The sequence below is a fragment of the Canis lupus genome, chromosome 11 (assembly GCF_003254725.2).
Source record: "Canis lupus dingo isolate Sandy chromosome 11, ASM325472v2, whole genome shotgun sequence".
In the NCBI taxonomy this organism is placed as follows: Eukaryota; Metazoa; Chordata; class Mammalia; order Carnivora; family Canidae; genus Canis; species Canis lupus.
This window is the reverse complement of record NC_064253.1, coordinates 58,383,375-58,455,463: the sequence shown is the minus strand read 5'-3', so window position 1 is coordinate 58,455,463 and position 72,089 is coordinate 58,383,375. Positions and strand designations below refer to the sequence as shown.

Sequence of the window (72,089 nt, the reverse complement as noted above, 5' to 3'; positions counted from 1 at the left end):
AAAAAAAATCATTGGTATCATTCATGCACAAATGAGGTAAAGCATGAGCCTGTTTTTCTCAATGCAGCGTTCTCTTACCAAGCTTGATCCTGGTACATTGTAAGCCTAATGAACTATTGAATGAATAAGTGCCTGTTTATAATTCATACATACAGTTAATTCTGTTTTAATTGTTTTGAATGATAATTATCATAAACAAGAACAGCAATAAGAAAATCAAACCATATGTCAAAGGATGTGATTAAGTGTCATGAACTGAGACTAGCTTGAGAGTTGGGAAGAGGGTGACAGTGTAGTAACAGAAAGAATGCCACAAGTACATCTCTCCTGCTCCTGGGATAACTTACCTTATTTCCAAATCTGCCACTTGAATCTAGTGTGATAAAATATTCTTATTCCAGAGTGTTCACGCCAACCACGCAGCATCACTACCTTCCTTTGGACAAACAAATGGTGAAATATTTGTCAGAATTTGTATGCAACGTGCCTTTTTAGCAATAGCAAGCAAATTAATTATTGTTTAACATAAAACCTCAATATTTCTTACATACACTTGTATTTTTCCAATAGTGACAATCATTTGGAGATGCTTCTGTATTTTCTAGTCAAGAAAACGGTCATGAGTTTTATCTATTCTCTCGTTTTTGTGAATTCGATTAAGATTATTAACAGAATATATGTCTGAGCACACATTCAAACTGTGTGAGCATCAGGCACTGGCAGGCCCAAGATTTCCAACTTGTTAGAAATCAGTATTCAGGGCAGGAACATTCTAAGCTTCTGCAAGAGACACAGACAGAAAATAATGCTTAGTTTATGCCACTTAGACATAAAAGAGATCACATCATGCACTGATTACATTGCTGTTTTCAGAATTCAGACAGCCTGTTTTTCTGCCTGTGATTTTATTCAGAAAGGTTAAAACAATATTAATACTTTGTACTTCGGACTTCAGACCTATGTTTATCCTGAATCTAAGCAAACAGCTCAATATGTATTGTCAACAAATATTCACTGTCCAATATCCTCAAACTGAAATTTGAGAAAAACAGATTTTTTTCAGTTTCCCTCCTTCATGAACATAGTGAAAAAGGTATTTTCAGTTCACCCTTTGCCCGTACCATTCAACACACCAAACATATAAGAAGTATAATTGTAGTTTCTAATAAGTCTTCCCTGAACAACTATTTATTCTGATACTCTGCTGATAGAATTGTAAAGACCAGTGATTTCTGACTTTAAATAAAACTGAACATCAAGTGACCAAGCATTTTCAAAGATTGGTAAATAGGAGAATTTGGTGTAGTTTTAAAGCTACTTTCGGTTGGCGTACTATCAAATGAGCAAACAAATTAGTGTCAAGGATATATGCAAGATATGGTTACAAGGGAGTGAACAAGTTATTTGTTGTCAAGGAAGCAAGGCACAAATCCGATGGTCAGTGCAGCCCTCACAATGTTGGCACAGATGTTTAGAGATGTGGTCTTGCTGCCTCTTACCACATTGGACTATGAGAGATACTGTATCATTCCTCAGATACAACTGCCTCCATATAAGGCAATTTCCTGCATCATCAAAGGAATATTTCTGTATTCTCTTTTTTTTTAATATTTTATTTACTTATTTATGACAGACACACAGAGAGAGAGAGAGAGGCAGAGACACAGGCAGAAGGAGAAGTAGGCTCCATGCAGGGAGCCTGATGTGGGACTGGATCCCGGGTCTCCAGGATCACACCCTGGGTTGAAGGTGACACTAAACCTCTGGGCCACTGGGGCTGCCCTCTATTTCTTTCTGTACCATTGGATTGGAACACCTGGACATAGCCAATACTGTGCCAGCGACCTACGACTTGTCCATTTCATATACTATCCTCTCCAACTATAAGATTTTGTGATCAGGACACCCAGTCTGTGCTCACTTCAGAAAAATTTAAAAGGAAAGTGTGATCTCACAATGAGGTATGGAGGAAAGTATATGGAATACAAATCAGAAAACAGCTCTGCTTCTTGTTAACTATGTATTTTGGACAAGTTAATTAGCCTGTCAGAACATCAGGTTTTTCTACAATGGGAATAATCAGAAAGCCTACTCTATATTTCTCATTGGGTTTCTGGGAAGGATATATATCATCATTAGCATAAATGCAGCACTCTGTAAATTCCAAAATGTTTTATTTATGCTAGGTTTGGTATTACTGCCTCAATGAGAGCAAATAAACTAGTTCTAGTTCTTCCTCTGTGAGATTAGAAAGGGAATTTAACAAGAGTCCCAGATTTGGCAGACATTCCTAGTAGCCCTCACAATATCCACCCTTACCCCCATCCTCACCTTTCAAAAATTAATGGACTTGATTTAAAGTTCATAGAAAATTTGAGCAGAAAGTACTGAAGTTCCCATATACTTCTTCTCACCCCCAAGGCTCTGATGTGTTATATTTGATACAATTGATGAACCAATATTAATATATTAAGTGAAGTCCATAGTTTACATTAGAGTTCATTCTTTGTGTCGGATAGGGTTTTTTTTGTTTGTTTGTTTGCTGAATGCATGATTTAATGTTATCCACAATTACAGTATTATACAGAATAGTTACAGTACCCTAAAATTTTGAATTCCACATAGTCATCCCTCCCTTGCCCAAAAGCGTAACAACCATTCATCCTTTTACAGTGTCTATAATCTTGATTTTCCCAAATTGTCATGTACTTGAAATCATACAGTATGTCATAGCCTCTTCAAATGGGCTTCTTCCACTTACAAATTTGTATTGAAGGTGCCTCCATGTCATTTCATAGCTTGATAGCTATTTCTTTTAATCATTGAGTAATATTCATTTGCATGGATATATCATTTCATTTATTCATTCACCTGTTGAAGAACATCTGGGTTGCTTCCAAATTTGGGCAATAATGAATAAAGTTACAGTAAACATTCATGTTTGAAATTTTATGTAGTATAAGTTTTCAATTTACTCAAGTAAATACCTAGGAATACGATTACTTGATTATTTAGTAAGACTAAAGAACTGCCAAACTCTCTTCTAAAGTGCCTGTGTAAATTTGGATTCATCTAGCAATAAATTAGAATTCCTGTAGTTCCACAAACTTGTCAGAATTTGGTGTCAGTGTTTTGAATTTTAGCCATTGTAATAGGTATGTAATGGAATCTCATTGTTATTTTAATGTGTACTTCTCTAATAACGATGGTATTGGCATATTTTCGTATGCTTACTTACCAGGTATTTATCTTCTTTAGTGATTCATCAATTCAGATCCTTGTCTGTTTTTTGTGTTCCTAAATCTTTTTAAAAATTTTTATTTTATTTTTACATTTAAATTCAGTTTGCCAACATATAATACACAGTGCTCATCATATCATATGCCCGCCTTAATACATCACACAGTTACCCCATCCCCCACCCCTTCCCCTGTTGTTCTTTATCTTAATGTTGATTTTTAAAAGATTTTATTTATCTGAAACAGCACAAGCTGGGGGAGTGGCAGGCAGAGGGAGAAGGAGAAACAGGCTCCCCGCTGAGCAGGGGAGCTAGATCCCAGGACTCTGGCAAAGGCAGACACTTGACCAACTGAACCACCGGGGTGCCCCTTAATGTTGAATTTTAAGTTATCTATAAGTCTGGATCTGAGTCATTTATTAGATATATGATAGATATTTTAGATAAAGATAACAGATAAAAATATTTTTCCTAGTCTGTGTCTTGACTGTTCTTTTAACAGCATCTTTCACAATGAAGTTTTTGTTTGTTCATTTGTTTTTTAATTTTAATGAAGTCTAATGTACCATTTTTTTCCATAGGTCATACTTTTGCATTGTATCTAAAAACTCGTTGCCAAATCCAAAGTCACCTAGATTTTTTTCCTATATTATCTTCTAGAAGTTTCATAACTTGCATTTTACATATAAGGCTATGATCCATTTTGTATTAATTTTTATGAAAGGTGTAAGGTCAATATTTAGATGCATTTTTTTCATGTGCACGCAGTTTTCTCAGCACCATTTGCTGAGAGAACTATCCTTTTCCCATTAGGTTGTCTTTGCTCTTTTGTCAGAGGTAAGTTGACTGTATTTGCATGAAACTGTTTTGGAGCTCTCTATTCCTATCTATAGAATTATTTGTCTCTTCTATCACTAATACCACAGTGGCATGATAACTACCACATTTTAAGACTGGAAGCCTGGAGGGGAGGAGTTATAATGGAGGAGTAGTGGAGGAGGACCTTCTGCTTGCCTTGTTCCATGAACACAGATAGATAATTATTAAATCATTCTCAACACCCAGGAAATCATTCTGAGGACAGAGAGAACAAACTAGAAGGAGAAAAGAAGCCACATTGTGGAAGGTAGGAGATGCAGTGATGTGATTTGAGGGAGAAAATCTCAAGTGCTGCAGAGCGTAGGGAACCCTGATCACTGAGAGAGGAGAGAAGGAGATGAAACAGTATACAGGGAAAAGAAAGACAAAACATTTCCCCACAACCATTGACTAGGAAAACTAGAGAAGTTGATTATTGCAAGTTTTTATAAGCAGCAGAGCTGAAAGTCTGAAGCTTTAAAAGTCTGTACCATCACCAGAGTGTAGCAGTGCTCATATGGGGAAGGAAAGCAGAGGCTTGAGAGCAGACAGCATGGTCTGAGGATCCCCAGGGTCACACTAGAAGAGACAGTTCCACTTCTTGGAGTGCATTTGGGTGAGGTGTCAATGCCTCTCAAAGGACAAAAGAGCCGGAAGCATGCCATTGAATTGCCCCATTCATTAGCATAAGAGCTGAGATGCCTGCTGAGGGCAGCTAATCTAGATACCAGCTTTTTGCTACACTTTACCATAAACTCTGAGCCCCTATGTGGTTGTGCAGCTGCTTTTCTGGGACAATCTTGTACCAGCCACAGTGCAGTGAGACCCTCTCCCAGAAGATCAGCGTGGCTTCACACCATGCTAGGTCCCCAAAATTTGGAGTTTTGAAACCCAGCCATGCACCGGAGATAAAATAGGAGCACTGCGCCACCATCTGGTAGGTAGGCAACACAGACACAGACAGGGTGAAGGAAAGAACGACAGAAGCCTGGGATTGTTCACCCTTCTGTGAAGACTTCCTGAAGAACAATGAGCACAAAGTCCCCCCTCAAGGGAAGAGAGTGGGTCGGGGTCATTTTCACCCCTTCCAGCAGCACAGACGGACGTCAGTGAGCACACAGTGCACAGTGGAGGCCTTGAGCCACTTACACCAAGCCTCTCCCTCTACACTCCACAGGCCTTTTTAAACTGATAAGAACATATACTACACTTGATCTTAGCCAAAAGGCCGAGAAGCGATATCACAGGCCTTTTTAAATAGGGCAAGTGTGATTGAGAGCCAGAATACCGGCAGGCCACTCCCCCAGAAGACCAGCACAATCTCTCACCCATGCACTCATCATAGACTGCTACAAAGCTTCAGCTCTAGTGGAAATAGAACCAGGCACAGGCTTTTCTAGTGCACAAATGACAGAAACCTAGACAAGATGCCAAGATGGAGGAATTCATCCCCAAAGAGAAAACAAGAAGAGATCATAACCAGGGAGCTAATCAAAATAGATATAAGTACTATGCCTGAATAGAATTTTTGTTTTTTTCTGAACCAGAATTTAAAACAACAATCATAAGGATACTAGCTGGGATTGAGAAGAACATAGAAGAAACCAGAAAGACCCCTACCACAGAGAAAAAGAGTTAAAAATTAGTCCTGCCAAAATAAAAGATGCTATAACTGAGATGCAAAACCAACTGGATGCAATGACTATAAAGATGAAAGAAGCAGGAAATGAATAAGTGATATGAAGTTAAAATTCTGGAAAATAATGAAGCTTGAAAAAAGAGGAAAGGAAAAAATATTAAATCACAAATAAAGACTTAAAGGAACTCAGTGACTCCATAAAGCATAATAACATTCATATCATAGGAGTCCTGCAAGAAAAAAAAAAAAGAGGGGAAAGGAGGCAGAAGGTTTATTTGAGCAAATTATCACCAAAAACTTGGGGAAAGAAACAGGCAACCAAATCTAGGAGGCACATAGATCTCCCACCAAAATCAACATGTTTTGGCCAGTACCAAAACATATCAGAGTAAAATTTAAAAAATACAAACATAAGGAGTTTACCCAAAAACAGTAAAGGAAATCCCTGACCTACAAAGGAAGACAAATCAGGTTAGCAGCAGATCTCTCCACAGGAATCTCCACAGGCCAGAAGAAAATGTCCTGATATATTTGACATAATAAATGGGAAAAAATATGCAGCCAAGAATACTTTATCCAGCGAGTCTTTCCAAATAGAAAGAGAGATAAAGAGTTTCTCAGACAAACAAAAACTAAAAGGAGATTATAACCACTAAACCAGCCCTGCAAGAGATATTAAAGGAGACTTTTTGAGTAGGAAAGAAAGACCAAAAGCAGCAAAGATAAGAAGGGAACAGAGAAAAACTCCAGAAACAATGACTTTATAGGTAATACAATGGCACTAAATTCATATCTATCAATAATTACTCTGAATGTAAGTGAACTAAATGCTCCAATCAAAAGACAAAGAATATCAGAATGGACTAAAAAAACAAGACCCATCTATATGCTGCACACAAAAGACTCATTTTAGACCCAGACACCTCGAGATCAAAGATGAGAGGATGGAGAACCATCTATCACGCTTGTGGATGTAAAGAGAAAACCAGAGTAGCTATACTTACATCAGACAAACAAGATTTTAAACCAAAGACTGTAACAAGAGATGAAGAAGGGCACTATATTGTAAAAAAAAAAAGGGGGGGGGTTATATCCAACTATCCAACAAGTTATTACAACTAACAATTGTAAATATTTATGCTCCCAACTTGGGAACACTCCAATATATAACTCATTTAATAATAAACATAAAAAATCTCATGGATAGTAATACAATAATAGTAGAGGATATTAACACCCCACTTAGAGTAATAGACAGATCATCTAAGCAGAAAATCATGAAAAAAGCAATGGCTTTGAACAGGGCAAGATGGACTTAACAGATATATTCAGAACATTTCATCCTAACACAGTAGAATATACATTCTTTTTGAGTGCATATGGAACATTGTCCAGACTAAATCACACAATGGTTCACAAATCGGGATTCAACAAATACAAAAAGACTGAGATCATGCCATGCATATTTTCAAGCCACAATGCTATGAAACTTGAAGTCAACCACAAGAAAAAAATTTGGAAAGACTACAAATACATGGAGGTCAAAGAATATCCTACCAAAGAATGAGTCAGTTAATTGGAAAATTAAAGAAGAAATTTGCAAATACACAGAAGCAAATGAAAACAAGACAGCCCAGTACCTTTGGGATGCAGCAAAGGCAGTCCTAAGAGGGAAGTATATAGCAACACAGGCCTACTTCAAGAAGCAAGAAAAGTCTCAAATACACAACCTAATTTTGCATCCAGAGGAGCTAGAAAAGGAATAGCAAATAAAGCCTGAGTTCAGCAGAAGAAGGGAAATAATAAAGATTAGAACAGAAATAAATGACATAGAAATGAGAAAAAACAGTAGAGCAGATTGAAATGAAAGTAAAAGCTGGTTCTTTGAAATAATTAATACAATTGAATAAACCCCTGGCCAGCCTTATCAAAAAGACAAAGGACTCAAATAAATAAAACCATGAATGAAAGAGAAGAGATCGCAACCAATACCACAGAAATACAATTATAAGAGAATATTATGAAAATATATGCCAGCAAACTGGGCAATCTGAAAGAAATGAATAAATTCCTAAAAACATACAAAATGTTGAAACTGGAAGAAATAGATAACTTGAACAGACCCAAAACCAGCAAAAATATTGAGTCAGTAATTAAAAACCCCCTAACGAACAACAGGCCTGGGCCAGATGGCTCTCCAGGGGAATCCTATGGGATATTTAAAGAAGAATTAACACCTCTTCTTCTCAAACTGTTCCAAAAAATAGAAAGGAAGGAAAACTTCCAAACCCATTCTATGAAGCCAGCATTACCTTGATTCCAAAAGGAGACAAAGACCCCACTAAAAAGGAGAATTACAGACCAATATTACTGATAAACATGGATGCAAAAATTCTCAACAAAATGCTAGCAGATTGAATCCAACAGTATTTTAAAAGAATTATTCACCATAATCAAGTGGGATTTATTGCTGGGTTCTAAGAGTGGTTGAGTGTTCACAAATCAATCAACATGATATACCACATTTATAAGAAAATGGATAAAACTCACATGACCCTGCCAATACAAGCAAAAATAATTTAACAAAATACAGCTTCCATTCTTGATAAAAACCCTCAACAAAGTAGGGATAGAGGGAACATACCTCATCATTAATGAAAACTCACAGCTAATATCATCCTCAATGGGGAAAAACTGAAGACTTTTCCTTTATAGTCAAGGACAAGATAGGGATAGTACTGGAAGTCTAGCCTCAGCAATCAGACAACACAAAGAAGAAAAAGACATCCCAATGGGCAACAAAGAGGTAAAACTTTTACTATTTGTAGATGACAGGATACTGTAATGTAGAAAACACAAAAGACTCTGCCAAAACATTGCTAGAACTGATAAATGAACTCAGCAAAGTCACAGGATACCAAATCAACCTACAGAAATCTGTTGCATTTCTGTACACTAATAATGAAGCAGCAGAAAGAAATCAAGCACTCGAACCCTTTTACAGTGGCACCAAAAAAAACATAAGATACCAAGGAATAAACCTAACCAAGAAGTAAAAGACCTATACTCTGAAAATTATAGAACATTTATGAAAGAAATTGAAGAGGACACAAAGAAATTGAAAAACATCCCATTGAAATAACAAATACTGTTAAAATGTCTGTACTACCCAAAGCAATCTACACTTAATGCAATCCCTATCAAAAAACCATCAGCATTTTTCACAGAGCTAAAACAAACAATCCTAAGATTTGTATGGAAATGCAAAAACTCCAAATAGCCAAAGTAATCCTGGAAAAGAAAAATAGAACTGGAAACATCATAATTCCAGACTTCAAACTGTATTAAAAAGCTTTAGTCATCAAGAGCGTATGGTACTGGCACAAAATAGACACAGCATTGGATGTTATTCTGTATGTTGGCAAATTGAACACCAATAAAAAATAAATTTATTATTAAAAAAAGAAAATTAAAAAAAAAGACAAAATAGACACATAGATCAATGGGACAAAATAGAAAACCCAGAAATGGACCCATAACTATATGGTCAACTAATCTTGGACAAAGCAGAAAAGAGTATCCAATGGAGAAAAAAAAAGACAGTCTCTTCAACAAATTTTGTGGGAAATACTGGACAGCAACATGCAGAAAAATGAAAATGGGCCATTTTCTTACCCCATACACAAAGATAAATTCAAAATGAATTAAAGACCTAAAAAGTGAGACAGGAAACCATCAAAATCCTAGAGGAGAACACAGGCAGCAACCTCTTTGACCTGGGCCATAGCAACCTCTTACTGTACATGTCTCTGGAGGCAAGGGAAATAAAAACCAAAAATGAACTATTAGGATTTCATCAAGATAAAAAGCATCTGCATAGCAAAGGAAACAATCAACAAAACTAAAAGGCAGCCTACGGGATGGGAGAAAATGTTTGCAAATGATATATCTGATAAAGGGTTAGCATCCAAAATCTAAAAAGAACTTGCCAAACTCAACACTCAAAAAAACAAATAATCCAATTAAGAACTGAGCAGAAGACATGAATAGATCATTGTTTTCCAGAGAAGATATCTAGATGACCTACAGACACACGGAAAGATGCTCAACCACTCACCATCAGTGAAATAGAAAGAAAAAACACAATGATACATCATACCAGTCAGAATGGCTAAAATTAACACAGGAAACAACAGATTTTTGGCAAGGGCACGGGAGAAAGAGGAACTCTCTTATACTGTTGGTGGGAATGCAAACTGGTGCAGCCACTGTGGAAAACAGTATGGAGGTTCCTCATAGCAGTACCGAGGTTCCTCAAAAAGTCAAAAATAAAACTACTCTTCTATTTCTACTTTTTGAAAGTTTATATCATAAATGGATGTTGGATTATCTTTAATGTTTATTGTATGCATTAATATGATCATAGGATTTTTTTCCTTTAGCCCGGCCAATGCAATGGAGTAGAGTAATTGATCTCTGAATGTGGAACTAGACTTGCATGTCTAGAAGAAATCCTAATTGGTTATGCTGTATAAATCTTTTTATGCATTGTTGGATTTAATTTGCTAATATTTTGTTGGGGAATATTCATTTTTGTTTATAAGAGATACTGGTCAGTAATTTCCTTTTTATATTTGTCTTTGCTGGCCTTACTATTAGGGTAATTCTAGCTTTATTAAATGAGTGAGGAAGTCTACTTTCTAGAAGAGATTTTAGAAAAATCAATATTATTTCTTCCTCAAATGTTTGGCAGAATTCACCAATGAAACACCTTAACCTAATCTTTTCTATTTTGGAATATAATTACTTGTTGATTCGTTTACTTTTAGACATCTGTACTGATTATTTCTTGTTGTTTGACTTTTGATAGATGTGTCCTTCAAAGAATTGTGCTGTTTCATCTAAATCATAAATCTGTGGGCTTAGAGTTTCTCAGAACGTTGCTTTACTGTCCATAGGATCAGTAGCAATGACCTCTCTGTCATTTCTATTAGTGTTCTGTGTCTTATCTCTATTTCTTGGTTAATCTGGCTAGAGTTTTATCAAATTTAATGATATTTTCGAAGAACCAGCTTTGGGTTACATTGATTTCTCTATTGTTCTTTCTGTTTTCAAGTCCATTGATTACTATTCTGATTCCTATTATTTCCTTTCTTCTGCTTACCTTGGATTTAATTCACTCTTCTTTTTTTTTCTGGGTTTTCTAACGTAGAATCTATTGCTAATTTTATACCTTTATTCTTTTTGAATATGCACACTTAATGCTATAAATTTCCTTCTAACCCCTGCTTTTGCTGCCTCCCACAATATTTAATAGGTTGTATTTTTATTTTCATTTGGTTTGAAATATTTTTAATTTCTATTGAGACTTCTTGGTACAAGTGTTATTTAGCATTGTGTTGTTTCAATCTCCATGTATTTTGGAATTTTCCAGATACCTTTTTGTTATTGATTTACAATAAGACAATCTCAAACCATTGCAGTCTGAGAGCATACTTCGTATGATTATCTCTTTTAGATCTGTTTAGGTATGTTTTATATCCCAGAATATGGGATATTTTGGTGAATTTTTCCTATGAACTAAGAAAAATATTTTTTCTGCTGTTGTTGGATGAAGTACCCTATAAATACCAATTAGATCAGATTAACTGCTATCATATGCTCACTGATTTTGTACTAACTGGATATTTCAATTACTGATAGAAGGGTGTTGATGTCTGCAGTTATAATTGTGTATTGCTTTTTCCTCCATGCAGTTCTATCAACTGTTGTGTCAAGTAATTTGATGCTCTACTTTTAGGAGAATACACATTAAAGATGGTTTTGTCTTCTTGGAGAATTATCCACCTTGTCACTATGTAATATATCTCTGTATTCCTGATAAGATTCTGATAATCTGTATTTCCTTTGGATATCACTTTCCTTCAAAACCTTTTTCTAGCAGTTAGCATTTCCTAAAGTATAGATTTGATTGCAATAAATTAGCATATTACCCTTTAATCTAAAATTGTCTAACGCCATTTGTAAAGAATAATTTTGCTGGTCTTCAAGTTCTTGGTTGATAGTTATTGTTTGCTTATTTTTCTTTCATCACTTTAAAGACATTATTCCACTGTCTTATTTTGCTTATTTTTCTTTCATCACTTTAAAGATATTATTCCACTGTCTTATTTCCATAATCTCTGGTGAGAAGCTTTAAATTGTTTTATTGTTCCTCTGCAGTGTATCATGTTTCTCTTTCCATATTCACCATTTATTCTCTTGGCTTTCAAAGGTTTGCTTATTCTATGCCTAAGTGTGGTTGTTATTGTATTCATTAAGCATAAGTTTCATTAAGTTTCTTTATTCCATTAATCTATATCTTTCATCCCATTTAAACTGGACTTGGGGCTATTATTTCATCAGTGGTTTTCTTCTGTACTATTTTCATCCTTATTTTTTTTTCTAGGATTCTAATTCTAAGCATTAAATATATTTATATCAAATATATATATCTTTTAATTTTTTTTCTATTTTTCAACTTGGTTAATTTTTATTGATCTATGCTTAAGCCCCTGTTATCTCTCTATCCTGTTATTAATTGCACCCAGTTTTTTTTTCACATATTGCATTTTTAGTTATAAATTGCTATCTTGCTCTTTTTAAAATCACATTTCTATTTTCTGTTGAAGTCTTCAATTTTCACATTCATTAAGATCAATTTTTATGTTAAATAGTTGAGAAATATTAAATTAATAGCACGTATAGATCTGTCTGTTAATTCCCATATATGGGGACATCTTATGGTTGTTCTAAATTGTCTTTTTGCTTGAGAATGAATTTTATATTCCTGGTTGTTTGATGTCAGGTAATTTTTATTATAATGTAGAGATTATGTGAATATTAAGCTGTAAAACTCTGGATTCTATGATTTATTTTATGATTTATGTATCATTTTTTAAAGAAGGAAATTGCTTCAGGTGAACATAGACTGAAAACACTTGTCTGGTGACTTTAGCCTCAGTAGAAAACTTTTGTCTTTAACTGAATTGCTTTAAGACTGAACAGGGGTCAGCCAAATATGTGGACCAAAGAGAATCTGAAGATTTTTTCTATTGTTCTTTCCTTGAAAGATTTCAGCATCTTCTATATCTACAACTTTGTCCTCTTTCCCTAGACAAGAAAAATTGCAGGTTTTCTGCTGCCATTTTATGCATCATGACAGCTTCTGTTAACTCAGAAGCAGCAAAAATTGGAAATTAACTATAAAAATTCCCTCCTTTGAGAGTAGATTCATTACCAAAGTCTGCCTGCTTCACTTTGCTTTTCAGTACCTTTACATAGAACTCTTCTGTATAGATATTTAGCTATTTCAGTAGAACTGTTGGTCTAGTAGTATCTTAGTTACTCATCTGTTATCAGGAACATTTCCAATAGACTTAACACACACACACACACACACACACACACACACACAGTCAGTTCCATTATAGTGTTTATTTTGAAAACACAATTTTTTCCAGTGCGATTAATATATTAGGAAATAATTTGAACATAATGTGAATCTTGTGTTTTCTTATGCACCATTTCATCATAATAAACAGGACATGAAAGCATAAAAATGCACTCAATTGCACTGAGCTGATATGGATACAGGTAAGGCAGGCACAGGCACACAGACCTCAGAACTCTACTAGGTACCTCAGTTTGCTACATGAATTATGAGACACACTTATTCACATCTTGGGCTACAATTTATCCATCTCATTTCAGATACCCTTTTTCCCACCACTTCATAATTACTGAAAGCTGCAATACTTCTAACACCCACTTCAGCTTTTTTCAAAGTAAACTGCCACATTTATTGTAGTCTTTATGTATCATTCAACTATTTAAAATGTTTATAATAGTATTGTTATCTTTACTAAATTCTTACATGTGGCTTTTATTGAGTTTTATACATCACAATAATATTTAGGAACACATATGTTGTATAGACTGTAAAAGACCTTGAAGGAACTAAATGATAGGGGTGTAAATGAAGACGTATCGATTTTACACATGATTTTGCAGTTAAAAATAATGTTCTACATTTTTATTAGGCTGCATTGGCTCAAATGCTTCAAACTATACGATTACAGATAATTTAATGCAGCAGCTTTGTGTGTATATCATTTTTTTCTTCAATAAATAATAATACAATATAGAGATTTAAAAAATAAATGCATGAATGTCTCCCTGAGTAAGTATCAATATGAAGATGATGCTAGTGGATATGATTTTGAACTTAAGGACTTTACCTCTTGGCTGAAAAAAATCTGCATGTATATATCTAAATTCTTTTTCTTGTTCCCATCATAAAATAATACAGTACTGATACAAGACAAACTTGTAAAGTTGGCAAATTTTTTCCAGTATCCCATGCTTTAAGGTCTTAGCATTGTATTTGGCCATAAACCATGCAAATTGTGCCTCCTTGGCAACGCCGTATAAATTATTATTACTCAATTACTTTTCTGTAGACCAGAGAACAAATATGAGTTTATCATCCCAGTTTTTCCCCCATTTTTGTCCTCGGTTTACTGAGCTGTAATACAACTATTCTCCCTTCTTCCTTGTCACTTGACTCTTTCACTGCTGAGATATGTAGAAAAGAATATGACACTCCTTATCAAAATTCACTTGATTTATACACCATTTTTGCAGTGTTTTATACATAATTATTTTAATATTGTAAATTTCTTACAGCAGAAACTTTTTTTCATTGACAGCATTAAAATAAAAGTTTGAAATACACATTACAATATTCAAAATACTGAAAACATGCCATTTTTGAGTCTTTCCTAAAGATAGTGAGATACTAGCTCAGGTATTATGATCTATAAGGAAATGGAGATTCAAGGAAACCTAAGAGCTTAAGGAAGGTTACTAAGATAATAAATACCACAGCTAGAATTTTAAAAGTACCAACTTCCACATTTATCAATTAAGTTGTTTTTGAGACATCTAAATAATAAAACAGTCCATAATATTCCCCCTAACAAGAGCATTTCCAATAAAAAGATTACTGAATTTTGGAAAATTATTTTCATTATCAAAACATATGGAAAAAAGGAAGATGAGAGAAGGAAACAGACAAGCCATATTACACCATCTAGAAAAATAAGTTTTTAGAGATAGTAAAATCATTCTTTGTAACTTCAAATAACTGTTATTTAGTCACATTTGAACTCTGTCCTTAGCTGACCACACAGCAAGCACAAGTTTTAAATGCCAGAAATATTGCACAATAGGCAGATGCCCCGATTAGATTGGGCTTGCAAAAATAATTCTAACATGGCTAGAGAAAGTATGAGATGGCTTGTCCAAGACCTTTTCCCAGGTAATAAAGTTTGTGTTAAATACAGTGGTAGCCAGAGGAGATGTGATCCTTTGAGTAAAATTGTATGTCATTCAGATAGTTTAAGCTAACACCCCACATGATTGTGTACAGGGTTAAGGGGAGGCAATTAAACCTACAAACACATACACACTCACATCACACATATGTGTATGTAATAGTAAGGATTCAAAATGTAATCTCCAGAAAAGAAGGGACCAATATCTTTGTAAGCAATAAAAGACAATGTCCTTTGATCAGACTCTGATACCTTTGACAGTGGGCTTGATGCAGGTGTTAGAAGGAACATATAAAGAGGCCAGGAGATGTACCTACATGAATAATACAGGGCAACAGATATTTTTTCAATACTCTATGTGAATGATAAAAAAGTACCTTATGATATTAAATATTCCCATCTGAGTTTTCCCACTAGTAGATGTTTCCTTATATTGAAAACATCCAACAGAGAAAAACTTTAATAATTGACACTACTACTAACATGTTATTGATGTTTACTAACCCTACTATAGCTAATACTATCAAAGAAAAAAATAATTCTATTATACATTTTATGTAGAAACTCTAATTCAGAAACATCATATTCAATGTGCCTACATATACATAGATTTATTTTAGAGTTGCAATTATAAAGGTGTTCTTTTTAATTCTCTGAATCTTAAATTTTATTCCTAAAACTTAAAAAACGTTTTGACACAAACTATATGATTCTTAATGTTTTATTCATTAACATTAGAATTTTCCAAGTTATGTTACATTAAATTCAAAATGAATTTCTAAATATCTACAAGTAGTTTTTGCCTTAGGTTTAATTATTTTCTTATGTTAAATTCTTAGTAAGGTTTAGTTGAGTCAGTAGGTATAAATATTTGTGTAGCTTGTAACATTTCCATATGGCTTTCCAAATATGTTATTCATAATTACAGTGCCATCAGTAGTTAATAATCATGTGTTTATTAAAAATCTCCCCAATATTTGCTGACAAATTTTCTAGTTTAAAAATTTATTCATAACATCATTTTATATGACTTTTAATTTTATGAAAAACTGTACTGGAAAAAAATTTAAAATAAGTTCATCATTATTTTTTAGTGATTGGCTATGTTGTTGGATTATTACTTTCTTAATTCTATTTTTAAATTTCTTATATTTATATACAGTGTACATGAATCATAATCAAAGAATAAAATGATCCTGAAAAAATTGTTTTCCTGGCTTTCTTTTTTTTTTTTCCTGGCTTTCTAATAATATCACATCACTTTCTTTATTTGCATTTATTAAACTAAATATTACAGATTTTATTATGAAAAAAATCAACTTCTAAAACTTCAAAAAAGAGTACAGGAGATAACCCAATAAAACACTTCTAACAATATGTTTCAGTTAATTTCCAAAGAATAATACTTTTGTTCGTATATATGAAGCAGCCACCACCATTAGTTTTATTTTTATAAAAGAAAATTTATTTTGTCAGTAGATATACTTGTTTAATTAAAAAATAATACAAATCAACTTATCTTCTTGTAGAAATAAGTACATTTGTTTTACCACACCTTATAGAACAATGTCATTTTCTAATGTCCATCCCTGGAGAAGCAAGTTGGAATACATAATATTTTAGATGTAATAGAAACAAGAAAAACATCACATTAAGCATTTTTAAAGCAAAATACAGAGGCCATAATCAACCAAAACTTTAAATATATGATTTGATATCTCTAATCCTCCTTGTATCTAATTTGAGTCCAACTCACTTTGAGTGGAAATTTTATATTTGTAATTACTTATATTTTCAATGTACCCATAATTACTGCAAGAAATAATTAAGGTGGAATCCAGTCTCAGAGCTTCTGATTTATTAGGTAACTTTTGCAAATTTGTTTTATATGCAATTCATGTGTGAAGGAAAACATTAAAATAGCCATCACTACACTGTACAGCAATTAGCTTGAGTGTTCTACTAGACTGTGAGTTCTTTGAGGGCAAGAACTATAGCTTTTTAATGATCTATTTCCACCACTTAGCAGAGAGTTTTTCATGGCATGTATCCCATAAATGATCATTGAATCACTGAAAGAATGATGACTAGAGGGAAAATCCCACTGTGCAATATACTTCACTTGAATTTCTCCTCTAAAAGAGAAACCATGCTTTTGTTGACTCTCTACAAGGATTTGTAGTTTTCAGGACGTACTCAGTGCTTTGATTTCATTACAATTCAAATCCCCATCATTAAAGTTTTCTCAAATATTTTGAAGCTAAAGCACTTTCTGTAGCATGGAAGTTTTCTTGATATTTTCAATTATAATCACGCCAATTTTTAAAACTCACCATAGCCCCTAAAGGAGAGAGAAGTAATCTCAAAAGTACAAAACCATGAACAAGGGCAAAGAAGCTTGGCATTTGCCAAGTAACAATAAAAGACAACACAAGGTGTTATAAGGGTGTTTTTGGTATTAATTCCTTGTATTTTCATAAGTCCCAGCTGCCAGGCACACTTACACAGTTTCTGTTAAAAGCGTGTCTTCTTCCTGTGTGTATTAGAAAGAAGACTCAATATTGAAAGCAAAAATGTACACCCAAGAAGGATTCAAGGAAGATCTGCAATTACATTTCATGGGAAATAGGAAATGACACACCTACCAAAGAAAAGTACGGGGGTGCTTGAGTAATCGAGTCGGTTAAGTCTCCCACTCTTGGTTCTGGCTCAGGTCATGATCTTGGGGTTCTGAGATGAAGCCCCAAGTCGAGCTCTGAGCTGATCACAGAGTCTGCTTGAGATTCTCTCTCCCTCTTTCTCTGCCCCTCCCACTTGTACTCTCTCTCTCTCTCTCCCTTTCTAAAATAAATAAATAAATAAATCCTTTTTTAAAGTATCTATATATGCATAAAGCATACTTAAGTCATAAAGAAAGGTCAACAAACGTGGCCAGATCCTATTCTGTCTTACCTGATATCAATGAGGATTTCTTGGTGCAATTTTATTAATTGATGTAAAATAAGTTTTCATTAGTTTTCACATTGACTCATAAATCGTGTAACATTGAAAGTGTTGTATGTGGAATGTCCATGTCCTGAAGAATCTAAGGTGGGCAGTTCTCTGAATAGATTTTGTCAGCTGAATATGATGGATTCATTTTGTCTCTGTCTCTCCGTCTCTATATCTGCTTCTCTCTCTCTTTCATCAGAAACCATTGTTCTTTCCCCAGCTCGTGGTTGAAAACATGCTAGACTCTGTTGACTTATTTTTCACTGGCAAGATTTTCTTCAGCAAGTTGAGCTATAAATACAATTGAAATAAATGTCTGCAATGGATAGAACACCATAAATAAAGTTTCTTTCTTACTTTTACTCATTGTGGTTGCTTTAGTTTTAAAGTTTTGTATGAGTATAGAGATTGATGTGAGGTCTGGGTCTATGTTATAAGAAATAAGAAATGGTCTTCACTTAAAATGAGAGAAAATGCAAAGTAATGTGCAAGTAAAAGTTATTCAAAGTTCCATAGGCATTATGAAAATAAATGCTAGATTACGACAAAAAATAATTAAAATAAATGATTTCGTTTTATACTATATTTTTCTTAAGAGAACTACATAAAATATTGTTTCATTTATTATAATAAAACCATAGAAAGTACTTAAGGGCACAACCTGAGTCTCTTTTTTAATGAGATAGGAATAGGTTCATAGAAATATAAGTACTTACCAAGAAACAGTTGGTTAATTCTAGAATTGGATTAGATATTAGTTTTTCTGACTTTTAAATCAATTAGTACCCCATACTATTTACTTATCTACAACATTATAAAAATGTCAAAGTATTTTGCCATCCCTTTTGCAATATTATTTGTGATAGCATCTACTGTACATGACAAGTATTTTGTCTCCTTCTTCATAATTAGAAGTCCAGTGCATAGAGCACTATGTGCCTACAGTAGAGTTAAATAATATCGATTGAATAAAAGAATTCCTCATTCTGGGATTTACTGCTGTCCTTAAGAGGTGATTTCAAGATACATTTCATCAAATATATTTAACTCTATGGTATACTTTTTTCTGCAGATAGTACTTCTGAATAGTTTAGTAGGGATCTTAAGTACATCTGCACAAAATAAACTGTTTTTATAAACAAAATCCTAAGAATTAAAAAAATAGACAGGATAAGAAATGAGGATAGAGAAAATAGCAATCTTCATTTACATCACAAATGGATTTTTTGTTAGCTCTTCAACTACTATACAAATAAGTTGTAAATTTAAAATTTTAAATTTAACTGAAAATTTAAAAAAACTCTTAGAAAGAAAGAACTCACTGGAATTATTTTTAAATTATCAATAACTGAAAAAACAGAACTATTTGGGTATTTGCAAATGATCCTACCTCTAGACTTTAAGTTATGTGATATAATATATTTCATTTTTGTTTAAACCGCTTTAAGTCATGATTATCTGTTACCTACAGTCTCAAACATGCAGATACTGATGTCTTACCCTTGACAATAGTATTATTGCTTGATTAGTCTTTGAATCTTCCTGATATCTAAAACAGTCCTGGTAATAGTAGAAACCAAATAATCACTTTTTTAAAAAAACAGATGCATAAAATGATGAATAAATTGTAGTGAATGAAACAATTAAGATAGTGATAGGGAAAGCTAATTAACAATATAGAGTATTGAAAATAAATCTGAGTGAAGAGGGAATCCCTGGGTGGCTCAGAGGTTTGGCGCCTGTCTTTGGCCCAGGGTGTGATCCTGGAGTCCTGGGATCAAGTCCCACATTGGGCTCCCTGCATGGAGCCTGCTTCTTCCTCTTCCTGTGTCTCTGTCTCTGTCTCTGTCTCTGTCTCTGTCTCTCTCTTTCTCTCTCTCTGTGTCTCTCATGAATAAATAAATATCTTTTTTTAAAAAATCTGACTGAAGAGGTAGTCTGGCATGAGTATTGAGAAAATGAGAGGAGTTTCCATATAAGAGAAATGGCATGAATCATGCACTTGAGTTAATGTGAATTAAACTATTTGTTGGAGAAGTTATGGAGAGTACATTGGCAGAAAAGGAGAAAATGATGATGAGGAATGAAAAATAAGGTGGGAAATAGTGTGCAATTTTTAATCTTTTATTCTTTACCATTAAGAGAAGCAAAACAAAAACTAAAGACAAGCTCACTATTAAATAAATAGCTACATTACAATAGTGGATGAAATAGCTTATTAACTTAGTAATTAAATGAAAAAAATGAGTACAAATTGTATATTTGCTATGATTACAAGGACAGCTGTTGTTAAATAATATATGTGAGAGCATTTCTGCTCACATAATGGCAGTCTATATTGTCTTAGATTAGTCACCCTTCTGACAGATAAAATACACACTCTGGACAAAATATAAAAAGCAACTATTTGAAAACATGGAAAGCAATAAAAAAAATTCAGAAACTGGAGGGATTTCAACCCGTGAAAAAAGAGAACTTCATTCACTGACATCCAATTTGATAGAACTTTTCCCCTTAGGGCATTTTCCAGTGGCATCTGGAGGCTATAGTCAATTAGGAAGTCTCAGTTGTATTATGGTGATGTGTCAGAGGACAATGTTGAGGGGTTTACAAAGAAATTGGAAATTTAGATGGAACATACAGGAGAGGAGGGAACCATAGAGTAATGTGTTTCAATATCTGCATATAGGTTCCCCTGGAATTACTGGCTGTTACTTATAAATCCCTGCCCAATTATATTGCTTTATTCAAATAGTTATTTGTTGGATATACATTTCAATAACCACTTTTTGGTCACTTCTGTTGTATTTATTTTTATAAGGTATATGGCAATATTCAAGATCCCTCATCCTATATAATAGGAGATCTCAGAATTTCTAAGTATTTTTTGATTCTATCAAATATGTTGTCCTGATACACTACTGTTTTAGTAGTGCAGTAGTAGTGTAGTAGTTCCTCAGAACCAGTTCCCTTGGTAGGACATCTGGGCAGCTAATTTTATGTTAATAGTTGTAATAGTGTAGTTATTAAAAATTTTATCTTCACCTTTTAAAGCATTCAAAGGCATGCATTTGGATTAGCTTAGGAAATATTTTATAGTGAAAAATGTCTGGTATCATTTTATGGGTAATTATGGGTCTTCTGAATGATGATGAATGAAATACTAATGTCAAATAAAGAATCAAGGAGTTCAGCTCTGTTTCTTCCTTGACTTATTCATTAAGGACATTGGTTCATGACCACAGTTTAAAAACCTTCAAATTAAAAAAAAAAAAAAAAAAAACCTTCAAATTTTCAGAGTTTACAAAGCTCTGAGGATTTGTGCCTTACTCTTGAGAATATTAATTTTTGGAGAGACCTTTATTCTTCCAAGATATAGTACAGTAAGTAAAAAATAAGATAATGCCTAAATTATGGGATTGTGATGAGTATTAAATGAGATACATACATAAACAACAAGAGCTATGATCTGCTGTGCATTCAGTACTCAATAACTTTTGATCTACCACCCAGTACTAAACAATAATTTGTCCCACAGTGAGATCATATAAAGTGACCCCCACTCTAAATTCGTCCAAACAGTTAAAAGGTAACCACCAGTATACTCACTCCTAAAAATATTTACTTCTTCGGGTTAAACATTTCAAGCTTTCTTAAACAATTCCTGCTTTTGCTAAAGAATACTTTCTCCTCATATTCCACATGTTATTTCTGTGAAGAAAGTCCAAAAAGTATTAATTCTGGGCCTTTTTCTGACCTTTCCTCTTTTTGTCCTTAGGAATGAAGATTGACTTATGTGACTGGGAGATAGGATAGTTCACATAAGCTTAGCCACTAGGATTTTTGTCATTGTTGGGAGATAATTCTCCATCGTTCTCTCACATTTCTGTTTATCTTGTGACAGCTTTTTATTCCAGACTACCTTTTCAAGGATTTTTTTTTTAATCAAATAGCCATAGAAGATAGAGAGTATCTCCATCCAAGATAGAGGCATATTTTTTCACTGTTCAGGATAATAAAGATGATGTACCTACCTTTCATGACAAAGGTCTGAAAGGTTGGTTAGAAACTCCTTTAAAAGACAGTGGTTTCCTAAACTTAGCTGTTACTCAAACTCACTGTGTGCACAGTAGCCACCTGGGCAGCTCCACATCATTCCCTCAGGCAAGAAGAACTGATGCAAACATGAAGCTCTGCTGTCTACTGTAGTAGAATAAAGTCTTTTGTCTCTAAACCAGAAGTCTTGTATCTTGAGCCAGTATCTAGATTTACTTATTAGCTTTAGAAGTAGGGTAAAATCACAGACTCCTTACAGTTCCTGACTATATGTATTTTTTCTTTCTTTCTTCCTTTTACAATCTCATTAGGGAATGGAGCACTCAATTAGCGCACAGTCTACATCAGAGGGCTCATGAGCATTCCTCCATGAGGTGTGAATAGATAACCCTGGACTAGTAAACATGGCACAATTCCTGTAAGAAAACTGCTCCCACTCTCCTTCACAAGGTATAGCAATAGTACAACATGCAATATATAGAAAAAGCAAGGAAGAGAAATAGACAAGAGGGAGAGTCAGACCATACAGTTGTTAGCTACTAGAGGACTGCAGTTGGCTATAAGTACTACTTAGGCTCAAAGATTGCTTTGAATTGAGCAATATCTGATTTGACCTCAAAAACATTTTGGGTCAGAGTGAAAGTGAGCCAAGTTTCTTCCTATAGATAGATTGTGGCTCAAACACAAATTTGCTGACACTTATTAAAAAAAATTCTCCATTTTTAGACATTGCTTTAGAGACACAGCAGTTCTTACCATTTACAGGGGCTTGAACTAAAGATATGCCAGTATAAATGGAGACACGTGAACTAGAATCTAAGGTGATGAAGTAAGCAGGAGACAGAGAAGAAGGTATAAGTATGCAAGGTATTTACTAAGTGGAATAAGAAGTAGGTCAACATTAAGGTATAAAAGGTGAGGGAAAGAGAAGTACGAAATTATGCAAACTAAATGTTACCGCTCTTCCGCAATTTTATAGACAAAAAATATTTCACATACTGTTAAAACTACAAAGCAATTTTGAAGACATCTAGTTCAGAATGTTCACTCTGTGAATGAGGAAATTGCCCGGTATCATACGGTAATTACTAATGGTCTTTAAATTTGAATCCAGATCATGACAACACTAACTTCTCACTAAACCTTCAGCCTTCAATCTCCTTCTTTTATTATCTTTTATTATCTCTTATTATCATCCCTTAATTGCTCTTAAGTAAATGGCTAGGACTTCTTTATGTTATTCTTTGAAAGGGGAGGGTGTGAGAAGAGAGGTCAAACAGATTCAGAGAGGTAATAGTAAAGCAACTACATATAACTTTCTAAAAACAATCTAAGTGATTTACTTGTCTTTTGTACAAAAGCAACATAAATACAATTAAGTGAGAATATACTCATTTAATGCTTTACCTATTAATTTTAGTTAAGAAACTAAAAACTCATATCATTTGACAAACTGTTCTCAGTAGTTAAAATTTTGGTCATTTTCTATAAGAAAAGTCAAAGAATTTATTTGCAAGTATTACTTTTTAATGTTTTATTCCATTCCCCCCCTCCCTGAGAATGCAATTGTAATGACAGTATAATTCTTAGTGAGAAAATCAGAGTTTGTCTTTAATTATTTTTAGTAACCTGAACTGTATATTTGTTATGTTTCTTTACTCTCTTTTCACTGAGAATACCTGAGTCACCTTGTTCATCAGGAAATGATGGATGAGTAAGAGTTTGCTTCCTTATCCATTATTGAACACACATAAGTTTCCCTTTTTGGAAGCCACATTAGTGTAAAAATCAATATAGTACTTAAATCGGCTACACCATCAGCATCATCAATTGAGTTTATGAAGGAGCTACCTCACCAAATAGTAACCAAAACTAATTTGAGTCCAATTATTGTCCATTGAATAAAGGTTTCTCACTTATCACTAGATTAAGAGCCTGATTAGGCCCAGTCCGTGATGCAATATTGAAACAAATGTGTACTTCCGAGTTCATTCACCCCAGCCTTAACTGCAAGCCACTTAGAATGGAGAAAATTCAACACTTAGTGTATTTAAGAGACAAATATTGCTCTTGACAGAATGGAATTATAGACTCTCAGGTTTAAAAGTGACTTCAGAAGTTAGTCTAAACACACAATGCTGGAGACCCTCTGAAAAATTTCACCCAACTAGGCGTGTTTATTCATGTGTATAAGTCCTCTATTCTCACCTACTCTGCTGGGTAACGATCCTGATTATTTCTTTTTAATCTTTAGCACTTCCCTTGCCAGATTACATATGTATCGACACCCCCCTCCAAATTTGGCAGAAGTCAAAATGAACAAATCATTGTAGTCAGTGTTTATTTATAATGCTAAGGTAAACTTTGCTTTTTGAATTGCTCCATTTTGTGTTGACAGAAAACATACAAGCACACATAAGAAAACAATTAAGAATCTCCCTTAATCTCAAAACATTTTGATATATAGAAATTAAGGACAAGAAGTTCCCCTTGAGGCCATTCAATTCTATCCTATAACTTTCTTAATTGGAATATGAAGCATAAAAAACAATCTTGAAAATTTCATTTTATTTGTGAGGTCAGCTTCATGTCAATAAAATATTTTTTTACTTTCTTACACAACTAGTGATAGGTCTCTCAATTCCAAATAAAGATGATGGATTGACGTAGGATTACATTTTCACCTCTACCTAGTTACTAATACATGTTTGCTATTTTAAAGTGATCAGACAAAAACAAAACAAAAAACAAGCAAACTAGGAAGGTTTTAATACTTTGGAGCAAAGAAGCCTGTTGGCACTGTTGAGATTAGTCAAGTGTTGTGAGGTATAGCGTGTGTTGATAAAGTTGTATAGTATAATGCAACATATTATAACAAATTGTTGCCAATTATGTCTGCTAATTTCCTTATTGATTTTACCTAATTTTTTCTGTTACCTTTTAGTTCCATGACTCAAAATTTTCATTCTTCCATTGTCAATGAATTAATTATAGTTGGATCTATCACAACTGTCTATAGCTTATCCTCATACTACCTGCTCTCCTCACAGTTATTGTTCATATTTATCATTCTCCTCAAAATCTTTAGTGACATTCATTGAAGGATATCTATGAGATAAGTTTCAATTTCTGGTGGGACTTCAGAAAAGACTCCAATTACCCCTTCTAGTCAATGTTTTTAAATCTTATTAAGCAGATTGTACTCTTCACCTGTCTTCAAGTGTATAGTAACTACACATCTTCTATTTTCTTTCAAATTTCCAATTTTATTATATAGCTCAATTTTGGCTATAACCACACTTACATTTTCCAGATTATATTATCTAATTATTAGTATGACACTGGTTTATCTCTTTGCAGTTGCTTTTATTTCTGCCTGTTGTGACCTATTCTTCATCTCACATTCTGAAATCATTCTTCCATAAGATGGCACTTCTTTGTAACACTCCTGACACCAATATTCTCTCCCTCTTCAGAACTTCTGTAATTACTTGTGCTGAAAACATGTGTCGATATCTCTTTTTGTCTAGAATGGAAATATCTTGAGAATAGAAAAACATCCATCATAGTTTCTGCTCTATCCTGTAAAATAATACATCCCTATTTATCTGTGATCTCTTTATAGCATGGCTGAATTAATGTGCTAGTAAAATATATGGAATTTATTTATCATGGTCTTCAGTTCTTCTAATCTAAAGTTAAAAAGTAACCCCAGATATAGAAATTGTTTTCTGATTTTCCATGGTCTAAGATGTATATTAACTCTCTCAGTACCCAGAACAGAAAACGCCTATTAAGCACTGTATTTGCCGAATAGTTTCTACTTTTAAATGGAGGTTTTGAATTTATAGACTAACTATTCAGTATTATTCTGAGCTAATCAAGTAACTACATGTTTTTGTTTGTTTGCTTCATTTTTGTAAACACAGTGTAGCCTTACTATAGTAAAAAGGATGAGGACAGAAGTTAAGTGGCCTTACAATTCTCTGAAAAGCTGTTGGTCTTGAAAGATGCAAGCAGCAGAATTCAAACATCTTATTTGCTTTTCTCAGGGTCTTGATCATGAGGGTTCCATGGCTTTTCTCAGGGTCTTGATCATGAGGGTTCCAGGAATGAACTCATTTGAGAAAGTTCTTGTTCAGAATATCTTGCTATAGCTTCTGTCCCCATGTACATGTTTGGGGCTATGTGACTGAGAAGAGGACATTTTGCCACTTATAGAATTAAAAAGCGTCTTGGATAAGGGCCAGTAGAGATGCATGCTGGAAATCACACCCTATGGTACCACAGCAGAAGCATGAATGCTAGTGAACAGAGTGGCCTCACAATGCTGGAAGTTTGATAAGAGGCTATAAAGGAGTGAAGATCAGTCTACACAGTGAGCCTAATAGGAATTAAATCTGAGTAATTATTAAATTATTAAAGGAGTGACTCTTTCAAAGTGCAAGATTGCAGTGCACCCACATTTATGGCAGAAGAAATGTTATTTTAATATCCATTAGCAATCTTATTAATTATAAGTCTGTAATGAATTATGCAGTCCTCATTGGTATAGTTACATTTTTTGAGTTCAACTGCAAACTTTCATGTATAAAGTATACTTTATATAACTTTATATACTTTAAAGTAACTTTATATTTACTTTATATTTCATGTATATTTTCATGTATCAGCAAAGCTGCTGACCTTCAGTTCACCAAAAACTATCAGTTTCATAATGAATAATATTGAAAATGTTTGTCAGATGTGAATTGCAAGCAATATCTATTTATAACACAAAGAACTGATACAATTTAGTAACCTAATTATTCCCTAAAAAGTAAATTTTCAAAAATGCTTTGCTTTGTTTTGTTTAAATTATATTACAGGAGATTCCTTGGCATATAACAGCATTGAATCTATTAAAAGAATAGAGAACAAAATTCAACAGAAGTCTTTTAGTACACATTCCATTATTAAAGCATTTACTAAATGCTTTGGTTTTGTGATGCTGTGTGCCTATAAATGCATTTTTAAACTTTTACATACAGGTCATTAGAAAAGTGAAATTAACTTGGAATACTAAAAGAAAATAATTGAGGATATTACTATACTTTCTGGCGTTTAATGGATTGCATTTCTAACAGAAAAATAAATAAATGTGCACTGTCTTCTTGAGAAATCACCAATTTCTGATTCTATGTGACCAAGTATTGGCCAAATGTATAGTTGCGTGACTTATTCCTTACCTAAGAGTACGTTAAATGCATCTGAAGTGGAGTAGACACTCAAAAAATGCATATTATATTAGCATATATTTTAAATTATTAGATTTATGTTTTGATTGTGGCAAATATTTATGTTAACCAACCACTCATAAACTTTTTTTAACATTCTCTTTCTGTATTCAAAAACGAAATATAGGGCAGTCCAGGTGGCTCAGAGGTTTAGCACCAACTTCGGCCCAAGGTGTGATCCTGGAGACCTCGGATTGAGTCCCATGTCAGGCTCCCTGCATGGAGCCTGTTTCTCCCTCTGCCCATGTCTCTGTCTCTCTCTGTGTGTGTCTCTCATGAATAAATAAATAAAATCTTTTTTAAAAAAGGAAATATAAATTCGATTAAATATTATGCAGGTTAGAAGAAATGGATTAGGTTTTATTTTAGAACAACTTTCAGAACCAACAGAATTTTAGCAAGATTGTGAAGGACACGTGTTTTTAGAGATTCAGGGATTGTTGATCAGGAGAATTTCAGTTAAGTTACCATTCTCCTAGGCTCTGACAGTCATCTTCAACAGAAGTAGCACAGGTTTAATATACAGGGAGCTTTCCAGGAAAATAACTACTGAATAATAGGTCTGCTGCACTATTTTTCTTAATGTTGTTCAGCGCTTTTTAAAGAATTATCCACCACTGTTGAAGATCATATCATTGTTTGCAATGTCACCTGTGTATTAGCATAACTGTGAATGAGTTACGTGCAATTAGAACTGCCAATTTAATACACACACCAGTATCATTTTGCATTTCTAATTGTTGGATTCCAAATGAGTCTGCTTATATGTGAGTACATGACCGCCTCACTGTGTTTTATAGAAATGGATGCTGTATTTGTGTATCAAAATACAAATTATTCATTATTGTTAAAACTTTACTTCCATTTCTCTTCTGCATTACAGTTAAGGCATTGTATTGATTTTTTTATGAGGCAAGAATGCCATGTTTTCTATGGATTTAACTTCCAGTAGTAAAATTTTTGTAAAATAGGAAGCTGTGTCTCATAAGGCTAAAAATCACTGGCCTAGGAGATTCCAAGAAGGTCAGATTAATCTGTTTTATTTTTCAAAATATTGTACATTCCTCCAAGGATCTAATTTACCAAACACATTGAATCTGCTGCTAGAAGTTAAAACATGATTCTGATTACAATAGATGCAATTAATATTGAATGGATAACAAATGAAAGTAGTACTCAAGGTTGCAGAAGGATGAATTTTGCCCATGGAAATATCATATCAGTGGAAATGAGACAGTTATTAAATGTATCAAAATTTTAAAGCTCTGAGAAATCAAACTAATGACAAAGAAAATAAGTGTGAATTAAGGAGAAAATGATGTGAGAAGTCATCAGAATGGTGACTTGAAATGACAAACATACATTTTTTTGTGGGGGTTTTGTTTGTTTTGTTTTGTTCTGTTTTGCCTGAGCTTAGGAAAATTAGATCAGTGAGTCATTCTTTAGATCTATGACAGCAGGAAAAATAAAATGATCCTAGTGTGAGGAAGAATTAGAAATAACTTCTGCTCCATTATATCATTCATATAAATTCACAACTAGTGTGAATAATGAGTTTTTTTTTTCATTAAGAACTCCAGAAAACAGAGCTTGTTTTCAGCTTCTAGTATGAAACAACATTTTCTTTTACATTTGGTTTTTTGTTGGAAGGAAGAGAACTAGAAGTGCTAATGTTCTCTGGTATGACTTGTTTTTGGCTAGAGGGAGGGAAAAGTAAAATAAAAATAATATGTCAGTTTTGCAGAAAAAGGTGCAGAGAGTAAAGATGTTATGCTGACTTCTAAATAAAAGGAAGAGCTCAGATTCCTGCTAAGGGTTGATTCTGAAATAGAATATGTCATGACTAATGGCCTCTCATTTATCAAAGAGCTAGAGCATAGGCTATTAGTAGAACATATAGCAGAAACCTCAGAAGGACTTAATGATTGAAATTCTTCCAATATATCCAAGGACGTGAATGACAAGAACAGGTATTTCAAGGGGTGAAATTGTTGATAAGTTTTCTTTTCCTGATGTATAATCAACTGATACTATATGAAATGATGTGAGATAGTTCATTCATGTTAATAAACTACTTTGTTGTGTTTTGACTGACCGTGGGAGTGGGGAAATTCAAATGTGTGCATGCATACACGCACATTTATTCAATCTGCTGATTTCCAATGTGGAATCACATGCTATGTGAAAATGACCATCTCCAAAGAAATCCAAAAAGCAATAAAACCTATCACTTATTTGATATCTATAGTGTACAGTGGGCTTCACACACTATATTTCATATAATTCTGAGAAGTTGGAATTCAGATATTTTCTCTATTTGATTCTGAAACTTATGTTCTTTATTCTTTGCCATGAACCAAATTTTTATATCTGTGCAAGAATTCCAGAGTTGTCAAATCTTACATCTCAAGCAACTGAAATGATTTAAGTAAGGGATTAAGCTGCAAAATGCATGCATCAGCATATACATGTATAATACTTTGTTTTAAAACATTGCAGTGAGGCGGCACCTGGGTGGCTCAGTCAGTTCCAGCTCAGGTCATGATCTCAAGGTCATGGGATTGAGCTAGGCTCTCAGAGGGGAGTCTGCTTGTCCCTCTCCCTCTGCCCCTCCCCCTGCTGGTGCTCTCTCTCTTTCTGTGGCTCTCTCTCTCTCTAAAATAAATAAATAAATGAAATCTTAAAAAAATATATTTGCAGTGAGAAACATGTTCTTAGCTTGGTTCTTGTATAGAGTTTTGTAGAAGTGTAATTGAGTGAATGGAAGAACAATGAGGAAACCATAAAAAGAATAATATTTAATTGCATAATGTACTTATTAAGTCATATCATCTATATACTTAAAATATTTAAAGATGCACACATATGAATAGTTGGTATGCATTTCATATATCTACATACACAACAATCAACATTTTTTTAAAATTCTGCAAATAACTATAGTTTAAAAATACTTACCAATGGTTAAAGTTTTCCAGAAGTCTTTTCATGTCTTCTACCCATTAATAGTGAATTATTTGTGGATTTTGGTGTTGAATTGTATAAGCTTTTTTATATATTTTTGAAACTAACCCTTTATCAGATATGTTGTTTGTAAATATCTTCTCCCAAAACCTGCTTTCTTATGTTATGTATATAGGGGGGAAAGAAAATGGCAAAAACATTTTTGGTAGTATCCCTTCACACAATCCTTTACATTTAACCCTACAATAAGATTAATCAGATCTTTCTTTATAGTTCCCAGAATTTGCATTCCTTCACTTTCCTTTCTATACCCTCAAATCCATTAATTTTATCTGAATTCCATGTTGGCCTCATTAACACTATTTATTTGTCTCTGCAATTTGGAATGGTATTATTGCTTATGTCCAGAAATTACAACATATGGTCATAAGTCTTATTTTGGTTTAAAGTGCAATTTCTGAAAAATATACCTAGGTTATCATGGAATGTAATCCAGGATCTGAAACACTTAGGAAACCAAATATTTATTAGAGTACACATGACCATACTGACTTTTTTATGAAAATTACAAAATAGGAAACATCATAAGCACAAAAAGTCAGTCTCCATATACATTTCTAAGAATTATACATATGTGGTTTTTATTCGAATGATAAACTAAGTTATTCTCAGCTAATAATCTTCCGATATGATCTCCCAGTAAAATTATAGAACTCTGTTAAGTCAAATTGAACTGAATTGAACTGAATTATTCATGCATCCTATACATTTACTGACTTTGACTTTTTGGACTACCTTTTTTTTTTTTTTTTTTCATGCATTTAAAGAGCCTCCCTTCTACCTTTCCACCATTTCTTAGTTTAGAGAATTAGCTTTCTTTCCCCTGAAAAAGAACATTAAATGTACAGTAGTTGAGTTACTGGAGCTTAACACTCTGCAAGATTGAGATACTGTCTGCTACTCATTCTATCCCTCATAAGACCAATTATCTAGAAAAACAAAATGCCTAGTGAAGGTTCTGGGTGTTCTCGCGATGCATGTGATTTTTTCTCTTGTTCATTAGTTGATGCCTTAAGAATTTAGATGTTTCTATATGAGACATAACAAATACCATCCCTAAATGTGAGCCTCAAATGTTTTTTGTTCCTAACTCCTGGGACATTCTGAATACATAAAGCTACAGTGGCGTGATATTGAAATGGTAATCAGAGAGAAGCACTTAGACCTAAACAATAAAGAGAAATTAAATTTAAATAAATTAAAGAACTCAGGAGGAAAAGAAAAAGAGCTGAAGTGTGAAATTTTCTACTTGGAATTTCCATGGATCTTCATCTTTGATTAGAAATCTAGTCACTGACTTCTGGAAAAGCTTCTGACAAAGCTTTTTGACATAGAAAAATATCAAAATGAAATCTGCAAGTTTGGCTCAGTTTCTCATTATTTAGCAGGAGATATTTCACTTACCACATCGCAAATGCTACATACATATGTCTCCTCACAAGTATATTACTTATGGATTAAAGACAACAATGCAATCCTCTGTGTCTATTCTCTGTGTTACTCTTATCCAATATACGCTGCTTCCATAACCTACTCAGAAATTACAAAAATTTCCCCTTTAGTAAGGAAAAATAAATAAATAAATGATAGGCTTACTTTAGTCTTTATCACTTTGTTGGAAATCTTTTCCAATTCAGAAACCAGAAATTTTTCCTTTCTTTTGAGTTTGAAAGTTGAGCAACACTTTAATCACCTGTGGAATGGACGTTAGATGGCGCTCTAGCCCAACTTTCCATCCAGTTAAAAGTCCTGGGTGGAAGGTTAGGAAAAAGCAAAGTTGCCAGACTTGCTTCTCTTTGATACTCTAGTAATGCTTCTCTTCGAAAGCTCTCAAAGAGAGAGGTTGTCATCAAGAGACCCTTTCTTACAGTAAAAGAATTAATAGTTCCTGGCTAAGAGTCAGCAGTGTGAGGACATTTCCCTGCCTCTTGGTACATGGCTCTAACCTTACTTTTGACCTTCCACACCTATCGTGGTTAATAGATCTGCAAACAAGTAATAGGCCCAGTTACATGATTCAAAAAATGTCCTTCAATTTTGACATCTGTCCCTGGCCTTCACGTTTCCTTCACAAAATCTGCGGGGAGTGGTAAAGTTGTTTATTAATGAGGTATGTTTGGCCCAGGAGCTTGTAATCTCTTTGAATCAAAAGGGATTTATTTAATCATTCCCCTCAACTGATGGAGTGTGCAAATGTTAAGCTTGGGTTAAATGATGCCATTAGCAGATGGCACTGACGCAGACATGTTTTACAACCTCTGATATAGCCTTTAAGCCCATGAGTGATCTATAGCAAAGCAGTAAATAACGTTTACATGATGTCTTTGAATAGGTCACAACATAGTCAGAGAATGACAAATGAAGATGAGCCATAAACTAGTTAACACTCAGAAATGATTCTCAGTAAGGCTAATTCATTCAGTCACAGACAAATAACAGAATTTTCTTCTGCCCACTTCTCAAGTGCTGACACTATTCTCTTAAATATGAGAGGTTATTAGATTGCATTTTAGGAGTTGAAGAAGAGACAGTTAGTCAAAGGAAATGATAGCCTAATGTATGTTGCATCGGGCATACATTACTGCTTTGGCTGCCTTCTGCCTTCTGCTAGTCCACACCTCATTAATTCCATTTGTACATTATACATGGTATTAACACTTGACTGATTAAATCTAAAAGGAAGATCCTGAACATAACCAACCTGAAAGAGCACATTTCCTTTCTGAGATATGTTAGATACAGTTTTCATTTTTTGTATAGGCATTTCTTAAGATTATCATATTGGGTTTTCAAAATTCATTTCAGTCAGATTCTAATTTGAAAAATTAATTACCAAAATGCTTACTGATATTGATTTAATCAGACTTGTAGCTAAATATTCTATAAATATAAAATAGTTTATATATATGGAATAGAGATTTCATACATACATTTTCTAAATTTAGTAAGAACACTAAACTACTATGACTAAAAACAGATATTGACTTCACATTTGCCCAAAACTACACTTTTCCCTAGAGGAATGAAATAGTGGACAACATAATGAAATTGACTTTTTTTTCTGTTGTTAAGGTTTCTTTTAAAATGTAAAGTTCACACCAAATCGATGCTTTACCTTACAATATATACTCCACACTAATTGCTGTATAATGGTGTGACATCTAGTTAAAACGTTTGTTATTTATTCACTATATATTACTGAAAGTAAATCTTCTCAGTCTAGTTCATGTTATTAAACCACTTAATCTATTTGAGACCAATTAAAACAAAGAACTTTTGGAGAAACATCTAGGATACAATGCTTCATATAGTCAGAAATATTTTTTGTGATATTCAGATGTAAATCATGAAGTAAGCAATAAAGGGAGAAATGAAAATTCATCTTTTATCCATTTTAAATATAGAACTATAGATAATTTGGTGGTTTTTATTAACATAATTATTTTGATTAGCTCCACGGTGGGTAATGTGAGGAGCATGATGTAATAGAACACAGATTCATGAAGCAAATAGTTCTGAGAACTCCAAAATCAAATATTAGCTTTTTGGCAAACATTTTCTCTAGTGTTGCTCAAAACTTCAGTATGGTTATTTGTAAAAAAAAATAAATAAAACTAGAATTCTCGTGAATATTAAATAGATAGTAATGTAGATGATGGTTTAGTGTTGAGACTCTGTAGTGATTTAAATAGTGCATTACTCCACATCTTTATAATAACCCGGCTTCTTAAAAACATAACTTTTTACTACACAATTCTATTAAAAGTAGCTTCCTAGTGTACTCACTGTCCAAAATGTTACATTACAATGTTTTTTTTAAATTACTAATCATGACTAAATAATTAGGCATATGTTAGGCATAGAAATAATATATAATGTCCATGTAAAAAAAGAAAATAGAATAATTTATACTGACCCATAGTAGATATAATAGTATACATAAAACTCAGCTTCAAAAGTGTTTCCACATCATTTTTTTCTCACTTGTGTAAGATAAGAAAAATTAGCCATATACCTTTAAAACCCATCACTGTTACATTAAGCATGCATCGTTGTAGGGTGGGTTTTTTCGTATTTATACGTATGTGTACATGTACATATATATATTACATTGAAAGACACAGGCATATACATATACACATGTATGCATCTATCTATATAAATTCATGTGCATCTTTATCACACAGAGCATATTCTGTTACCTGCCACTAAACTTTATAAATATGTCATTAATGTTTTTCCATGTGATTGGATATTATTTTAAAATATGTGGAATTTGGGATCCCTGGGTGGTTCAGCAGTTTAGCACCTGCCTTTGGCCCAGGGCGTGATTCTGGGGTCTCCAGATCAAGTCCCGCGTTGGGCTCCCGGCATGGAGCCTGCTTTTCTCTCCGCCTCTCTCTCTCTATCATGAATGAATGAATGAATGAATGAATGAATAAATAAATAAATAAAATCTTTAAAAAATTAAATTAAATTTTAAAAAATAAATAAAGTAAAATATGTGGAGTTCAAATTTTCTATAAATAGTCTGACTCCAGGTGAGAAAGTGCCCATGTTTTCTCATCTACCAGAATGAATATTCGATACGGTTGAGAATATCATTTGGGGAAGTCAAGTATTTTTTAAGAATTTCTTTGTATGAATTCTGCGAGTAAAGCACTATTAATGACAAGATGCACTTGCCAATTAAGATGTTTTTATTCATACCATTCCAATATGGAGAATGTTCATTGAGGAGAACATCTCAAAGAAAAGGAAGGAGCCGGAGCTTGTAAAGGCAGGTGTATAATGGAATCTGAGGAAGAGTGAAGGTAGTCTTATTTAAGTCACTGGGGAAGGATGGAAGTTTTTGCAGTTAGCCCTTTTCTAGAACACAAAAAGGTGGAGAGATATCCTAATCATCACTCTTTTCCTAAAGGAGAGGACTTGAATAAAATTCAACATAGTGAAGCCTCATCCACATAGACATAAAAAGAAAGAACTTGTATATTTGTGGCAATGGAAAAGCTAATCTGGATGATTGGGGTAGAAATAGCACCAAGATTATAGGAAATCAATTAAAGAGTCACTCAAATATCAACTGCTATTAATAACTCAAATCATTAACTGTAATGCATTAACACAAATATAGCTAGAATGTGTGAGCTATTGGATACAAGTGAATTCTCATTATTATTCAAACTTCAAGTCTCTGGTATTAATAATTTCTCCAGAAAGATAACAGAATTTAGCTCTCATTTTGAAATCCCCATCCCTACATAGTATTTCAAGGGAATTACAGAGAAGGGAGAGAATTTGTTGTTTCGCATAAATTGACATGTAAACCTGTACGGTGATTTATAACCTAGTGTCACCTGACTCAGTGTGCCACCCTGCTTGGTCCAGAGATCACTGCTTAGACTATTCCCAGTTTTCCCCACAGTCCTAAAACTATCAATAACTCTTCCAGGTTACTTCTACCATTATGATACCACTTGTCACAAATGCAGAATTTTCTCTCAATTTCCTTCCACAGATCTGAATGTACTTGACACATTTAACAAGACCTTACTGAAAGTTCAGAGAAAGTAGAAGAGCATTACACTGGAGAGTGACTTAAAACTGCTGAACAGAGGTTATTTCCTCTTCACTAAAGGCTACCCCCTTTAAACTGCTGATTCCTTTGGTGGTGTTAAATAGCTTTGAATATGGGTCCCGATGGTGGGTTTGGTTCTTTTTTTGCTTTCTGCTCAAACTCCTCAAGGAAACTTGCCTATAAAAGAATGTCATAAGGGATGTTTCTTTTATGAAAACAACTGTTCAGCATTGAATAGATGATTCAAACAAATCAGGTGTGGCACATTTAAAGCAGTTACTGGTCAATTACTCTGATGGAATCCATATGGAATCCATATGGCTCAAGTTTGGAATTTCACACTCCCCATTTCAGGGTTATCCAAACCTGTATCAATTCAGATATGCTAGGATACATACTATGGTATCATAACTCCAAAATCTCAGTGGCTTAACATAAAATTTGTCTCACTTAAATCACATGTCCATTCAGGCCACCTCAGAATTCTGTTGTACATCATCCTCATTGTTGTGACCCAGGCTGATGGAGTAGTCATCAACAAGAACAATCTCCCTGTCCCAGAGGTAGAGAGTGAAAAATCTCCTAAAATTTTCACCCAGAAGAGGCACACATCAATTCTGCTTACTTTGAATTGGCCAAGCAAGTCACAAGGCCCCACTAATCTAAAGGAGTCTGTCAAAATAAAAACTGCACTGGACAAGTTAAATAAGACAGGAGGACTTTATCAAAGGCTCGTGCAAGAGAAGAGAAGGGTCAGAGCTCAGCCTCAACTCAATTCTACCGAAACAAAGGAGCTCAGAATTTCTAGGAGCTGGAGTTGGAGGATCTTAGGCCATCTGTGTCTGCTAACTGGTTTTACTCAAAGGAAAATTAAACTTTCTCATATCTTCGTGACAGGAGATAGTTTTACAACTTGCTGAAACATTAGTCTTTTCCTGTCTTCAGACGACTCAGAACAGAACTTACACTACAGGTTTTCTTAGTTCTCAGGTCTTTGAAAATAAATTTGAACTATTCTATCAGCTCTAGAATATTTTTAGGACTTTTCAGCCTCCATAACTGTGTGAGCCAATTCCACTTCTTCATAATACATTTCTCTCTCTCTCTCTCTCTCTCTCTCTCTCTATATATATATATATATATATATATATATATATATAATACACAGACACACACAAGTTGTGTATATATAATATATATTTTTTATTTTATCTGACAACTGTATCCCCCCTCACCCTCATCCCCAGATATGTTGACTGCATTAAAAAACAATAATATTGAATTAAGTCACTGAGATTTGGGGATTATATAGAGTTGAGTTTTACCTAGGCTATTTCAACGAAATATAATACATTGCTATCTTACACATCTTGCTCCAGGAATTACCAAGTTCTCCTTGTGTACCTGGTTACTTTTCTTTTCTCACAAATCTGTATATAATCTGTTCACCCTTTTAAAGTAGAATGAAAAGTTTTATGTCAAACACAAAAGAGTATGTCTTTTACTACTCAGAAGGTGACTATGGCTTCCATTTCAGTATAAGTAGTCTTTGCAGATGGAAGGAAAGATATTTCTAATCTATGGGTAGCAAATGGATTTTGAAAAAAGTTACTGAGCATATACAGGCCTTCTGGGGATGGAAATAAGATCCACGACATTTATGAACCCATCTCTATACATTTGAATCAAATGCTTAACAGTGATATTTTTTATAGAAAAAGAATGGAAGTACTTGTCATTAAGTCTCACATCTTCCCAAGTAATTTATTGACAGAGAGGACCATAGTTTGGTTCATGATTGATATATATTCCCCCTAGGTATGAGCATATTAATTTCTCTACTCTCTGAGAAAGGTAAATGTGTTTTCATTTTGTTACCAAGGCAACTATCAGCAACACCAAGATTTCCTTATCTGAGGTTGTTTTTGCTCTTCTCGATATAAAAATAAGTTCTTCAGTGGATTTCATCAGAAAATTTCATTTGATGTTTCTCAATTTTGTCTAGTGTGTATTTGTTTTTTGTTCACTTTAGAAAATTTGAAAGGAAAAAGTAGCATATTTCCAACTTCCAAATATAGCCATTTTGACGTATTTACTTTATAATTTATTCTATCTATATACCCCCTCCCCCAAAAATGCAAGCAAAAATAAATTTAAGGAATATAAGGAGCACATAATTTTATGGCCTGCTTTTGCACTTAACAAAAAATTATGAACATGTTTTATATATGTAAATAATTCCAACCCTGCACTTCTTAATGACTACTTTCCATTTTATGAGTGAACTATAATTTATTTACTAAATTGGAATATATTTATATAGTTGCTAAATTTATGATAGGATCTATAAAACCAGAATAAATCTTGTATATAAAAAAACATCTTTTTGTGTGCATAATTATATCATAAGGACCAACTGAGAGAAGTTCAATACCATATCTGTGGGTGTGCACAGGTTGAGGTCTTTAGTGTGTATTCTATATTGACCTCTAGAAGTTTTTTTACCAACTTAAATTCCCATTTGAAGGTTTTCCTTTCCCACTGTCTGAAAAAACTGGTTTTTAACTGTTAATTTTCATCTGTGTTAATATGTTAGAATAAAAAGAATTTTATTTATCACAATTTCTATGTGATTATTTGTGAGGTTGAGCAAATCCGCATTTATATGTAATTCCTATAATATTCAAAATTACTTGGCCATACCCTTACTGGTTTTCATACTGGTTAGTAAGAATAATTTTTTTCACGTTAAGAATAAAAAGACTTTTTTTTCCCCAATACCTTCTTTTTCTCATTAAAACTTATTTTCCAATTTATTGCTTCCATGTCATTTCTATTTTTGGCGTTTTTGATTCAGACCTTTTAAAATAATCTTTTATTAAAGTAATCCATAAAAGTGGTAACAAATTATGTAATTCTACAAAGCTAATGACTTAAAACTGCTCCATTTCTCTACATAATCTGCGCGCCCCGAGGAATCACCAGTCAACTTTTTATGCCTTTTGAATCTTGATTGTTGCCATTCTAACTCTACATAAACTCATCGTTTCTCTGCGTTTTATTCATCAAATTCATTCATAACTACTCTTGCCCCCCTTTGCTGGGTGACATTTTAGGTCATTTGTATTTTCCCTTTTTTCCTCCTTTCTCATCTTAAGGATTGATTATTATTTCATTTTTTTTGCTTCCTCCATTGATTGGTGACTTTTGTTCATAAAAATCATAGGCTTTCTACCTCTATTTTTCTATCAAAGCTTAGCAGTCTCAAGCTTTCTTTCATTCCTCACTTCCTTCTTATCTATTATCTTCTGAGAGCTACAATCTTACTTTTACAAATGTACCAAGGATGTTGACCTACACATATTTTCTCGTATCTTGTACTTTACAATCACAGTAATATCTTTCATGCCTCCATGAAACCAACAAGCAATGGCTATATTACTATACCTATGTAGGTATAACAACCATACTATCCAGCCAAGCATTGTCCTAGGATGATATTTTCTTCTCTCTGGATATTCTAGAAGCAGAAGCATTTTAATATCAAAGTTATGATTTTAATAGCTTAAAACCATGCTACTATATAATTTGCCTCAATTTGTACCATCACTTTTCACACATCTTTCTCTATTTCCTAATTTCTTTTCTATCATTGCCTCTAGTCGAATAAAAAATTAAATGTTTTTGTAAAAGCTCATGTTTTATTCCTGTCTCTCATTTTTAGCAGTTTCTGTGTGAAGTTAGTTCATTCTCAATGACTTCTCTGAAATAACCTTTCATCCTTTGCTGCAATCCAAACTGGTTATTCTTTAGGCCTGCTACAGAGCTGCCATTATAAGCTACCATCTTTCCTGTTTTCCTTAACTATGTCCACTCTTTCCTGAAGGAAATATTCTGCTCATTTTTTTGAAAGTTATCTTTTAATTCTCATTTATTTTTCTTATTTTTTTTAAATTCTCATTTATTTTAAATTTACCTCCATTATTATTACATAACAATCCATCCTTTCATCCTTCCTCCTGGTCCTTGACTTAAATTTAATTTGTACATTTTTACTGAACATATTTTAAAATATATTATTTAACAACTTTTTTTCCCACACATATTGCTCTTGAATCTATTAGCCATTTAAATTTGTATACCTGATACAAATTTCCTATTTTTTTATTTCCTAGAGTTTTTATGTTTGTTATTTCTATTAAAATTATTTCTATAGTTCTTCATATACATCAATTACATAAATTCATCTTTCAGATTTCTCTTCTAATTGTTATCTTCTATCTTAGAATTCATATCATTTTGTCTTTTCCTCTAAGGGGACTTTTCTAGCTTGTACTCTAGGTCACTGATTCAGTGTTCTGCAATACTTATTCTACTATTTATTATATCTCATATGAATTTAATTCCATGCTTGTACTTTGCTAATTTAGTTTTATTTCATTTTTGTTGTATTCATCTCACTTTACACAATATTCTGTTGTCTATTCAGTTCAATCTATTGCATTCCTGTAAATCCCTGCTTTTACCCTAGAGAGTCCCATTAGATTTCCTCACTTATTTAAAGCACCAATTCCTTTTTTAAAAAATTCTAGAACTTGTAGGACCTTATTTTTTGAGATATTTCTTCCTTTATGTTGAGTCTTCAATGTGATATCCCTTCCTGTTATTCTGTAGTTCTCCTGACCATCCTGACTTAGGCTCTAACTCATTTTGCTTGCTGCTATATTAAATGAGGACATTTCTAACCAGACTCCATGTTTGACAGTGGAGGTTTATAGGCTTCTCCTAGTTCAATTCACTTTTCACCAGATATAATAATGGATACCCCTCTTTGTTTTCAAGTCAAAGGTAACGAAACATGTTTAATCATGTCTAGTTCTACATTTATTTAGTGCAGCTCTGATATAAAAAAGGAAAAAGTTTCTCACTCATTCTTAAATGAAGCACCAGTTATAGCCAAGAAAAACATGTTATTAACATGGCTCCTTTTTTGTCTACTCCCAATATTTTGTTCTTTTTTGTGTGTCACTGCCAGCTTCCCCCATTTAGTGTACATACAGACACACACACATATACATACACACACATACAAACTCCTCTCCATTAGTGAAGATTTCTGCATGTTATCCAAGAAGATACTTACCCAGAAAAGGTGGGGAGATAAATACATCACTCATAAGCATCCACAACTTAGAAGGTTGGATAGATAGACAGATCTTATTGAGATAAACCTTAAGTCTCTTAGACATGAATACCTTTACATAAACAGATTATAGGCAATATATTAATAGGACTATAGATCAATAGCTCAATGGCTTGATAAGTTTTTTTTTCCTCATCAGGCTATATTTGAGAAGTTGACTCCTATAGTGTTTGAGTTCTTAATGAGTGGTAGTTGTGTGGTTCATTAATTAGGTTTTACAAATTCAACTTAATTTACCCTTTATCATTAAGAGATTTGATCTAGATACATTAATATGCATTTGTAGTTAGTCTTAACTTTTATCCTAGTTTTGCATTTCACACAATCTAAACAGAATTAGAAAGAGACTGCATTATGTTGTTAGCTAGAATCCATTGCTGAATATATAATACCTTGCCTTATAATATTTCTTAAATTGATTTTGTCTTCTTTTAATCTCACAGATTACTGATCCCAATTTTAGACCCTAATGCACTATAGTTCTACTAATTCCATTTCATTAGCTACTTCAACAAGACCTTTTAATGCACTTCAGTAGTTTGAGATGCTTCTAAAATAAGTTCCTTTATCCATCATTCTGATCACATCATCTAGTCTCCATAACTATGTAAGTACTAATTTTTGAATCCAGTGTTTATATCTTTCATTCTTAATCCTCTAACTTCTTAGAAAAATCAGCCATTTAAAGAAACTTGTTACCATACCACTAATTAATTTTTTCAATGAGAGTTAAAATATACTAAATAGCTCTTAATCTTTTTTTTTAATTTGAGAATATTATAAATTCATATACTATTATAAGGAATAATTTAAAGAGATCTCATATCTCCCTTACCTGGTTTCTCCCAATTATAACATTTTGCACTATAGTACAATATCAGAACCAGGAAACTGGCATTAATACAATCAAGAACACAACATTTGCATGTTACAAGTACACCTTATGTTTCTTTTGTAGTTACATCCACTTCCCTCCAGCCTTACACCATCCTTCACCTCTAACAATCACTAAATTATACTCCAACTCTATAATTTTGTCACTTCAAGATGGCTATATAAATAAAATCTTACATTATGTAATCTTTTTGGGTTGGCTGTCTAAAATTGTCATAGTTATCTGGAGATTCATCCCAGTTGTAACATGTACCAACAGTGCATTCCTTTTTATTGGAGAGTAGTATTCCATGGTGTTGATGTACCATAGCTTGATTAACCATTTACCTGTTTAAGAGCATCTATGTTGCTTTTAATTTGGGGCTATTCTGAAAACAAGGAAGGAAGAAAAGAAGGAAGGAAGGAAGGCAAGCAAGCAAGCAAGCTGCTACAAACATTTATGCACTGGTTTTGACCGGACATTGTTTTGTATGAGTGATCTATTGTCTTCATATCCTAGCCAGCATTTAGTGTTGTCACCATTTTTTTTTTAACTTTAACCATTCTTCTAGATATGTGGTGATATATCATTATGGTTTTAATTTGCATTTCCCTGGTGGCTAATGGTGACACATATTTTTTATATGCTGATTTTCCACCTGTGTATCTTCCTCATTGAAATATTTCATGTCTTTTGACCATGTCCTAAATGGATTGTTTTGGATTGTTTGGGGGTTTTAGTGTTGAGTTTTGAGAGTTCTTTATATACTTCAGATACTAGTTCATTGTCAAATTTATGATTCTTGAGAATTGTTTATCACTTTTCATCTTTTACAGGGTATTTCATAAAGCAAAAGTTTTTAATAGAGTTCTATTAATCAAGTTTTCCCTTTTAATGATCATACTTTGGATGTCAGGTCTAAGAGCACTTTACCTAGTCCTAGAATAAAAAAAAACTGTTTCTTTTCTTAATTTGTTTTTCTAAAAGTATTACAGTTTTATGTTTTAAACTTAAGTCTGTGATCCTTTTTGTGTTAATTTTTGTAGAAGATATAACATTTAGTTCTAGGTTCATTTTTTTGGTGTGGATCTTATTTAAACTTCTTTTTACTTGGCTTTTTCTGACACCTTCCTGCCTCATTACTGTCAAGTGCAGGTAAAGGTCTAGCTTCCCCATTTGTCCTCCTCATTTATTCTAGGTGAAGATGGGAATTCTAGCTCCCAGTGTGATATCCATTAATGGCATGGTGGGTTTGCCTTGTTATTTCCTGGCAATCGTAAAATTCCTGAGTCTCCACCTGACAATACCACAGTAGAAATGGGGAGAGGTACTTTGATACTGTCCAATAAGGGTGGAAGTCCTGGGTCTCCACTGACACCCAGGGTGGGAATGATCTCCTTACCCGCCAGGAGGTATAGAAGCCCCAGCTCCCAACTTGGTACTTTCTGATACCACCCTAGGAGATACAGAAGTACCTTATTACAGACTTCACAAGGGTAGAATGTTGATCTCCCCAGTCAGCCATTATACTGCTGTGAGTGGGGACGAGACCACAGCTTTATTTGTGGCATTTGGCTAATAGAAAGTGGTTATTATCCGAAACCGTTCTGTCCTGCTAGCCTGCCTCTTTTTCTGTTCCTTTAGCTAAAGAGAGCAGGCTTTCCCCCACTCGTCCTCAGTTTGACCCATTGGCATTTCTGGGTTCCCAGGCTTCTTCAGGTCTATGTTTGTAGAATATGAAGTTAAACACACACACACACACACACACACACACACACACACACACACCTTACCTCCATGTCATTTCTCAAGCAGTATGTTTACGAGCTGATCTGTTTTTTTTTTTTTTTTCTCCCCAGCTTTAGGGGTCTCCTTACGTTGGTTTGTATATAATACAAAATTTTTATTGTACTTCATAGAAGGAATAGGGAAAAGTCATCAACTCTGACTTTATTTTTATATTGATAAAAAAAATGCTAAGCTTCTTTATGGAAACCTCACCTCCAAGCTTACCTCCTATTTTAGTTAACTGCATCAGAAGGATGATTTTCTTATTTTAGCTACAGCAGACATTCTTGATTATATGCCACTATTTGACTCCCTCATTCTTCTTCCTAATAGAACTCTTATTTGTTTAGGTATTTACCTTCTTCTTTATGTATGTGCTCTACCAACAGCTGGTCATATGGCAGCATAGAGGGAAGGAAGAGGTATAGATGAGGCCAGCAGATATATGCCAGATATATACCATATAATATTTTGTAGTTCTTTCCTTTGTCAATTATTATTTTAGGTACAAGGTCCTAAAATACAAGTACAAGGTCCTTTCAATCCTGTAAATGTTACATAAGGGCCAATCAGTAGGAGGCATTTGGGAAAGGTTTTCTCAATCCCAAAACAAACAAACAGGATATTTCTAGGTGTAGATATGACACTGGAACTGCTGAAGCCAGCCTGTGTTTATAGAAATGAAAAGGATGGAAGAGGGCAAAAGTATAAACAAACTGGGATTTTGACAACTTCATTCAGGTATGAAATTAACCTTTTTTATGGCTGCTCTCTTGGAACTCTTGTTTTGTGACATAAATTTAAAGAATTTTAAGGCACTTTGATTTGGGTTCTTTTTTTAATTTTTTAATTCCTTGTCTCTGAAAGCAAACTAATTGCTTCAAAAGCTATCAGGAATATCTCTTGGAAAAAAGCAATAGTAATCATAAAAAATAATCCATAACCAGTGACCTCATCTTTTTCAGAACAGAAGCCCCAGAGACTCGAAGTATATTTTATAACGCAGGTGAATAATGCCAGGTTGTTCTCACTACATTTTACAGAAGAATGAAACCGAGTCTCCAGAAATAAGAGATTTGTTTAGAGGCACACAGATTTGAGTGGCAGATTGTAATTCAAACCAGGCCTTGTGGTCTGAATCTGGCGATGAATGGTACACAGTATGTACAAATTCCATTCAGTAGCAAATGCCACCAGAGCAGTCTGTGGTTGAGGCATTCTTCAGTGTAAATGTATGACTGAGAATCTGGCATCAACATGGTTTTCTCTAGGGAGTCAGAGTTCATTTTCTTCCATAGATGGAGAGATTCTTCTTTAATTGTTCTGTATATACAACAAAGAACCTTGGGGACCTACTAACTGTTCTTGAGGGACACGCTAACAGAAGAACAGCTGGAAGACAGTGTGACTCTGCAGGCAGAACAGCAGGCGGGAGGACAAGGGACTAAAATTTAAAATCCCATTTCCCATTCTTAAGGAAGAGTGACCTTGAACAAATCCCCGTGCTGGGTATGCCTCTGCCCCAGCAGAAATCAACATTGAAATTAGGGGCTAGGTTTGATGTACGTTGGATATATCTAGTCTATATACTTTAAGGCTGTTTCCATGGAAACCTGCATTCATTTGGAAACTTAAATGTGCTTGCCGATGGCAGATGTTTATGATATCATATCCCAGTGCAATGATATCTAACCCTCTTTTTTGTTGTATCAGGAAAAGGCATTCTCAAAGGCTACTAAGAAACTTTTAAAATGATAAAACAAAATTCATTTTAATTTACTTTAAAATACAGGATTATGGTTGAGAATTAGTATTTTGGAAAATTAACAACCCCTGATTAGCTTCTCCAACTTCTCATTGAAATGTTAATAAATAAATAGATAAATAAATAAATAGCACATCAACATCAAGAAAGCAGGAATATTATTAAATAATATGAGTGAGTCTAAAGAATTTCCAAGAACCAAAATATAGAGATTTTAATGCAGAGCAGTGGGATGATGAGAGCTTATTTTCTTACCTTTACTGCTATATTTGACACAAGGGTATAGACTTTTTGTCAATGAGAGAGAAAAAGAACCATCTGCCTTCTATAAAAGGGAACTTCCAAGGTGTTTTGTGGTATTTGTAGTAAAATGCTGTGATGGTCGAGGATCCAGACTTTTAATATAATAAATTTCTCATTGGAAAAATACTGACAAGGGACAGAAGTTTTTTTTTTTTCCCATTCTAAAGTGCTTTCTGATTTGCTCCTCAAGAGAATCTTTTAGATTTGTTCTTTTCTATGATCTATTTCATAATTACCTATTGAAGTTCTTACTCTACCCATCCAGATTGCCACAGCATGGCATTGTACCAAACTGAGATGTCACTAAGAATCTATCTCTATGCCTGGAAAAACTATCAAAGTGACTGCCTTCCTAAAGGAATACTTATATCACCATCTTTGAAAAATAATCGGAGGCCACAATAATTGACATTATCAAATATTTTTACTATCCTTAAGGCTTTTATAAAGTAATCATAGGCAGTGTAGACAATACGCTAAAAATGTAGCCACAAATACAAATAACCATTCCCTTAAATGTTGCAATTGCACTAACCTCAAGCTATAAATTAATGAAGGTGGAAACAAATCAGATCAGAGGGTTAAAGACTCATACAGGAACAATGGTCACTGCAATGAAGATTAAAAAATAACAAGCCTAACAAAAGAATAAATATTTATGGAACTCATGTGGGGAGTTATGTAGCATTGTCCAATTTATAAAAGAAAATACACCTGTAGTACCAGGATAAATGCTAATAGCCAACAGTACAATACGAATAAAACACTACTTAATTAAATATGAAAGATGATAAAACATCTTGACATTGTTTAACAGATTTCTAAGAATATAAAAATAATGGCTATAATGAGTGAACCAAGGGGAATTATATATTTATTATGGAAAACTTATCATACACTTTACAGTCTGGAAATTAGGACTGAAAGGAGGCAGATTATTGAAATTTACAGTTCCCCATCTTTAAGATCATTTCAAAATCTCATATTTGTTAAAATCACTACAGTATTGTTAGGAAACCATCCTCAATGGGCCCTCACGGTTTTGCTTATCTTGCTAGCAGAGGTATTAACTGCCCTCTGTTCCAGACTATCTTTCCTAGGATGTTTGTACAGTAAACAGCCTTGAAAAACATAAATAGCATGTTCTTCCAGAGTAAAGAAAGGCATGCTTATTATTCAATACAATAGATTCAGGTCCACAAAGTTCAGGGCTTCTCTTATGTAATATAACCCACAATTTGTACAGGCATCTGTCTGTGCTCATCTGCGTCACCTCCGTGCATCCTTCATATCTGACTCAGTAGTTTTATTTCTTCTCTCAGAACTCATGAAACTAGTAGGTTGAACTTGCTGGCTTGGGAGCAACATAAAATCTCAGATGCTTTACAATTCCTAACAGTTATGGGAGTGAGGATAGGATACTGAAAAATGTGGCTTTTTGGAAGAGGGAAGACAAGGATTCCATGACTGTGTTAGGGGATAAGAGAAGACTTTATGTCATCTAGTATATAGTCAACCAAGAGATGGGCAAGGTTTGGGCATTGGGAATAAAAGTTTCTTACTCTTATACCAGTTCGTGAACTTTAGAAACTGGACAGTGAAAGGTAGGATAGAAACAAGCTGCCAAAATTGTGTCTTTTATTGCCACCCACTCTCTTCTTCATAGGCAGAGGAAGGGCTGTTAGTAGGACATGAGGTTGCAAGCATCATGGGTAAAGACAAAGACAATGTAATTATGGTTGCAGGGCCAAGGAGTCCAGTAATCTGAAATAAATGGAGCCAGCAATAAGGATCTTATCATTCAATACAAAACTTTGTATAGACTAGCAGCCTGAGAAGTCTAATTTCTGGATGAGTGGTTTCTGGAATTAAAGGTAAAAGTGCATTTCATATGCTGAGTCACTCTTCTTTTTTGTACCTTGATCCCCATTTTCCACTATGTTTCCCTTACACTCTACCCTGACCTCAACTGCTCTAAGGAAAAAAATTTATAGGATTAGGGCAGTGGACATCCTGTCTCCAGGGATAGCCAATGGCCAAGTGCGCTCTTTCAACTATGTTGTGTGACTTCAGAGACGGTAAAGACTCAAAGTTTTATGGATCTGTTAGTTAAATAGTGTCATCTAGTCACCATCTTAATGATGGCAGGAGGAATTGCCCAATTTCAAATATGTGCTTCGAGAGAAGTTTACAGTGGAAAAGAGAAATTAAAATAATCTCATAAAAAATAAAATAAAATAAAATAATCTGATAGAGGAAGCCATTTAGGTTGATTCTTCCTCACCCAAATGTATCCAAGGAACTAATGTGTTCTGTGCTTGTGCTTTCCTATGCAAGTGTCAGAAGGAATTCTCCCCAAGAGAAAAAGCTAAAAATAGAGAAATGTTATTGTAACAAATTCCCTGGCCTTTGCCACCAGTGGATAGGTAAAAATTTTGTGGAAGTTCCTCTACATTTAGAAGTTCAAAGCTTACATTGATGATATCCTTTTGATTGACAAGTCAAAAGCATGAATCTCAACAACTGTGACAACAGTGTTACCAAACATCTACTAATGGATGGCCTATAAATCTCCACACACACGCACACACACACGCACACACACACACACACACACACACAAAGGCAATTAGCCAAAAAAAAGTTTCTTGGAGTCATTTGAGTACATACGCAACACTCGTACTTCTTATGGTCCAGTAAACACTGCTATTCAGCCACAACCACTTAAAAGTAAATCCAATATTATATTGAATTCTTGGTGTTGGAGACATCATATGCCTCACTTGGGCATTCTATCTATTCTGGTTCTTTGTTTCAGCTAACACTCAAAGCAGCATCCTTTGAGTGAAGCACAAATGAGTGGGCTGCAATAGAATCTGTCTAGTAGGCTATGATATGATGTCTACCTTTGAGACCCAACGATCCTAATGCCCCCCTTTAACCACGAGCCTCTGAGAGTGATGATATATATCTGATTGGAGCCTCTGGCAAAGGGAGGCAGCTTCCACTTAGAGGTGTCCCTTGGGATTTTTAATTTGTTGCCTCCCAGACACAGCTATCAAGTCAACCTCTTTTCAAAAACAGCTATTAGTTTACTACTGGCTTCAAGTTGAATCTATATATCTGATCCGTGGAAACCTGTGACTCCTGGCCTGATATTTCATTTTTGAAGTGGGTCAACAGGGACTAAATGACTAAGAAGACTCAACTGTCAAGTCAAAATAGTAAATAAGAATATAGCCCACCTGACCCAACAGTACTTTAACTTTGTTTTAAAGAAAATAACACATACTAACTCACAGGTGGTTAGTAGGAGTATAAATTGGTGCAGTCTTAGGACATTTATTTGGCAATACCTATCAATTTAAAATGAAGATGAAAAGGCATCTCTATTTTCATGCAGTGTGTATATTGAAATGTTATAACCTAATAACAATAAATGATTTAAATATTTGTCAAAAAAAAAAAAAGGAACAGCTTTACCTCTGGAGCAAACTTTATTCCCCACTCCACCCACTGAAGCAAAGACAGTGGCTCATTGGGGCTTTCAATTCACAAAGGTTCCTCTAAATGCCTGAACTATTTCCTTGATATTTCAGCTGAGCTGAAACCCAATGATGTCTACTAGGCTGCTGCAGTTCAGCAAGCTAATGCAAGCTATTCAGAACTGAAAATAGACATGCTTGTTTTGCTCAGTGGGAATAACTCAAGACTTTTCTCAAAGCACAATCCAATAGTCACATCAATGAACCCTTTTATATTTTATTGACTCGAAGTGTTGACAATGGCTTAGCTATTTGGTCCATCACTTGGAATACTAGGGACTGGTAGACTAAAACAATCCTTCTGGGGCCATGAATGATTGAAAAAAATCATGGTTGTTGATTGAAATGTCTGGAATACTAATGTACATGCCCAATGGTATTTACTGACAAGACACACCAAAATCAAGCTGCTCGTTGAACCCACACCACTCAAATTGCCACTTTTTCTGCCAGGATCCATCCTCATACCAGACATGGAGCTATATCCACTGTAATAGGTTAGACGCAAAATATGAACTATGTTTCTGCTACAGAGGATACAATTGCATTGCCAGAATTGTGGCTCCAGCCCAAATTTGATCCATATCACTTTGAGAAAAGGGACATTGCATAAGCCGTTGTCCTTGGTCTCTTCTAGTAAGACTGACAAAATCAGACCTCAAGCCTATTCTTGGGCTATTGGTGGTACTTCACACTGACTAAGATGGCTTTACCAAATTTTAGGCAGGTTTTATTCTGCCTTTCCTGAACTTCTTACCCAGGCCTTTACTGATTCCAGATGGCCTAATCACAGAAGTCCCTCCTTTCCATTGCTTACAGTTTTTACTTTAAAACTAGCAAGTTAAAATCAATCAATCAATCAATCAATCAATCAATCTAACAAGTTTGTGGGCAGCCCGGGTGGCTCAGTGGTTTAGCGCTGCCTTCAGCGCAGCCTTTGGCCCAGGGCGTGATCCTGGAGACCAGGAATGGAGTCCCATGTCAGGCTCCCTGAATGGAGCCTGCTCCTCCCTCTGCCTGTGTTTCTGCCTCTCTCTCTTTCTCTGTGTCTCTCATGAATAAATAAATAAAATCTTAAAAAAAATAAAACTAACAAGTTTGTGCATTATTTCTCAGCCTCTTTGAGATGCAATTAAAAAAAAAAAAGACTCATCAGTATTATCAGCAAAGACAAGACTTTTTCAAGGATTTAGGAACCATCGTTTTGAAATGTAACCATCAAGGAACATACCTCCCTATCTCCAAATCTCTTTGGGAAAGTAGGAGCTTAACTTCTGTGAACACCTAGATCCAAGTTGTAAAATTACCTACTATCATGAAGATAAAAGAAAGTTTACTTTTTGTTTGGGTTAGGCCAGTTAGTTAACACAAATGGCCTATTTCTCAAAAATTCTCCTGCTATTTGTTTTTCTTGAGTTGAAGTTAACCACGTTCTGACCTCTCCCTACTATTAAAATAGACTTGAATGAAGTATTCCTTGCCTGTTTGTCTTTTGCTTTTTTTTTTTTTTTCCTTTGGTAGCACTATTGACACTTTTTCAGTTAAGATGCAGGGAATACTCCAGTTTGATCAACTGACTATAGCCACACCCTGGGAACAAGCTACCTTTTGTTTGGCTTGCCAAACATTTTTAGTCTGACAGTGGTGAGAAAAAGCTACTCAACAATGGACTGATAATTAATTCAATGGACCTTCCCAGTTTCTTATCATCTACAGTCCTCTGATACTATTTAACATCAGAATGGTTACCTCAAACATTTCTTCAAAAAATTTCCAACTTTACCTCATTCACTTCCTTCTAGTTCATTCATATTAGTAAGGTAATTTGGTCACTGAATGTGACTACTTCCAGAAAAGGATCATCATCTCTTCGAGGCCACTTCCTAGGTAATGATTAATGTAAAAAGGGTAAGTTTTATGTAGACCATTTTAAAAATTCAGAATTCTACCCTGGCTGTTTCTGGGTATGATACTTCTCCTCCCCAATCCCACTACTTCCAGAAGCAATCCTAGGCTGGTCTAATTAGGGAAATCTCCAAGGGGCAGATAGCCACGAAGGCTCAGGAATTCAAACTTACAACTTGTTTTACCATCAGGATTCTCTTGTTACATAGATGTGATCCTACATCATAAAGAAAATGACCTCTTGGTTTGGAATGCTGCTTGCTAAATCCTCCTACAGTAGTTCTTGTGAGCCAAAATGGGGATCTGTAGATTCTCTGTGCATCTTATAAAAATGCCCTTATCCCATTCCTACTTGACCTCTCTGAATAAAAGGATTGGGGGCAAATAGGGGTGATTGAAAAAAAGGTAGATAATTAATGGAATAGTTTGGTAGTGGAGGGAGAGCAATATCTCTGTCACTTGGAGAAAGAACACATCAGATTCTAGAAGACAAGGGAGAAAAAAAATAATGATCTTTATCTTTAGAAGAGCTTCTGGAGCCTTCCTCTTGAATGAAAACGCCCTATTGTGGCTCTCCCAAACTATTGCAAATCCATTAATTTAACTGACTGCTGGGTCTGCTTTTAGCTATCAGACAATTTGACTATGATATGATTTAGTCCTCTTACCCATACCAGGAAGACTATAACTGCAGTGGGTGGCACCAGCACCTTCCATTCCAAAAACTTGTTGACACCTATAGCAATCTCTTAGTGGGATGGACAAATGGCATCCAACTGGTGGTGTGAAAAAAAACAGAACAGGATGGACTGACATAATAAAGACTACATATGGAAAACTCAGAACTTACATCATAATCAATAGTGAAAAACTGAAATATTTTTCTCTAAAATCAAAACAAGGCAAAGATAATCACATGTGTAACTTCTGTTTAACACAGTACTGAAGGTTCTAGCCAGAGCAATTGGACAAGAAAAAGAAATAAAAGGCATCCGAATCATAAAAGAAGAAGTAAAATTATTTCTGTTGGCAAATGGCATGAACTTATATGTAGAAAATCATAAAAAGGACTAATAAAATAATTCAGTAAAGTTATAAGACACAAAATCAACATACAAAAATCAATTGTGTTTCTATACATGAACAATAAACTATGTTTGCAGCACATATATCTGATAAGGAATTAATATCCAAAATATAAAATGAACTCATATAACTCAACAGCAGAAAAAAAAAAGTTAAATGGGCAAAGGACTTGAACAGATACTCTTCCAAAGAAGATATCCAAATGGTCAACAGGTACATGGAAAGGTGCTCACATCACTAATTATCAGGAAAGTACAAATCAAAACCACAGTGAGGGGGGCTTGGGCGTCTCATTCAGTTAAGCATCTGCCTTCAGCTCAGTTCATGATTCCAGGGTCTAGGGATTGAGCCCCACATCAGGCTCTCTGCTCAGCTTCTCTCTCTCCCTCTGCCCGCCACTCTGCCTGTTCGTGCTTTCTCTCTCTCTCTCTCTCTGTCAAATTAATAAATAAAACTTTTTAAAAAATACAGTGAAATACCACCTCAAACCTGTTAAGGCAATTATAGAAATAAAATAACAAGTGTTAGAGAGGATGTAAAAAAAAAAAAAAAAAGAAACCCTTTTGTACTATTGGTGGGAATGTAAAAAAAATGGTGTAGCTACTATAAAAAATCGTATGTAGATTTCTCAGAAAATTAAAAATAGAGTTAGCATGTAACCCAGAAATATATATATACAAAATAATTGAAGTCAGGATCTTGAAGAGATATTTTCACTCTTGCAATGTTATTCATTATAGCCAGGATAAGGAAACAACCTAAATCTCCACTGACAGATGAATGGATAAAGAAAATATGGTATATACGTACAATGGAATATTATTCAGCTTTAAAAAGGCAGGAAATCCTTGCCATATGGGACAACATAAATGAACCTAGAGGAAATTATGCTAAGTGAAATGAACAACTCACAGAAGGACAAATATAGCATGATTCCACTTATATGATATATCTAAAACAGTTCATGTATCTTAGAATCAGAAGTAGAATGGTGATTGCTAGGGCTTAGATGAGGAAGGAAATGGGGAGTTGCTGTTAAATGGGTATAAAGTTTCAGTCATTCAAGATTAATAATTGCTAGTGAACTGCCCTACAATATTGTGTCTATAGTTAATAATAATTTAAATTTTTTAAAAGATTATTTATTTATTTATTTATTCATGAGAATACACAGAGAGGAGAGAGAGAGAGAGGCAGAGACAGGCAGAGGGAGAAGCAGGCTCCATGCAGGGAGTCTGACGTGGGACTGGATTCCGGGTCTCCAGGATCACGCCCTGAGCTGCAGGTGGCGCTAAACCGCTGAGCCACCGGGGCTGCCCAATAATACTTTATTATACACTTAAAATTTTTCAGGAGGAAAAAAAAAATTTTTTTTCAGGAGGATGGGTCTCACATTAAGTGTCCTTGCCACATTAAAAAAAGTTTAATGTTATACTATAATATTAATCATCTATAGGATTATCATCACCGTGTTTCAAGATATATTTTTTGTTATTTTTGCACATTATAAGAAGGCAACTAGTGAAGTAATGATAAACAATGAAGAATATATATTAATATATATAATCTATATATCAAGATTATATTAATCTTAATATGGTAAGATATTATATATCTTAAATATATATAAATTTAAGATTTTGTATTTATTTATTTATTTGAAAGAGAAAGAGCACAAGCAGGGGGAGTAGGAGAGGGAGAAGCAGGTGCTCCACTGATCAGGGAGCCCAAAGCGGGACTGGATCCCAGGATCCTGGGATCATGACCTGCGCTGAAGGCAGACACTTAACTGACTGAGCCACCCAGCTGCCCCTCGAAGATTATACTGAACCCCTTGTAATCCTTAATGTTGTTTTCAAGGTCTTCCTTCCTTCATTCACAGTTATCTTTGAGGTTGAAGTCATTGTAAAAACAATTAAGTGATCTCACTCATTCCACACAGTCTGGCTTTTATCTGTTCTAAATATGACTATGAAACATAATAGTTCATTGGGAAAAACTTAACACTATTTGGTGAGTAAATGGGATGTGTTCTGTGCAAAAATATCAGGGAAATAAAAAGGAAAGGCTGGCAAAAGAAGTTATGTATGATAGTTGAGAACAGGAAATATTATTAAAATTCATTTATTCATTCCTTCTTTCATTGAACAAATGTTAGTAGAGCCTTGCTATTTGCCTAGTGCTATTCTAGGTAATGGGGAAAAGCAGTGAACTCAATAGGCAAAGTCTGTGCCTTTTTGGAATATACATTCTTATTTGGAGAGAATCAACAAACAAATACATGATGATGAGTAAAGCAATTTTAAGGGTAAACAATGTCAAAGACAAGATTGCATTTGAGCAGAGAATGAAAGAAAATGAGGGAATTTAACCAGGTAAATATATGAGGAATGAATACTTGCATCTTCAGAACTTTCTGAAATTGTTCTGTATATCTAATATTTTGACCTATCTCTGTATCACTTTGATGAAAGTTAAATGGTTTATATAAGGACAATCACTGTTTTGATCAATATTTAAATTTTCACCCAATTGAATCTACTTTGGCTAATATTCTTTCTCTGAGATTACAGTCAAACTGAAGACGAACGGTCCCAACATGGAAGTGAGCAGGTCAGCTTCTGGCTTTAGTTTTCTAGTCTAGCTTCAAGCAATCTAGCAAATCAGAGCATTTGTGAATTAATGACCTCACATAATGATTGCATGATAAAGAGAAAAAAATTAAGATTTGTAGGAAATAACTGTTCTTTAGAAAAATCGATCTTATGTAATTTACAGCACTTATATATGATGTCAGATATTTCGCAAGGGAATTTTTAAAATACTGCTTACCTCAGTTGGTAGAGCATGCAACCCTTGATCTCAGGGTTGTGAGTTCAAGGCCCACACTGGGAGTAGAGCTAAAAAGAAAAAAGAAAGAAAGGAAAGAAAGAAAGAAAGAGAAAGAAAGAAAGAAAGAAGAAGAAAGAAAGAAAGAAAGAAAGAAAGAAAGAAGAAATAAGAAAGAAAGAAAGAAAGAAAGAAAGAAAGAAAGAAAAGAAAGAAAGAAGAAAAAGAAAGAAAGAAAGAAAGAAAGAAAGAAAGAAAGAAGAAAGAAAGAAAGAAGAAAGAAAGAAAGAAGAAAGAAAGAAAGAAAGAAAAAGGAAGGAAAGAAAGAAAGGAAGGAGAAAGGGTTTTTTAAAAATAAATAAAGACAGTCAGTCCTTCTCGTACAAGAGGCACTGGGCTGGATACTAGGATTCTAAAGCTGAACAAGATGAAAGGCCAAGGAGTAGAAAGTCAATTAATTCTCTGATGCTTCATTTTAGAGATAACACTGATCCAGCAGTGGACCCGGGAACCTGACTACCTTTCCTCACTCTTTTCACAGAATCACTTGCGTGGCTCTGGATGGTGCATAATCCGCACGTCTCTAGGATCTCCCAATTCCTGGATTTGCCAGCAGATTCCACATGACTGAGGTTACCAGACATCTGACCATCTCAAAAAAGTAAATTTCTATTTTAAAAAAGTATTTCTGGGGAGGAGCAAGATGGCGGAGGAGTAGGGTCTCCAAATCACCTGTCTCCACCAAACCACCTAGAAAACCTTCAAATTATCCTGAAAATCTATGAATTCGGCCTGAGATTTAAAGAGAGACCAGCTGGAATGCTACAGTGAGAAGAGTTCGCGCATCTATCAAGGTAGGAAGACGGGGAAAAAGAAATAAAGGAACAAAGGCCTCCAAGGGGGAGGGGCCCCGCGAGGAGCCGGGCTGAGGCCGGGGCGAGTGTCCCCAGGACAGGAGAGCCCCGCCCCGGAGGAGCAGGAGCTGCACCGACCTTCCCGGGCGGAAAGGGGCTCGCGGGGAGTTGGAGCAGGACCCAGGAGGGCGGGGATGCCCTCGGGCTCCCGGGGACAGTAACAGAGCAACTGCGCGCCCAGGAGAGTGCGCCGAGCTCCCTAAGGGCTGCAGCGCGCACGGCGGGACCCGGCGGGACCCGGAGCAGCTGAAGGGGCTCGGGCGGCGGCTCCGCGGAGGGGGCTGCGCGGCCCCGGGAGCAGCTCGGAGGGGCTCGGGCAGAGGAAGAGGCTCCGTGCGGAGGGGCCTGCGCGGTTCCAGGAGCAGCTCGGAGGGACTTGGGCGGCGGCTCCGCGGAGGGGGCTGCGCGGCCCGGGAGCGCGAATCCAACAGCGCAGGCCTCGGAGCACAGGGCGCCGGGACACAGCCCAGGATCCCGCCTCCCCCGGGACAGGCAGAGGCCGGGAGGGCCCAGGACAGCGAGGACGCTCCTGCCCCAGCTGAGCAGATCAGCGGCCCCGCCCGGAGCCTCCAGGCCCTGCAGACGGAGTTCCTGCCGGAGCTGAATCCAGGTTTCCAGAGCTGCCCCGCCACTGGGGCTGTTCCTCCTGCGGCCTCACGGGGTAAACAACCCCCACTGAGCCCTGCACCAGGCAGGGGCACAGCAGCTCCCCCAAGTGCTCACACCTGAAAATCAGCACAACAGGCCCCTCCCCCAGAACACCAGCTAGACGGACAACTTCCAGGAGAAGCCAAGGGACTTAAAGAACACAGAATCAGAAGATACTCCCCGGTGGTTCTTTTTTTTGTTTGTTTTTGTTTTTGTTTTTGTTTTGTTTTGCTTTTTGATTTGTTTCCTTCCCCCACCCCCTTTTTTTCTCCTTTCTTTTTCTTCCTCTTTTTCTTCTTTTTTTTTTTTTTTTCGTTTTTTTTTTTCTTTTTCTTCCCTTTTTTTTCTCTTTCTCTTTTCTTTCCTTCTTTCTCTCCTCTCTTTTTCTCTTTTTCCCAATACAACTTGCTTTTGGCCACTCTGCACTGAGCAAAATGACTAGAAGGAAAACATCACCTCAAAAGAAAGAATCAGAAACAGTCCTCTCTCCCACAGAGTTACAAAATCTGGATTACAATTCAATGTCAGAAAGCCAATTCAGAAGCACTATTATACAGCTACTGGTGGCTCTAGAAAAAAGTATAAAGGACTCAAGAGACTTCATGACTGCAGAATTTAGAGCTAATCAGGCAGAAATTAAAAATCAATTGAATGAGATGCAATCCAAACTAGAAGTCCTAACGACGAGGGTTAACGAGGTGGAAGAACGAGTGAGTGACCTAGAAGACAAGTTGATAGCAAAGAGGGAAACTGAGGAAAAAAGAGACAAACAATTAAAAGACCATGAAGATAGATTAAGGGAAATAAACGACAGCCTGAGGAAGAAAAACCTACGTTTAATTGGGGTTCCCGAGGGCGCCGAAAGGGACAGAGGGCCAGAATATGTATTTGAACAAATTCTAGCTGAAAACTTTCCTAATCTGGGAAGGGAAACAGGCATTCAGATCCAGGAAATAGAGAGATCCCCCCCTAAAATCAATAAAAACCGTTCAACACCTCGACATTTAATTGTGAAGCTTGCAAATTCCAAAGATAAGGAGAAGATCCTTAAAGCAGCAAGAGACAAGAAATCCCTGACTTTTATGGGGAGGAGTATTAGGGTAACAGCAGACCTCTCCACAGAGACCTGGCAGGCCAGAAAGGGCTGGCAGGATATATTCAGGGTCCTAAATGAGAAGAACATGCAACCAAGAATACTTTATCCAGCAAGGCTCTCATTCAAAATGGAAGGAGAGATAAAGAGCTTCCAAGACAGGCAGCAACTGAAAGAATATGTGACCTCCAAACCAGCTCTGCAAGAAATTTTAAGGGGGCCTCTTAAAATTCCCCTTTAAGAAGAAGTTCAGTGGAACAGTCCACAAAAACAAAGACTGAATAGATATCATGATGACACTAAACTTATATCTCTCAATAGTAACTCTGAATGTGAACGGGCTTAATGACCCCATCAAAAGGCGCAGGGTTTCAGACTGGATAAAAAAGCAGGACCCATCTATTTGCTGTCTACAAGAGACTCATTTTAGACAGAAGGACACCTACAGCCTGAAAATAAAAGGTTGGAGAACCATTTACCATTCGAATGGTCCTCAAAAGAAAGCAGGGGTAGCCATCCTTATATCAGATAAACTAAAATTTACCCCAAAGACTGTAGTGAGAGATGAAGAGGGACACTATATCATACTTAAAGGATCTATTCAACAAGAGGACTTAACAATCCTCAATATATATGCTCCAAATGTGGGAGCTGCCAAATATATAAATCAATTATTAACCAAAGTGAAGAAATACTTAGATAATAATACACTTATACTTGGTGACTTCAATCTAGCTCTTTCTATACTCGATAGGTCTTCTAAGCAAAACATCTCCAAAGAAACGAGAGCTTTAAATGATACACTGGACCAGATGGATTTCACAGATATCTACAGAACTTTACATCCAAACTCAACTGAATACACATTCTTCTCAAGCGCACATGGAACTTTCTCCAGAATAGACCACATATTGGGTCACAAATCGGGTCTGAACCGATACCAAAAGATTGGGATTGTCCCCTGCATATTCTCGGACCATAATGCCTTGAAATTAGAACTAAATCACAACAAGAAGTTTGGAAGGACCTCAAACACATGGAGGTTAAGGACCATCCTGCTAAAAGATAAAAGGGTCAACCAGGAAATTAAGGAAGAATTAAAAAGATTCATGGAAACTAATGAGAATGAAGATACAACCGTTCAAAATCTTTGGGATGCAGCAAAAGCAGTCCTAAGGGGGAAATACATCGCAATACAAGCATCCATTCAAAAACTGGAAAGAACTCAAATACAAAAGCTAACCTTACACATAAAGGAGCTAGAGAAAAAACAGCAAATAGATCCTACACCCAAGAGAAGAAGGGAGTTAATAAAGATTCGAGCAGAACTCAACGAAATCGAGACCAGAAGAACTGTGGAACAGATCAACAGAACCAGGAGTTGGTTCTTTGAAAGAATTAATAAGATAGATAAACCATTAGCCAGCCTTATTAAAAAGAAGAGAGAGAAGACTCAAATTAATAAAACCATGAATGAGAAAGGAGAGTTCACTACCAACACCAAGGAAATACAAACGATTTTAAAAACATATTATGAACAGCTATACGCCAATAAATTAGGCAATCTAGAAGAAATGGACGCATTCCTGGAAAGCCACAAACTACCAAAACTGGAACAGGAAGAAATAGAAAACCTGAACAGGCCAATAACCAGGGAGGAAATTGAAGCAGTCATCAAAAACCTCCCAAGACACAAGAGTCCAGGGCCAGATGGCTTCCCAGGAGAATTTTATCAAACGTTTAAAGAAGAAATCATACCTATTCTCCTAAAGCTGTTTGGAAAGATAGAAAGAGATGGAGTACTTCCAAATTCATTCTATGAAGCCAGCATCACCTTAATTCCAAAGCCAGACAAAGACCCCGCCAAAAAGGAGAATTACAGACCAATATCCCTGATGAACATGGATGCAAAAATTCTCAACAAGATACTGGCCAATAGGATCCAACAGTACATTAAGAAAATTATTCACCATGACCAAGTAGGATTTATCCCTGGGACACAAGGCTGGTTCAACACCCGTAAAACAATCAATGTGATTCATCATATCAGCAAGAGAAAAACCAAGAACCATATGATCCTCTCATTGGATGCAGAGAAAGCATTTGACAAAATACAGCATCCATTCCTGATCAAAACTCTTCAGAGTGTAGGGATAGAGGGAACATTCCTCGACATCTTAAAAGCCATCTATGAAAAGCCCACAGCAAATATCATTCTCAATGGGGAAGCACTGGGAGCCTTTCCCCTAAGATCAGGAACAAGACAGGGATGTCCACTCTCACCACTGCTATTCAACATAGTACTGGAAGTCCTAGCCTCAGCAATCAGACAACAAAAAGACATTAAAGGCATTCAAATTGGCAAAGAAGAAGTCAAACTCTCCCTCTTCGCCGATGACATGATACTCTACATAGAAAACCCAAAAGTCTCCACCCCAAGATTGCTAGAACTCATACAGCAATTCGGTAGCGTGGCAGGATACAAAATCAATGCCCAGAAGTCAGTGGCATTTCTATACACTAACAATGAGACTGAAGAAAGAGAAATTAAGGAGTCAATCCCATTTACAATTGCACCCAAAAGCATAAGATACCTAGGAATAAACCTCACCAAAGATGTAAAGGATCTATACCCTCAAAACTATAGAACACTTCTGAAAGAAATTGAGGAAGACACAAAGAGATGGAAAAATATTCCATGCTCATGGATTGGCAGAATTAATATTGTGAAAATGTCAATGTTACCCAGGGCAATATACACATTTAATGCAATCCCTATCAAAATACCATGGACTTTCTTCAGAGAGTTAGAACAAATTATTTTAAGATTTGTGTGGAATCAGAAAAGACCCCGAATAGCCAGGGGAATTTTAAAAAAGAAAACCATATCTGGGGGCATCACAATACCAGATTTCAGGTTGTACTACAAAGCTGTGGTCATCAAGACAGTGTGGTACTGGCACAAAAACAGACACATAGATCAGTGGAACAGAATAGAGAATCCAGAAGTGGACCCTGAACTTTATGGGCAACTAATATTCGATAAAGGAGGAAAGACTATCCATTGGAAGAAAGACAGTCTCTTCAATAAATGGTGCTGGGAAAATTGGACATCCTCATGCAGAAGAATGAAACTAGACCACTCTCTTTCACCATACACAAAGATAAACTCAAAATGGATGAAAGATCTAAATGTGAGACAAGATTCCATCAAAATCCTAGAGAAGAACACAGGCAACACCCTTTTTGAACTCGGCCATAGTAACTTCTTGCAAGATACATCCACGAAGGCAAAAGAAACAAAAGCAAAAATGAACTATTGGGACTTCATCAAGATAAGAAGCTTTTGCACAGCAAAGGATACAGTCAACAAAACTCAAAGACAACCTACAGAATGGGAGAAGATATTTGCAAATGACATATCAGATAAAGAGCTAGTTTCCAAGATCTATAAAGAACTTATTAAACTCAACACCAAAGAAACAAACAATCCAATCATGAAATGGGCAAAAGACATGAACAGAAATCTCACAGAGGAAGACATAGACATGGCCAACATGCATATGAGAAAATGCTCTGCATCACTTGCCATCAGGGAAATACAAATCAAAACTACAATGAGATACCACCTCACACCAGTGAGAATGGGGAAAATTAACAAGGCAGGAAACAACAAATGTTGGAGAGGATGCGGAGAAAAGGGAACCCTCTTACACTGTTGGTGGGAATGTGAACTGGTGCAGCCACTCTGGAAAACTGTGTGGAGGTTCCTCAAACAGTTAAAAATATACCTGCCCTACGACCCAGCAATTGCACTGTTGGGGATTTACCCCAAAGATACAAATGCAATGAAACGCCGGGACACCTGCACCCCGATGTTTCTAGCAGCAATGGCCACTATAGCCAAACTGTGGAAGGAGCCTCGGTGTCCAACGAAAGATGAATGGATAAAGAAGATGTGGTTTATGTATACAATGGAATATTACTCAGCTATTAGAAATGACAAATACCCACCATTTGCTTCAACGTGGATGGAACTGGAGGGTATTATGCTGAGTGAAGTAAGTCAGTCGGAGAAGGACAAACATTATATGTTCTCATTCATTTGGGGAATATAAATAATAGTGAAAGGGAAAATAAGGGAAGGGAGAAGAAATGGGTGGGAGGTATCAGAAAGGGAGACAGAACGTAAAGACTGCTAACTCTGGGAAACGAACTAGGGGTGGTGGAAGGGGAGGAGGGCGGGGGGTGGGAGTGAATGGGTGACGGGCACTGGGTGTTATTCTGTATGTTAGTAAATTGAACACCAATAAAAAAAAAAATTAAGGCCAAAAAAAAAAAGAAAAATAAATAAATAAATAAAGATACTACCTACTTTTTTAAGACATTTTTTCACTATGATTAATAACAGAAACATATAAAAAATACCATATTGTTCAGCAATTGAATATCACATTTTTATAGGGAGAAGAAAATGACATGATTCTCAAGAGAGATTGCAACCCTGTTCAAAATCTCATTTTATATGCTTAATTGCTTTTATAACACTTAACAAATTACAGAAATCTTTCTCATTAATTACAACTTGAATTCTTATAAAATTCAGTTAGTATATATCATAATTATGTTGATGGCTCCCTCCTCCATTTTACATAAAAGAAATCAAATTAATTCTTTCCCGGTATGTATCAATGCTAACTTGCTAAGTGGTCGTCGGCTGTGTATTTGTGGTCTTTATGTTAGTTTTTGACCTGTAAGTGTTTTTAGCTGATTTGTTTTTGTTGCTTTGCACTCCATTTCAGCATATAGTATTCTCCATAAAAATTCCAGTAAAACTGCACCTGAGTCGGTATTCCCAACTTTCATTTTTAAGAAGAAAATGTGTTAAGAAGCGTCAGACATTTGAGAACATATTCCTCACCATATATAGTTGATGGTATAATAGTCTAGTCCTATCCTAAAATTGTCCCATTGTGAGGTCAGGCTGATGAGTTCACTTCATGTGAATTTTTTAAGGCAACTTAACATGTTTCTGGCAATCTGTTAATTCTGCCATCATATGCACAGCTATAATGTTACTTCCATTTTCTCATGTCCTAATCCCTACCTTGTAACTTATGACGGAAAGGCCAAGGTTTAAGGGCAGCCATTCATTATATCAATGTAAATTTAATCAAACATATTGAAGTTGCTGACAGGTGGCAGGTCATCAATAAAAATAACTGCTTCTGACAATACCAAGCAGCTCTTTTATGACATTTTGTTCTAGCCAATTTTTACTTACCATTCTGTCATTTATAGAATAGTTTCTCCTAGGAGTAATGAATATGGATGCCCCATTTTCAATGCCATTTTACTTATCAGAATTCTACTTCTTCATTCGTTTACAATATGATTTGTGGGTCCTTTGCTTTTATTAGGAACTTCCTTTTGAGTCACTAGACAAACATGTGTAAAGTAAGTAGTCCTATTGATCAACAACAAATAACATTTGAGGAAAGAAAAGTATCAAACACATAAAATGATTGTAGCTCACCCAAATGACTTGTGTTTCTAAAACAGAAAACAAAACTATTGATTAAAGTGCTGGGAAATTTAACACTAATGTACACACAGTACGATGTGAATAAATCAGAAATACATCATTTTTCCATTTATGAAACATTGTCAATCTTGTAAACAGAGATGATCTTGACACAGAAAATAAGGAGGTGAGGGGCATCTGGGTGGTACAGTGGGTTAAGCATCCGACTCTTGGTTTCAGCTCAGGCTGTGATTTCAGGGTTGTGATCTCATAACCATGGGATCAAGCCTTGTGTGGACTCTGTGCTCAGCGTATAGTCTGCTTGAGATTCTCTCTCCTTCTCACCTGCCACTCCTGCTCCTGTGCTCTCTCTCTGAAATAAATAAATCTTCTTTAAAAAAAAGTGAAATAAAGAGGTGAAATCTCCATCTCCTTTGGGACAGGCAAAGAAACAATAATCCCAGTTATACTTGGCACAAGTAAAGAGAAGAAAGTTTGTATCTTTCAATAAGACATCAACCATAAAAGAATTTCCTCATCTATCCATAATTGGGGTCACAAACTTATTTCCATAAAATCATATTTAATAGAATTTGATAGCATAATTGTTTAGTAAATAAATCCATTTCCTTAAAATAATGTTGGTTCATCCTTTCTGGCTTTGTTTAGTTTCCTTAACCCGACATAATTCTCACAATCCCATGAGCCTGTGAGTGTTCACAGGCTATGAAAACGATATGTGTGACTGGCTCCAATTCATTACCACCATTGAGAAAACAATGGGAATAATAAGCGCTACTAAAATTATGATAGTAAGACCTGCTTTGCAGAAGACAGCATCTAAGGATTTGCCCATCCGAGACACCATGCTTATGTTGCCAATGGGGCCTTCCCAATCTTCTATGATTCAAGTCAGGTACACTCAGTTGTCAATCAAGTTCATGCGAGGTACATTCTAAACTGAGACAAGCCCTGAAAAATAAGCCACTCAAATCCAGACATGAAAATGTCTGTAAAGACAGTGGCCCAAACTGTGACACTTCAAGGGATTTGAGAGGACATTTGGTGAAAATTATGAGTTTATTAGGTGTGTGGCCTTTGGCATGTCACAAATGTTCTTGGTCTCAGTACCTTCAACTACAAATTATAGATAATATTCCTACCATGCACATATTATCTCAAGAATGACATAATGTTTTAAATGCCTCTTACTTGAGACATAATATCCAGTGACTAGCACCTACCATTGTTGTCACTTTTTTTTCATTCTTTTTGTTCATAATATCTTTGAAAGAATTTACTATGAAGGCCTTTTATCCTATAATGCACCTCTTCCATCAAAAGAGATTGCATTCTCCCACGGGTGGGATCGTTATTTTCCAAAAAAGGAAAGATAAACTACAGAAATAAATCCTCTGGCCTAAACAATTAGAATAGAATCACATTCAAAACATCACTCTCAAGATATATAATATTTGAAATCAGGTAATTCCACAATCTCTGATTTCCTAGACATCTTTTATAAATGTAAAAACATAGGCTTTCTTCTTCTAAGTTTTATATCCTATCACTAATCTCTTTACTTTTCTTTTACAAAAATTTACCATTTCTTTAAAAACTTTTTATTGGGATCCCTGGGTGGCGCAGCGGTTTAGCGCCTGCCTTTGGCCCAGGGCGCGATCCTGGAGACCCGGGATCGAATCCCACATCGGGCTCCCGGTGCATGGAGCCTGCTTCTCCCTCTGCCTATGTCTCTGCCTCTCTCTCTATCTCTGTGTGACTATCATAAATAAATAAAAATTAAAAAAAATAAAATAAAAATAAAATAAAAACTTTTTATTGATCCTTCTAGAACTACTACATCTTCAAAATTTCCATGGAACATTACTGACTCTTACCTAGCTAAATCTTGCATCCTCTTGCTTAGACCTCTGTTTCTGCAAAGGTCATTTTCAACGTATCAGAGCATCCGATGTCCTGCAGATACAGAAAAGGACTTTAGGATTCTGAGCCTTCCAGTTTCCTTCCAAGCCTGTGTTATCTTATCTAACTTTCACTATTTTACATCAAAGCTATTAAGTTATACAACTATTCATCTGCTTCATCTCTGCTCTAGTGAACTCCCAGTCACTCTCCCAGCCCTCTGCAAACCATTTATTAATGACTGCACCACCTGGGGATCCCTGGGTGGCTCAGCGGTTTAGCACCTGCCTTTGGCCCAGGGCGTGATCCTGTCGATCCGGGACGCACGTCGGGCTCCCTGCATGGAGCCTGCTTCTCCCTCTGCCTGTGTCTCTGCCTCTCTCTCTCTCTCTATCATGAATAAATAAAATCTTAAAAAAAAAATGACTGCACCACCTTTTGATTTTCCTATTTCTTTTACCCCTTACCTGAATGATTTCTCTAACTGTGTAGATTTCCTATCCATCACTCAAGTAGACTCAAGGTTTATATGCTTCCAAAGAATGACCACTCTTATTCTTTTTTTTTAAATAAATTAATTTTTATTGGTGTTCAATTTACCAACATACAGAATAACACCCAGTGCTCATCCCATCAAGTGCCCCCCTCAGTGCCCGTCACCCATTCACCCCCACCCCCCACCCTCCTCCCCTTCCGCCACCCCTAGTTCGTTTCCCCTAGTTAGGAGTCTTTTTCTTCGCCCTTCCCTTATATTCCCTTTCACTGTTATTTATATTCCCCAAATGAATGAGAACATACAATGCTTGTCCTTCTCCGATTGACTTACTACACTCAGCATAATAACCTCCAGTTCCATCCATGTTGAAGCAAATGGTCGGTATTTGTCATTTCTAATGGCTGAGTAATATTCCATTGTATACATAAACCACATCTTCTTTATCCACTCATCTTTCTATGGACACCGAGGCTCCTTCCACAGTTGGGCTATTGTGGCCATTGCTGCCATAAACATCGGGGTGCAGGTGTCCCGGCGTTTCATTGCATCTGAATCTTTGGGGTAAATCCCCAACAGTGCAATTGCTGGGTCGTAGGGCAGGTCTATTTTTAACTGTTTGAGGAACCTCCACACAGTTTTCCAGAGTGGCTGCACCAGTTCACATTCCCACCAACAGTGTAAGAGGGTTCCCTTTTCTCCGCATCCTCTCCAACATTTGTGGTTTCCTGCCTTGTTAATTTTCCCCATTCTCACTGGTGTGAGGTGGTATCTCATTGTGGTTTTGATTTGTATTTCCCTGATGGCAAGTGATGCAGAGCATTTTCTCATGTGCATGTTGGCCATGTCTATGTCTTCCTCTGTGATATTTCTCTTCATGTCTTTGGCCCATTTCATGATTGGATTGTTTGTTTCTTTGGTGTTGAGTTTAATAAGTTCTTTATAGATCTTAGAAACTATCCCTTTATCTGATACGTCATTTGCAAATATCTTCTCCCATTCTGTAGGTTGTCTTTGAGTTTTGTTGACTGTATCCTTCGCTGTGCAAAAAGCTTCTTATCTTGATGAAGTCCTAATAGTTCATTTTTGCTTTTGTTTCTTTTGCCTTCATGGATGTATCTTGCAAGAAGTTACTGTGGCCAAGTTCAAAAAGGGTGTTGCCTGTGTTCTTCTCTAGGATTTTGATGGAATCTTGTCTCACATTTAGATCTTTCATCCATTTTGAGTTTATCTTTGTGTATGGTGAAAGAGAGTGGTCTAGTTTCATTCTTCTGCATGTGGATGTCCAATTTACCCAGCACCATTTATTGAAGAGACTGTCTTTCTTCCAATGGATAGTCTTTCCTCCTTTATCGAATATTAGTTGACCATAAAGTTCAGGGTCCACTTCTGGGTTCTCTACTCTGTTCCATTGATCTATGTGTCTGTTTTTGTGCCAGTACCACACTGTCTTGATGACCACAGCTTTGTAGTACAACCTGAAATCTGGCATTGTGATGCCCCCAGATATGGTTTTCTTTTTTAAAATTCCCAGGCTATTCGGGATCTTTTCTGATTCCACACAAATCTTAAAATAATTTTGTTCTAACTCTCTGAAGAAAGTCCATGGTATTTTGATAGGGATTGCATTAAACGTGTAAATTGCCCTGGGTAACATTGACATTTTCACAATATTAATTCTGCCAATCCATGAGCATGGAATATTTTTCCATCTCTTTGTGTCTTCCTCCATTTCTTTCAGAAGTGTTCTATAGTTTTGAGGGTATAGATCCTTTACATCTTTGGTTAGGTCTATTCCTAGGTATCTTATGCTTTTGGGTGCCATTGTAAATGGTATTGACTCCTTAATTTCTCTTTCTTCAGTCTCATTGTTCATGTATAGAAATGCCATTGATTTTGGGGCATTGATTTTGTATCCTGCCATGCTACCAAATTGCTGTATGAGTTCTAGCAATCTTGGGGTGGAGGTTTTTGGGTTTTCTATGTAGAGTATCATGTCATTGGCAAAGAGGGAGAGTTTGACTTCTTCTTTGCCAATGTGAATGCCTTTAATGTCTTTTTGTTGTCTGATTGCTGAGGCTAGGACTTCCAGTACTATGTTGAATAGCAGTGGTGAGAGTGGACATCCCTGTCTTGTTCCTGATCTTAGGGGAAAGGCTCCCAGTGCTTCCCCATTGAGAATGATATTTGCTGTGGGCTTTTCGTAGATGGCTTTTAAGATGTCGAGGAAAGTTGCCTCTATCGCTACACTCTGAAGAGTTTTGATCAGGAATGGATGCTGTATTTTGTCAAATGCTTTCTCTGCATCTAATGAGAGGATCATATGGTTCTTGGTTTTTCTCTTGCTGATATGATGAATCACATTGATTGTTTTACGAGTATTGAACCAGCCTTGTGTCCCGGGGATAAATCCTACTTGGTCATGGTGAATAGTTTTCTTAATGTACTGTTGGATCCTATTGGCCAGTATCTTGTTGAGAATTTTTGCATCCATGTTCATCAGGGATATTGGTCTTTAATTCTCCTTTTTGGTGGGGTTTTTGTCTGGTTTTGGAATTAAGGTGATGCTGGCCTCATAGAACGAATTTGGAAGTACTCCATCTCTTTCTATCTTTCCAAACAGCTTTAGGAGAATAGGTATGGTTTCTTCTTTAAACGTTTGATAGAATTCCCCTGGGAAGCCATCTGGCCCCGGACTCTTGTGTCTTGGGAGGTTTTTGATGACTGCTTCAATTTCCTCCCTGGTTATCAGGTTTTCTATTTCTTCCTGTTCCAGTTTTGGTAGTTTGTGGTTTTCCAGGAATGCATCCATTTCTTCTAAATTGCCTAATTTATTGGCGTATAGTTGTTCATAATATGTTTTTAAAATCGTTTGTATTTCCTTGGTGTTGGTAGTGATCTCTCCTTTCTCATTCATGATTTTATTAATTTGAGTCTTCTCTCTCTTCTTTTTATTAAGGTTGGCTAATGGTTTATCTATCTTATTAATTCTTTCAAACAACCAACTCCTGGTTCTGTTGATCTGTTCCACAGTTCTTCTGGTCTCGATTTGGTTGAGTTCTGCTCGAATTTTATTAACTCTTTTCTTCTGCTGGGTGTAGGATCTATCTGCTGTTTTTTCTCTAGCTCCTTTGTGTGTAAGGTTAGCTTTTGTATTTGAGTTCTTTCCAGTTTTTGAATGGATGCTTGTATTGCGATGTATTTCCCCCTTAGGACTGCTTTTGCTGCATCCCAAAGATTTTGAACGGTTGTATCTTCATTCTCATTAGTTTCCATGAATCTTTTTAATTCTTCCTTAATTTCCTGGTTGACCCTTTCATCTTTTAGCATGACGGCCCTTAACCTCCACGTGTTTGAGGTCCTTCCAAACTTCTTGTTGTGATTTAGTTCTAATTTCAAGGCATTATGGTCTGAGAATATGCAAGGGATAATCCCAATCTTTTGGTATCAGTTCAGACCCGATTTGTGACCCAGTATGTGGTCTATTCTGGAGAAAGTTCCATGTGCACTTGAGAAGAATGTGTATTCAGTTGAGTTTGGATGTAAAGTTCTGTAGATATCTGTGAAATCCATCTGGTCCAGTGTATCATTTAAAGCTCTCGTTTATTTGGAGATATTGTGCTTAGAAGATATCGAGGGTAGAAAGAGCTAGATTGAAGTCACCAAGTATAAGTGTATTATTATCTAAGTATTTCTTCACTTTGGTTATTAATTAGTTTAAATATTTGGCAGCTCCCACATTCGGGGCATATATATTGAGGATTGTTAAGTCCTCTTGTTGAATAGATCCTTTAAGTATGACATTATCTCATACTCTTCATCTCTCACTACAGTCTTCGGGGTAAATTTTAGTTTATCTGATAGAAGGATGGCTACCCCTGCTTTCTTTTGAGGACCATTTGAATGGTAAATTGTTCTCCAACCTTTTATTTTCAGGTTGTAGGTGTCCTTCTGTCTAAAATGAGTCTCTTGTAGACAGCAAATAGATGGGTCCTGCTTTTTTATCCAGTCTGAAACCCTGCGCCTTTTGATGGGGTCATTAAGCCCGTTCACGTTCAGAGTTACTATTGACAGATATGAGTTTAGTGTAATCATGATATCTATTCAGTCCTTGTTTTTGTGGATTGTTCCACCGAACTTCTTCTTAAAGGGGAATTTTAAGAGTCCCCCTTAAAATTTCTTGCAGAGCTGGTTTGGAGGTCACATATTCTTTCAGTTCCTGCCTGTCTTGGAAGCTCTTTATCTCTCCTTCCATTTTGAATGAGAGCTTTGCTGGATAAAGTATTCTTGGTTGCATGTTCTTCTCATTTAGGACCCTGAATATATCCTGCCAGCCCTTTCTGGCCTGCCAGGTCTCTGTGGAGAGGTCTGCTGTTACCCTAATACCCCTCCCCATAAAATCAGGGATTTCTTGTCTCTTGCTGCTTTAAGGATCTTCTCTTTATCTTTGGAATTTGCAAGCTTCACTATTAAATGTCGAGGTGTTGAACGGTTTTTATTGATTTAGGGGGGGATCTCTCTATTTCCTGGATCTGAATGCCTGTTTCCCTTCCCAGATTAGGAAAGTTTTCAGCTAGGATTTGTTCAAATACATATTCTGGCCCTCTGGCCCTTTCGGCGCCCTCAGGAACCCCAATTAAACGTAGGTTTTTCTTCCTCAGGCTGTCGTTTATTTCCCTTAATCTGTCTTCATGGTCTTTTAATTGTTTGTCTCTTTTTTCCTCAGTTTCCCTCTTTGCCATCAACTTGTCTTCTATGTCACTCACTCGTTCTTCCACCTCGTTAACCCTCGTCGTTAGGACTTCTAGTTTGGATTGCATCTCATTCAATTGATTTTTAATTTCTGCCTGATTGGATCTAAATTCTGCAGTCATGAAGTCTCTTGAGTCCTTTATGGTTTTTTCTAGAGCCACCAGTAGGTGTATAATAGTGCTTCTGAACTGGCTTTCTGACGTTGAATTGTAATCCAGATTTTGTAACTCTGTGGGAGAGAGGACTGTTTCTGATTCTTTCTTTTGAGGTGAGGTTTTCCTTCTAGTCATTTTGCTCAGTGCAGAGTGGCCAAAAGCACGTTGTATTGGGAAAAGGAGAAAAAGAGAGAGAAAGAAGGAAAGAAAAGAGAAAAAGAAAAAAGGAAGAAAAAAAGAAAAAGAGAAAGAAAGGGAAAAAAAGGGTGGGGGAAGGAAACAAATCAAAAAGCAAAACAAAACAAAACAAAACAAAACAAAAAAACCCCGGGGGAGTATCTTCTGATTCTGTGTACTTTCAGTCCCTTGGCTTCCCCTGGAACTTGTCCGTCTCGCTGGTCTTCTGGGGGTGGGGCCTGTTGTGCTGATTTTCAGGTGTTAGCAGTTGGGGGAGCTGCTGTGCCCCTGCCTGGTGTAGGGCTCAGTGGGGGTTGTTTACCCCGTGATGCCCCAGGAGGAACAGCCCCAGTGGCGGGGCAGCTCTGGAAACCTGGAGTCAGCCCCCGCAGTAACTATGGAGCTCTCGGTCTGCAGGGCCTGGAGGCTCCGGGGCGGGGCCGCTGATCTGCTCAGCTCTGGGCAGGAGCGTCCTTGCGGTCCTGGGCCCTCCCGGCCTCTGCCTGTCCCGGGGGAGGCCGGATCCTGGGCTGTGTCCCGGCGCCCTGTGCTCTGGGGCCTGCGCTGGTGGATTCGCGCTCCCTGCGGCGCAGCCCCCTCCCCCGAGCCCCCCCGTACCCCCCGAGCTGCTCCCGCCCCGCAGCCCCCTCCGCGGAGCCGCCCCCGAGCCCCTCCGAGCTGCTCCGGGTCCCGCCGCCCGTGCTGCAGCCCTTAGGGAGCTCGGTGCATCTCCCGGGGCGCAGGTGTCTGTTACTGTCCCCGGGAGCCCGAGGGCATCCCCGCCCTCCTGGGTCCTGCTCCAACTCCCTGGAGCCCCTTTCCCCCGGGAAGGTCGGTGCAGCTCCTGCTCCTCCGGGACGGGGCTCTCCTGTCCTGGGGACACTCGCCCCGGCCTCAGCCCGGCTCCTCGCGGGGCCCCTCCCCCTTGGAGGCCTTTGTTCCTTTATTTCTTTTTCCCCGTCTTCCTACCTCGATAGAAGCGCGAACTCTTCTCACTGTTGCATTCCAGCTGGTCTCTCTTTAAATCTCAGGCCGAATTCATAGATTTTCAGGATGATTTGAAGGTTTTCTAGGT

At 35.9% G+C, this 72,089-nt stretch overlaps 1 long non-coding RNA gene and 1 other non-coding gene across 3 annotated transcripts; both read right to left on the bottom strand.

The window, feature by feature from the left end:
• Positions 1-5,152: 5,152 nt before the first annotated feature.
• On the bottom strand, positions 5,153-5,336 carry LOC112650619 (U2 spliceosomal RNA). The gene has a single exon (XR_003130324.1). It is a non-coding gene; the product is annotated as a U2 spliceosomal RNA (small nuclear RNA).
• A 12,734-nt stretch (positions 5,337-18,070) lies between these two features.
• LOC112649646 (uncharacterized) lies at positions 18,071-52,205 on the bottom strand. 2 transcript variants are annotated; one of them, XR_003129703.1, is made up of 3 exons: positions 52,089-52,205; positions 51,299-51,398; positions 18,071-18,394 (listed from the first exon to the last, which is right to left on the bottom strand). It is a non-coding gene; the product is annotated as an uncharacterized LOC112649646 (long non-coding RNA). The 2 variants fall into 2 exon arrangements; XR_003129702.2 differs by lacking the exon at positions 18,071-18,394 and adding an exon at positions 47,326-47,734.
• Between the last annotated feature and the right edge of the window lie 19,884 nt (positions 52,206-72,089).